This window comes from Thalassophryne amazonica, chromosome 20 (genome assembly GCF_902500255.1).
Source record: "Thalassophryne amazonica chromosome 20, fThaAma1.1, whole genome shotgun sequence".
In the NCBI taxonomy this organism is placed as follows: domain Eukaryota; kingdom Metazoa; phylum Chordata; class Actinopteri; order Batrachoidiformes; family Batrachoididae; genus Thalassophryne; species Thalassophryne amazonica.
Window position 1 is genome coordinate 12190412 of NC_047122.1, and position 60948 is coordinate 12251359.

Sequence of the window (60948 nt, forward strand, 5' to 3'; positions counted from 1 at the left end):
TACTCCATGAAAGCTCTATGCGTCAGAGGTTGTTTAGTCTGGGCTACACTGAGTGATTTATGAAGTATGTAGGTGTTTGTGGTATAAATGTGGAGAAAATTATAAAAAAAAAAAAAAATGTCAGTGGTGCGTGATGTCATGGCGGTGGTGGTGGAAATGGGGCATGATGTTATGATGGTGGTGGTGGAAATGGTGCGTGATGTCATGACAATGGTGGTGGAAATGGTGCGTGGTGTCGGGGTATTGATCAAAGGGTGTGACTACTATGCACAGCTGTATGCAACAGTTTGGGCACCCCTGATAATTTTCATGATTTTTCTTTATAATCATTGGTTGTCTGGATCACAAATTTCAGTTAATATATCATATAGCAGACAAACACACTGACATTTGGGAAGTAAAATGAAGTTTCTAGTATTTACAGAAAGTGTGCAATAATTATTTAAACAAAATTAGGCAGGTGCATAAATTTGGGCACCCTTGTCATTTTACTGATTTGAATACATTAGCACTAATTATTGGAAAACAAATTGGTTTGGTAAGCTCACTGACCCTTGACCTCCTTACACAGGTGAATCCATTCATGAGAAAGGGTATTTAAGGTGGCCATTTGCAAATGTTTCTCCTCTTTGCATCTCTTCTAATAAGTGGCAACATGGGAGCTTCTAAACAACTCTCAAATGACCTGAAAACAAAGACTGCTCACATCATGGTTTAGGGAAATGATACAAAAAGCTATCTCAGAGATTTCAGCTGTCAGTCTCCACTGTGAGGAACATAGTGAGAAAAAGGAAGACCGCAGGCACAGTACTAGTTAAGGCCCGAAGTGGTAGGCCAAGAAAAATCTCAGATAAGCTGAAGCGAAGAATGGTGAGAACAGTGATAGTCAACCCACAGACCTGCTCCAAAGACCTACAACATGATCTTGCTGCAGATAGTGTCTCTGTGCATCGTTCAACTGTACAGCACACTTTGCAAAAGGAGATGCTGGATGAGAGAGTAATGCAGAGGAAGCCTTTTCTACATACACGCCACAAACAGAGTCACTTGAGGTATGCTAAAGCACATTTGGACAAGCCAGCTTCATTTTGGAATAAGGTGCTGTGGACTGATGAAACCAAAATTGAGTTATTCGGACATAACAAGGGCCGGTATGCATGGCTGAAAAAGAACACAGCATCCCAAGAAAAACACTTGCTACCTACAGTAAAATTTGGAGGTGGTTCCATCATGCTGTGGGGCTTGTGTGGCCAGTGCAGGTACTGGAATCTTGTTAAAGCTGAGGGTCACATGGATTCCAGTCAATATCGGCAGATTCTTGAGAACAATGCTCATGAATCAATGACAAAGTTGAAGTTACGCCGGGGCTGGATCTTTCAACAAGACAGCGACCCTAAACACTGCTCAAAATCTACTAAGTCATTCAGGCAGAGGAACAAGTACACGTTCTGGAATGGGCATCTCAGTCCCCAGACCTGAATATTACTGAAATCTGTGGATCTAAATATTGATGTATTTTTTTTTTTCTGTGGGTTGGCCAAATTTATGTACCTGCCTAATTTTGTTTAAAGAAAAATTGCACACTTTCTGTAAATCCTATAAACTTCATTTCACTTCTCAAATATCACTGTGTTTGTCTGCTATATGATATATTTAACGGAAATTACTGATCCAAGCAACCAATGATTTATAAAGGAAAATCAAGGAAATCATCAGTGGTGCCCAAACTTTACATACAACTGTACATGTGATTTCTTAGTTTTTCATTACAATGGGGTGTTGTGAGTAGAATTTGAGGGAAAAATGAATTCACTACATTCTGGAATAAGGCTGTAACATAACGAAATGTGGAAAAAGTGCAGTGCTGTGAATACTTTCTGGATGCACTGTAGTCCTAAGTAGGTTTGAATTGCAGTGCTTCTGCTGCAGCACTCAATGAACTCGAACCTCAAAGTCACAACTCTGTTGTAAACTAAACATTAAATCACCCTTTATACTTTAAATTCTGAAGGGACTCCACATATTGAGTCTTTAGTTCCAAATGGTGAACAATGTATGTCCCCATAGTCCAAATGTAGAACCATCCACACCACTCACTCACCCACACACACACACACTCACCCACACCACACACCTCTTTGGCAAGTCTGCGGGCTTCATAGTAGGGCCTCGCTTTCCTCAATGCAGGCTCCAAGCTGGGAGCCTTGAGCATTTAGCTTCCTCGCAGAATCTGTGAGAATCTTCCTGTAGCTCGACCTGGCATCCTAAGAAAAGTAGAAAGACAACCAAACATGAGTCTACAACAAGTATCAGTTGATCCAAACAGTGCAAAAAAAAAAAAGGGTGTCTAAAAACAAGATAAAAATATAAATCTGAGGGAAATTATCTTGATGCATGGTCAGATAATTTCACTTGACAAGATGTCTGGAATTAAGATTGTTCAATCTAGAAATAAGCATGTCGAACACTTAAAGTAAGAAATTAACTTTTTAAAACAAGATAACTTATCTAACACTTCTAAATCTAAGTTATTTATCTGGTAGAACCAAATAATTTTGCAGTGAACAGTTTTATCATGACACAAAGACCTTTCTGCATTTTGTGGAATACATGTTGTGACTTTTTGTGGCCATGGGGTCAACAGACTGTGGCTGTTGTGTGGGCCGCCAGAAGAGGAGGTACTGCTGGCCCACCACCAGAGGGCGCCGTGCCTGAGTGCGGGCTTCAGGCACGAGAGGGCGCTGCCGCCTACAGGAACACCCGAGGTGACAGCTGTCACTCATCAACTATGACAGCTGTCACCGATCATCTGCATCTCACCCGGGATAAAAGCAGGATGACACCTCACCACATCGCCGAGATATCGACTTCTGTGAGAGGTAAATTCTCTGCCAGCATTCAGTGATTTCAAGAGCTATGTATTGCAGCTGTCATCCAGAGGACCGGCGTGGGTCGCGACTGTTTCGTCCTTCGTCTCGTCAGATAAGTGGTTACACAGACGCTGCACGAGTGTGTGTTAAAGGTGGAGGTGGAATTCCCACCATTGTTGTTACGGGGTGTACACACACCCACACTTGACTGTCTTGTTCTCCACCAGCAGTACCAGATCCGACAACTGAGACGGTGGCCACCTGGGGACTTCGGGACTTGGCGGCTCCAGTATCCTTCGGGTTCGGTGGCGGTGGAAATCGTGTGGTTCCGGTTCATCTCCAGACGGGCGTCTCCTATCGTCGAGCCTGCCCACACGACACCTTCATTAATTGACTTGTATTCATTCTGTATCTTGTGTGTGGTTGTGACATTCACAACAGTAAAGTGTTCTAATTTAACTCCCTCTATTGTCCGTTCATTTACGCCCCTGTTGTGGGTCCGTGTCACTACACTTTCCCAACAGTGGCATCAAGTACAACTGTATGAGCCTCATCACTGAAATTGACAATTTATTTGTCAGCCAGGTTCCTGATAATTTAACTGTCCAGCCTGTGAGTGCCCAGTCCAGCCCAATCTCCCTTGTTTTCACCACAGTAGACCTGAGGTGGATCTGTATGTTGATAAATTTTTTATTGTTTCATGTTCACTGCAGTAGCCTTGCACCTGGTGATGTGCATATATCTACACTGACTGATCGTTGCCCAAACTGTGTGAAATAACATCAGATATGTTGTACAACACACATTTATTTGTACATCTTGCTTATATGGGAATTTAAAGGACATGTCTCACAATTTTTAACGTCCCAGTTAGTAACACAACTAAAGTACTCATGATTGTAAGTCTCTCTGCACATATATGCTAATAATTAGTGATCACTGATGTATTTTATTCCTCTCACACTGAGTATTAGCAGGTGAATTTAAGGAAAATGTTTCACTCAGCAATCCTCTGCATTTTTCAGTGTGTGACATCCTAATTAGCAAAACAGAAACATCCCAATGACTGACAGACAGAAGGAAATGAACCTGCTCAGTCCGAAAACAAAGCTTTTGAGCTGCTGTTCGAAAGTAGTGACTCGGATTTACAGAGAGGAGACGACAAGCTTCACCCCGAAACTCTTAACTTTTCAGAGTGTCAGATTTTGGAGCTTAAAGCGTGGTGATGCTCTGTTTGTGTGGATGCTGATTTACTGAAGCTGTGAACATGGACACGGGACATGTGACACTGTTTTTAACAGACTGCCTGGACACAGAGATGGATTTGTTACTTTGGAAAAAGTCAGAATACATTATTTCCAGGAGTTCATGGAAGTTATTTTGCATGCCACGATAGAGAGAGGCAGAGCTGCAGCCGGTGATTTCACATGTTTCATGGATCGCATGTTTACATTTGGAAATTAATCCATAACATGATGGTTAGTCTGGCATGTTCAGGATTTTACCTCGTCTGTTTTGTGGCTAAATTTAATTTTTTTTTTTACTTGGAGTGTAAGGGTGATTCTTAGATTACGGGCACTTATTATGTCCTTTGATCATATGTATGAAAAACAGAAAAAAGGGGAAATTTCACACTTTTATAGTTATCTTTACAATGAAAGTGTGTTAAGAAATTTGTTCTAGTAGTATGATGACTTTTTCACCTTTTTTCAGCATCATTATATGCAAATATTGCCGTTTTGTGCTTGTCCCACACCCAGACTTTTGATCTTCAATGATAAAAATGAATGGTAAAGAAACATTTTTTCTAATGTTTTAAAATATCTCTGAATAAAATATCAGTAAATAATAAAAACATAATTGGGGTATTCACTGTCATACAACTGTTGTGATTTTTTTAAACAAAATGTAGTTGTTCCACACTATTGCCGTAATTTCCACCACAACATTGTAATGTCCCTTTAAACAGTTTGTATGAAAGATTGTTTGGGTAGTTTCTATGGAGAAACAGTGACATCAGAGCACATGTATATAGCGCAAAATCACAACAAACAGTTGCCCCAAGGCGCTTATATTGTAAGGCAATGTGTGGTGGAAATTACATTTACAAGGCCAATAGGGCCCATAGTTAAAGAATCACCCGTAAATTTGGAGCTGTGTATGGGCATGGTGTGTGCGCGCGCGCTGTGCAAGTAACGAGATGTTTTCCTCCAGCAGATGTATTTTTTTTACATTTTTGATAACACTCATAATTAATCATGCACAAAGCTGAAACTAGAGCAGAGGTGGTTACTGACAGGCTGCATTTATTGTTATGTGCAGACGCGAGTTGAGGCGCGCGACCAGCGTCTGACTGAACCCAGCGCTAAAATAACCAGAAAGCGGTTCCAAAAACAAAACATTTATTTCCCTTCACAATCAATCAATTTTTTTATATAGCGCCAAATCACAACAAACAGTTGCCCCAAGGGCCTATATTGCAAGGCAAGGCCATACAACAATTATGTAAAACCCCAACGGTCAAAACGACCCCCTGTGAGCAAGCACTTGGCTACAGTGGGAAGGAAAAAACTCCCTTTTAACAGGAAGAAACCTCCAGCAGAACCAGGCTCAGGGAGGGGCAGTCTTCTGCTGGGACTGGTTGGGGCTGAGGGAGAGAACCAAGAAAAAGACATGCTGTGGAGGGGAGCAGAGATCGATCACTAATGATTAAATGCAGAGTGGTGCATACAGAGCAAAAAGAGAAAGAAACAGTGCATCATGGGAACCCCCCAGCAGTCTAGTCTATAGCAGCATAAACTAAGGGATGGTTCAGGGTCACCTGATCCAGCCCTAACTATAAGCTTTAGCAAAAAGGAAAGTTTAAGCCTAATCTTAAAAGTAGAGAGGGTGTCTGTCTCCCTGATCTGAATTGGGAGCTGGTTCCACAGGAGAGGAGCCTGAAAGCTGAAGGCTGTGCCTCCATCTACTCTTACAAACCTAGGAACTACAGTAAGCCTGCAGTCTGAGAGCGAAGCGCTCTATTGGGGTGATATGGTACTACGAGGTCCCTAAGATAAGATGGGACCTGATTATTCAAAACCTTATAAGTAAGAAGAAGAATTTTAAATTCTATTCTAGAATTAACAGGAAGCCAATGAAGAGAGGCCAATATGGGTGAGATATGCTCTCTCCTTCTAGTCCCCGTCAGTACTCTAGCTGCAGCATTTTGAATTAACTGAAGGCTTTTTAGGGAACTTTTAGGACAACCTGATAATAATGAATTACAATAGTCCAGCCTAGAGGAAATAAATGCATGAATTAGTTTTTCAGCATCACTCTGAGACAAGACCTTTCTGATTTAGAGATATTGCGTAAATGCAAAAAGCAGTCCTACATATTTGTTTAATATGCGCTTTGAATACATATCCTGATCAAAAATGACTCCAAGATTTCTCACAGTATTACTAGAGGTCAGGGTAATGCCATCCAGAGTAAGGATCTGGTTAGAACACCATGTTTCTAAGATTTGTGGGCCAAGTACAATAACTTCAGTTTTATCTGAGTTTAAAAGCAGGAAATTAGAGATCATCCATGTCTTTATGTCTGTAAGACAATCCTGCAGTTTAGCTAATTGGTGTGTGTCCTCTGGCTTCATGGATAGATAAAGCTGGGTATCATCTGCGTAACAATGAAAATTTAAGCAATACCGTCTAATAATACTGCCTAAGGGAAGCATGTATAAAGTAAATAAAATTGGTCCTAGCACAGAACTTGTGGAACTCCATAATTAACTTTAGTCTGTGAAGAAGATTCCCCATTTACATGAACAAATTGTAATCTATTAGACAAATATGATTCAAACCACCGCAGCGCAGTGCCTTTAATACCTATGGCATGCTCTAATCTCTGTAATAAAATTTTAGGTCAACAGTATCAAAAGCAGCACTGAGGTCTAACAGAACAAGCACAGAGATGAGTCCACTGTCCGAGGCCATAAGAGATCATTTGTAACCTTCACTAATGCTGTTTCTGTACTATGATGAATTCTAAAACCTGACTGAACTCTTCAAATAGACCATTCCTCTGCAGATGATCAGTTAGCTGTTTTACAACTACCCTTTCAAGAATTTTTGAGAGAAAAGGAAGGTTGGAGATTGGCCTATAATTAGCTAAGATAGCTGGGTCAAGTGATGGCTTTTTAAGTAATGGTTTAATTACTGCCACCTTAAAAGCCTGTGGTACATAGCCAACTAACAAAGATAGATTGATCATATTTAGATCGAGCATTAAATAATGGTAGGGTTCCTTGAGCAGCCTGGTAGGAATGGGGTCTAATAAACATGTTGATGGTTTGGATGAAGTAACTAATGAGAATAACTCAGACAGAACAATCGGAGAGAAAGAGTCTAACCAAATACGGCATCACTGAAAGCAGCCAAAGATATCGATACGTCTTTGGGTGGTTATGAGTAATTTTTTCTCAATAGTTAAAATTGTGTTAGCAAAGAAAGTCATGAAGTATTACTAGTTAAAGTTAATGGAATACTCAGCTCAATAGAGCTCTGACTCTTTGTCACTGGCTACAGTGCTGAAAAGAAACCTGGGGTTGTTCTTATTTTCTTCAATTAGTGATGAGTAGAAGATGTCCTAGCTTTACGGAGGGCTTTTTTATAGAGCAACAGACTCTTTTTCCAGGCTAAGTGAAGATCTTCTAAATTAGTGAGACGCCATTTCCTCTCCAACTTACGGGTTATCTGCTTTAAGCTACGGTTTGTGAGTTATACCACGGAGTCAGACACTTCTGATTAAAGCTCTCTTTTTCAGAGGAGCTACAGCATCCAAAGTTGTCTTCAATGAGGATGTAAAAACTATGACGAGATACTCTATCTCCCTTACAGAGTTTAGGTAGCTACTCTGCACTGTGTTGGTATAGGCATTAGAGACATAAAGAAGGAATCATATCCTTAAACCTAGTTACAGCGCTTTCTGAAAGACTTCTAGTGTAATGAAACTTATTCCCCACTGCTGGGTAGTCCATCAGAGTAAATGTAAATGTTATTAAGAAATGATCAGACAGAAGGGAGTTTTCAGGGATACTGTTAAGTCTTCTATTTCCATACCATAAGTCAGAACAAGATCTAAGATATGATTAAAGTGGTGGGTGGACTCATTTACTTTTTGAGCAAAGCCAATAGAGTCTAATATAGATTAAATGCGTGTGAGGCTGTCATCTCAGCATCTGTGTGGATTTAAAATCGCCCACTATAATTATCTTATCTGAGCTAAGCACTAAGTCAGACAAAGGTCTGAAAATTCACAGAGAAACTCACAGTAACGACCAGGTGGACGATAGATAATAACAAATAAAACTGGTTTTTGGGACTTCCAATTTGGATGGACAAGACTAAGAGACAAGCCTTCAAATGAATTAAAGCTCTGTCTGGGTTTTGGATTAATTAATAAGCTGGAATGGAAGATTGCTGCTAATCCTCCACCCCGGCCCGTGCTACGAGCATTCTGACAGTTAGTGTGACTCGGGGGTGTTGACTCATTTAAACTAACATATTCATCCTGCTGTAACCAGGTTTCTGTTAGGCAGAATAATCAATATGTTGATCAATTATTATATCATTTACCAACGGGACTTAGAAGAGAGAGACCTAATGTTAATAGACCACATTTAACTGTTTTAGTCTGTGGTGCAGTTGAAGGTGCTATATTATTTTCTTTTTGAATTTTATGCTTAAATAGATTTTTGCTGTTATGGTAGTCTGGGAGCAGGCACCGTCTCTACGGGGATGGTGTAATGAGGGGATGGCAGGGGGAGAGAAGCTGCAGAGGTGTGTGTAAGACTACAACTCTGTGGAGATGGTCCAGGAAATTTGAGTTCAAAGAAGGACGTGAAGATCAGTGTGTTCTCTGTGGTTCAGTTCCCCGCAGAATGCCGCGTGAGCCGCACACAGCTGCTGCTGTTAGTGTTTGAATAAAATGATCAATAAAACATCATCATGAGACCATGCTGACTGTTGGTACAATGTTCATTGTGCTTCATTCATTACAAAGCTTTTGTTGCTTTAAACAAGTTGAAAGCAAAGAAAATCTACCCTATAAAACCATTTGTATCATATTTGCTACGTGCGTTTCTGAGACCTCCATCTTCTCAACATGATCAATACGTTCTTTAAAAACCTGTTGTTTTGGACCTGATACATGTATCCTGCCCTCTAGTGGATCATCACTCCACTGCAGTAGATGAAAGGGCTTTTTTTGGCCATTTCAAATGGACATGTCACAGTTTTGTAAGGAAATCTCCATCATGCCAACCACAATACAAACACACACTAATTTGACGATTTAATTAATCAAATTAATACCTGAAATGCCGTCTTAAAATAGGTTTTGGTATTTTCACAAAAACAATTCCTCTGAAAACATTATGTTGCATTGTTTACGTGTTTTGTTGAGATGTCAAAAGAACAGAGCAAGAAGAGAGGAAAAAGAAAGTACAATCAAAATGTCATCACCATGATCATGGATGGCAATTCAAGTGACAGTCAGGAGAGGATGAGGAGGAATGGACTCTCAGGCCATGCACGATGATGGAAGTTCAGAGAGCAGTGATAAGGAAGACTATTAAGATGTAAGTGTAGCCCAGACAAGCACAGAAGTTGAGGTCCCAACAAGAAGGACACAATCAGAAGGAGTCAGTGGAGGACAATGTAAAAAGAAAAATTACAGTAGGAGAAAAGTACAATATCAAAGTCTATCTGTTGATTTTATTGCATATGTTGAGGAAGGCACAGAGGACAGGTGTGACGGGAAACCTCCCTGCAGTTTGTGATGTCTTGAGAACAGTTTCAAAGAAAGATAAACTGGAAGCTCAGGTTGTGGTTACAGAACAGTTTCTCTGGATGCCTCCTGAAGATGCCATGCAGTTGATGAACTCATGGTGCCATTCAAGGGAAAAATCTCATCTACACTCTGTGTCTACATGTCTGCAAAACCTCACAAATGGGATTTCAAAATGTTGGGACATGCTGGAAAAAGTGGCTTTCGTTATGACTTTGATGTTTGTCAAGGTGCAGAAATCCAGACAGAGAATAGTCTGAAGTTGGTGATACAAGTTCTGCTGAAAATGACATCAACACTTTTAGCAGGAAAAAACTTACAAGGTCTACTTCACAGCCGTTCCCTTGTACAACACCTAAAAAGAACGATTGATGAAGAACAAACTTCTTTCCCAGGTAGAGCATTTACTCGATCCTCTTCAGTTTGCTTATAGGGCTGGTCGAGGTGTGGAGGATGCTACTGCCACCCTCTTAAATTTGGTCCTGAAGCATTTAGAAAGTCCTAAGGCATATGCACGTCTTCTTTTTTTAGACTTTCTTCTGCTTTTAACACTATCCAACCACATATTTAATAAATAAGCTTGTTAAGGATTTTAAACTGGATTTTACTATGGCAGATTGGATTTTGAACTTTTAACAGGGATCTCAGCGAGTGAGGGTAAATGGTTGCCTTTCTGATGTTTTGTATTCCTCAACTGGCTCACCACAGGGTGTGTGCTGCGTCCCATCTCTTGTATATTTTGTATAAAAATGACTGCCGCAGCCACTGTAAGAATCGCCATATATTAAAATTTGCAGATGATTCTGTTATAATGGTGATGAAAGGGAACATGGCCCCTGTCATGGCAGATATGGTTCAGTGGTGTGACGACTCCTTCTTGCAGCTGAATGTTGTCAAGACAAAAGATATGGTTTGACTTTCGGAAACGGATGATCTCACCCAAAACCACTACAATCAATGGCCAACAGGTGGAGCATGTGGACACTATAAATACTTGGAACGATGATCGATAGCAAGTTGAACTTTAATGACAATGCAGACCTGCTGTATAAGAAGGGTCAGCAGCACCTGTTTTGTCTTCGTACGTTGTCATGTTTTCAAGTGGACAGGACAATAATGACCCTATTTTATAAATCTTGTGTTGAATCGGTTTTAACGTTTTCGATGATGAGCTGGTACGGAAACCTCAGCATTATAAAGCAAGGAAGCCACTTCACAACATTGTAAAATTGTGCAGCAAGCTCTTGGAGGCCCAGCAGACCTCACTGTCTGACTTGTTTTCCAGACAGATGAGGAGGAAGGCTCAGAGGATCTTATCTGATCGGGCCCACCCTCTCCATGGTGAATTTTGTTATTTGCCATCTGGAGCGAGGCTTAGGTTTCCTACAGTGCAGGCTATCTCTCTTCTGAATGCTGACCAGAGGAGAGAAGCAGGTACTTAGGGTTGATGACAAATCGCGCTAGGTAACTCGGTTTCCATTTCCATCGATTCAGGTCTGTACTTGTGTCCCCCTTGTGTACTGAATGTCTGGTGTGTTTTTCTTTCTTTTTACGAGGTCTATTAGAAAAGTATCCGACCTTATTATTTTTTTCAAAAACCATATGGATTTGAATCACGTGTGATTGCGTCAGACAAGCTTGAACCCTCGTGCGCATGCGTGAGTTTTTCCACGCCTGTCGGTTGCATCATTCACCTGTGAGCAGGCTTTGAGTGAAGAGTGGTTCAGACCCTCTCGTCTAGGATTTTCATTGTCAGGAAATGGCGGGAATGATTTGGGCTTTTTTTCCATCAGAATTTTTCAGAAACTGTTAGAGACTGGCAGCTGGAAACCATTAGAAAAATTTATCTGGCTTTCAGTGAAAATGTTACGGGCTTGGTAGAGCCCCACAGCCTGGACATGCCAGAACATGTACCGTGAGGCTTCATCACGGCATTGCTGTGCACCATGCGGCACCGCCACGACGCGCGAAGCCTCCGCTCCTCTTTCCATGACAAAAACTCCTGTAACAGTGGAATGTGCCGTTCATTTCCAAACTGGACGCTGTGTTTTATCCGGGACGTCGTCTGGCTAGCACAGGAATTGTGAAAAGACGTGGATATCAGCACTTTTTCGGCACATTGAGAGAGACGTGTGGAGGAATTCCGCGCGCCGCGGCGGTGCCGCATGGCGCACAGCAACGCCGTGATGAAGCCTCATGGGACATGTTCTGGCATGTCCAGGCACATCCACAATTTCTCGGATAATCACTCGATGGAAAAACCACCGACAGCTGTCTGAACGCCATCTCAAAGCCGTCCTGTGAGACCAAAAAGGAGGTGGTTTTGTCTCGCTCCAGTAGCGAATCGATCGTGACGCGCGAAGCCTCCGCTCGGCTTTCCATGACAAAATCTCTTGTTAAAGTGAAATCTGACGGAAAATGGTTGATGTCCAGCTCTTGTGATAACCAGAGAAATGGCACACGATGGTCACGGATCCAGACAGCCATCCGTTTAGAAATGAAATGGTCGTTCAGCCTGTCGATGGCGGCTTTGGAGCGCGGCGCGCCCCACAGCCGCTGGCGGCCGTCCTTAAAGCGACAGTAACACTCCTTATTTTGTTTTTGCCCTCGTATTTTGTAATTTTCTGTATACCCACTGCTGTACAGCTCATTGCTCCTTTGGAGACATTGAATAAATAAAGTGAAAGTGAAAGTGAAAAAAGGAATCCACAACACTGGCACGTGATGATCAGGGTGAAAGACTGCACCATGATGGATGTAAATGAACTGGAGAAAAAATGGAAAAGGGTCAGTGGACTTCAGAGTGAACCAGGACAACAACCTCATTATAAGATGGTACGACAGCAAAGCAGCAAATCTGATTTCCTCTTTGTTTGGCATTGAACTTGTGGGAAATGTGAAACGCTGGATCACAAACCAAAAACTCACATAATGATGATTCCCAGACCAGCCATTGATGGTGATGCTGAGATGCCAAAGATGGTACAACGTCTGTTGTCACACACAGTGGCAGTCATCAATGTGTGGAACCGCTACAGAAGAGACCAGAAGAATCTAGAGCCCCAGACAAAAACCATGGTTCTGCAAGGTTCAGGCTTTGGTTGGCACTTTCCTCACAAGCGCAGGAAAGGCTAAAATCAAGTGTGGTAGACTGCTATTCTCTCCAGGTCACCCTGACAAAAGAGGGTCTCGATCTCAATGGACTAACATGGTTAAATAAAATATCCTCTCCAGAAGAGACTCCAACATCACCCCGTAAAAGGCCAAGCTGCAGTGTGCCTCTTGATGTGAGGGGGAGGGCACTGATCATTTTCCAACATGGAAATCTGACAGAAATGCAAGCACTGCACCGACAGTCACTTCTCACATGTGAGAAGTGTAAGGTCCATATTTTCCTGAACAAGGACAGAATCTGTTTTTGTGCCAGTCACAAAGTGAATCAAAAAGCCTCAAAAAATGGTATGTTAAAAAAAGAAGGGAAAAACAGCCTGAGATGTTCTATATTTTCAAAATGTTATATCTAAAATTAACATTGTTGTGAGCAAAAAATGCCCAATGTGTGAAATGTGATATAAAAAAAAAATCATAAACATGATGATATGGCAAAAAAAAAAAAAAGTGGGGATTTTGTCAAAAGGTTTAATAAGCATCTCAGTTCCAAAAAATTGGAATTTTCTGGCTATTTTTTTTTAATGTGTCAGGCTTTACAGTTTTAAGTCATTACCTTTCTATTTAATTATATTTCCAAATCAATTTTATTTATATAGCGCCAAATCACAACAGTCGCCCCAAGGCGCTTTATAATGTAAGGCAAGGCCATACAATAATTACAGAAAAACCCCAACGGTCAAAACGACCCCCTATGAGCAAGCATTTGGTGACAGTGGGAAGGAAAAACTCCCTTTTAACAGGAAGAAACCTCCAGCAGAACTAGGCTCAGGGAGGGGCAGTCTTCTGCTGGGACTGGTTGGGGCTGAGGGAGAGAATCAGGGAAAAAGACATGCTGTGGAGGGGAGCAGAGATCAATCACTAATGATTAAAAGCAGAGTGGTGCATACAGAGCAGAAAGAGGTGAATAAAAAGAAACACTGGGTGCATCATGGGAACCCCCCCCCCCAGCAGTCTAAGTCTATAGCAGCATAACTAAGGGATGGTTCAGGGTCACCTGATCCAGCCCTAACTATAAGCTTTAGCAAAAAGGAAAGTTTTAAGCCTAATCTTAAAAGTAGAGAGGGTGTCTGTCTCCCATTCTACTCTTACAAACCCTAGGAACTACAAGTAAGCCTGCAGTCTGAGAGCGAAGCGCTCTATTGGGGTGATATGGTACTACGAGGTCCCAATACAATACAAAACTATCACTCTGATTTGCAGTGTGTCTTTGGAATTTTAATTTTGTGATCTGGAGAATCTAAAGATTGTCACTTTGGTTTGAATAAGGATTAACATCTGATTAAGGATTAATATTTGCCGCCTATTTTTCATACTGCCTGACCATAATAACAGTCACCAAATAAAGACAGATTACACGACATCATGAAATAGCCTGAACTTTGAAGAGTTGTGCAAGTAGTTTTGAAACGATCAATCAAGGTAGATATACGCACATCACCAGGTGCAAGGCTACTGCAGTGAACATAGAACAAAAAAGTAGTAGTTTTGAAATAAACTGTGTATTTGTCTGAACCACCAAACTGTCCAGTGTGGTCCTTTAAGCATCTGTGATGGAGGACACGTGACCGACTCGTCTGCATTCCTTGTCTCCTCATTCTTAATTCCCAAACAAACATTCCTAATGGTTTGTGTGGTGTCCAATGGAGACCAGCAGGGGAGCTCGCTCCCAGGTGTACAAAAGAGGTGGGTTTGTCATTTTGCGGTTGCAGTTGTTGGTGAGCAGTGAGCGGGAAAACCGTTATGTAGTTGTTCTCTATAAGAGGCTTGTAATTAAGTTCGCTGTGTTCTTGCTAAAAGTGCAGTTTTTCCTGAGGATCCACACAGACTTCATTTTCTGTTGAAACACAACAGGTGGTTCACGGAAGAACCAGAAACTGATAGTCAGAATAAAGGATTTTCTTTCAATCAAAACAGATCTAGGCCTTTCATCTCAGATGCACCTTCTGGCAAATTGTACCTGAACTTTGTTTTAAAGAAAATCCTCCTCTATATCACTCATCATGAAGCTGTATAACTGGTGGATACAAAATTCAAAACATGCACTGTGCACAGTTTCTCCAATCACAGCCACTGAAGCCTGTAACTTCTGGGTTGTGTGGGTGTCTTGGTGGCTTTCCTCAGTCTTCTCCGTCTTGCACAGTCACTCAGTTTTTTAGCCACTCCCATACAGATTACCAGAGTGCTAAACTGTTTGTATTTCTTTGTAATTAATGTAATATATTCCAAGACATATTCAGTGATTTAAAAATGTTCATTCTGCTCCTCTATTTTACACTACTTTTTAGATAAACCTTAGTATACTAGCATAGTTCCACCTTTGAACTGTAATATAAGATATACCTTACTGAATTTGCATGTATCCATCCCCTGACTTGTCTAAAGAAACTGGCAATAAAACTGATTACACTATGTAACACAATTTTGTTCCTGGCTTCTAAGTGTTATATTTCAACTGCTTATGTCTAAAGTCTAGGAAAAATTGACTACGAGGTCTATCCATAAAGTATAGGTCCTTTTATTTTTTTCAAAAACTATATGGATTTCATTCATATGTTTTTACGTCAGACATGCATGAACCCTCGTGCACATGCATGAGTTTTTCCATGCCTGTCGGTGACGTCATTCGCCTGTGAGCACTCCTTGTGGGAGGAGTCGTCCAGCCCCTCGTCGGAATTCCTTGTCTGAGAAGTTGCTGAGAGACTGGCGCTTTGTTTGATCAAATTTTTTCTAAACCTGTGAGACACATCGAAGTGGGACATGGTTCGAAAAATTAAGCTGGTTTTCAGTGAAAATTTTAACGGCTGATGAGAGATTTGAGGGTGACACTGTCGCTTTAAAGGACTTCCCACGGTGTGAGACGTCGTGCAGCGCTCCCAGGCGCCATCATCAGCCTGTTTCAAGCTGAAAACCTCCACATTTCAGGCTCTATTGATCCAGGACGTCGTGAGAGAACAGAGAAGTTTCAGAAGAAGTCGGTTTCAGCATTTTATCCGGATATTCCACTGTTAAAGGAGATTTTTTTAATGAAAGACGTGCGGACGGGTCAATTTGTGGATTCACACAAATGGGAGACAGGTGAGGTAATCGCTAATTGGAAACAGTTGAGGTAAAACACAGGAAGAAAGTTACGAAAACACACAAGGAAGCTGGGACCACCAAAATAAAACAGGAATCACAAGCTGCAATAAATGCAGAATCAAGACCACAATAACATAAACACACACACACACAATCTTCAACAGCTTAGTCCAATCAGGGTATAAAATAAACAATGAAAATTATTTAAAATTTATAGGTTTAATAGTGTACATATATCTAAAACTGTTTTTAGATTAGCACAATTTATAATTGAGTATTTTAATATCCAAAGCAATGTTAAAAATGCAACAAATTAACTTCCGATCTTTAACATTTTATAGAATTTTGCCATTAGAAGAAGAAATTAATCCAGATTAAATCAAGCCGTTGCACCTTCTTCATGCTGTTTAACAGTTTCTTTACCAATATTATGTATTTTAACGATTTTTTCACTTTTTGATGTCTTAAGGATTAATTAATTTGTTGGTTTTTTGAAGCAAGTGTGTGATCTTCATTGAATTTTATTGGTCATTTTATGACTTATTTTAATGATACAAAATCACTAACATTAAATTTTGCACATTTTTCCAAACTGAGTGCTGTAGTACAACCCCTGGCAATAATTATGGAATCACCGGCCTTGGAGGATGTTCATTCAGTTGTTTAATTTTGTAGAAAAAAAAGCAGATCACAGACATGACACAAAACTAAAGTCATTTCAAATGGCAACTTTCTGGCTTTAAGAAACACTATAAGAAATCAGGAAAAATAATTGTGGGCAGTCAGTAACGGTTACTTTTTTAGACCAAGCAGAGGGAAAAAAATATGGAATCACTCAATTCTGAGGAATAAATTATGGAATCACCCTGTGAAATTTCATCCCCAAAACTAACACCTGCATCAAATCAGATCTGCTCGTAGTCTGCATCTATCAAACTCTTAAAGAGGGTAATCATCACACAATGTTGAAAAAGATGTTGGCTGTTCACAGTCAGCTGTGTCTAAACTCTGGACCAAATACAAACAACATGGGAAGATTGTTAAAGGCAAACATATTGCAAACATAAAGCGTCAAGACAGAACTCTTAAAGCAGTATGTCTCAAAAATCGAAAATGCACAACAAAACAAATGAGGAACGAATGGGAGGAAACTGGAGTCAACGTCTATGACCGAACTATAAGAAACCGCCTAAAGGAAATGGGATTTACATACAGAAACGAAAGCCATTATTAACAAGAAAATGGAAGAAAATGGTCCATGACAAGGCTCCAACCTGCAAAGCTGATCTGGCAACAGCAATCAGAGAAAGTTGGAGCCAGATTGATGAAGAGTACTGTTTGTCACTCATTAAGTCCATGCCTCACAGACTGCAAGCTGTTATAAAAGCCAGAGGTGGTACAACAGCAGCAACATCAGCTTTGCAGGCTGGAGCCTTGTCATGGACCATTTTCTTCAACTTCCAAAGATTTTTCAATTGGATTAAGATCCGGACTATTTGCAGGCCATGACATTGACCCTATGTGTCTTTTTGCAAGGAATGTTTTCACAGTTTTTGCTCTATGGCACGATGCATTATCATCTTGAAAAATGATTTCATCATCCCCAAACATCCTTCAATTGATGGGATAAGAAAAGTGTCCAAATATCAACCTGACATGCAGCCCCATATCATCAATGACTGTGGAAATTTACATGTTCTCTTCAGGCAGTCATCTTTATAAATCTCATTGGAACGGCACCAAACAAAAGTTCCAGCATCATCACCTTGCCCAATGCAGATTCGAGATTCATCACTGAATATGACTTTCCTCCAGTCATCCACAGTCCACGATTGCTTTTCCTTAGCCCACTGTAACCTTGTTTTTTTTCTGTTTAGGTGTTAATGATGGCTTTTGTTTAGCTTTTCTGTATGTAAATCCCATTTCCTTTAGGCGGTTTCTTACAGTTCAGTCACAGACGTTGACTCCAGTTTCCTCCCATTCGTTTCTCATTTCTTTTGTTGTGCATTTTCGATTTTTGAGACATATTGCTTTAAGTTTTCTGTCTTGACGCTTTGATGTCTTCCTTGGTCTACCAGTATGTTTGCCTTTAACAACCTTCCCATGTTGTTTGTATTTGGTCCAGAGTTTAGACACAGCTGACTGAACAACCAACATCTTTTGCAACATTGCGTGATGATTTACCCTCTTTTAAGAGTTTGATAATCCTCTCCTTTGTTTCAATTGACATCTCTCATGTTGGAGCCATGATTCATGTCAGTCCACATGGTGCAACAGCTCTCCAAGGTGTGATCACTCCTTTTTAGATGCAGACTAACAAGCAGAGCTGATTTGATGCAGGTGTTAGTTTTGGGGATGAAAACTTACAGGGTGATTACCATAATTTATTCCTCAGAATTGAGTGAGTCCATATTTTTTTCCCTCTGCTTGGTCTAAAAAGTAACCGTTACTGACTGCAACAATTTTTTTCCTGATTTAAGGCGCCTTGGGGCAACTGTTTGTTGTGATTTGGCGCTATATAAATAAAATTGATTTGATTTGATTTCTTGTAGTGTTTCTTAAAGCCAGAAAGCTGCCATTTGAAATGACTTTAGTTTTGTATCATGTCTGTGATCTGCTTTTTTTCTACAAAATTAAACAACTGAATGAACATCCTCCGAGACCGGTGATTCCATAATGTTTGCCAGGGGTTGTATAACCAAGCAGGACCCCACTGATGTCTGCTGTGCATTTTGTGTCACTACACCGTTTAACATTGACACTTGAAAATTTCAATAAAATATTCTCCAGTTTTTCACAATGACATTTTTCGAAACTGATCACCAGCAGGAGAACGTTGATGTGTTCAGTGAATTTGGTGACACCAAACCTGGATTTATTGAATATTTTCCTTGTTTATGCACTTTGGAAACGGTCCCTACACTTCTGTTTCTCCGCCGCCTGCTTTCAGGTCAACAGGGTTCGAGCTAGGGCCATTTTAGCGCCGGGTAAATTATGTGATCGCAGCTCATAGCTTCGGGGGGTCATGGGCCCCTGGATCTGCTGCTCCCTGAAGCTATATGGTTTTATGCCCCTAAACATTCTTGACAAGCCTTAACTAATTTTCTGTGGTTTTAGATGCATTGAACTTAAGAATGTTGTAATATATGTAAGATCAAAGTTATTTTTTCCATGGGGTCTTTTTCAACAATTTGAGTGGGATTGCATTACTTTTTCTTTTTAAACAATGTAACACCTAAATGCCTTGTTTGAACAAGAGCTGAACCTGGACTGATTTTTTCAAACCTGCTGTTTTAAATGACTAAAACTACTTAAACTACTTTTAAAACTACTTTTTAAACTACTTTCTTCGTTCACTGGCGCTGTGCCCCTCCTCCTTTCCACCCCTTCTCTGCTCTCTCTCCCTCCCCCTCCCCCTCCTTCTCTGATCTCTCACGTCTGCTGTTTTTCAAACTGAGCTTTTGGAAACACAAAGCCTTTCAACTGTAAAATAAACTTTTTTTGGGGGGGGGGAACGTTCGGTCTGCAACACCAGGACTGTTAGCTTTTCCAAATAAATGATAAAAAAAAAAGTCTGGTTGCTGTTTTAGTTTTTGTTTGAACCAACTCCATTTGAATTTAACCCTGATGAACTTTAAACAGTCTTTCTGCAGCAGAACATTTCACCCATTTCTTTGTAGTTTCAACACGACACGGAGCTCGTTTTAAAACCCATAACGATGTCTCTCATTAGCTGCTGTGTGGACGAGTGGCAGCACATTACATTTATCCTTCAGTGTCAGATCAGGACATGAAAATGTGAGACTTATATCCACTGACGTCACATCAGAGACGTTTCTGAACGATTTTACAAATACGAACATTATGATATCAGACCACAGACTAAATCAGACATGGGCCAGCAAAACAAAAATAACCTGGAAACGTTTGCCATGGAAGTAAAAACCTAGATTTCCGGGAATTCCCAGAAAACTCATCACTGCAATGAGAAGCTAATGGGCTAATTAAAAGCAAAAAGAACTCTGAACAAACTGTTTCCTGTCAACAGCGAACAGACAAAATACAAGGTGTCCGGACGCATGGATCACTTCAATGCAGAGCAAAATGTACACACATTTACCACACTAAATGTAAATCAACTTTCCTAAATGACCAATTATACAGTTGCCTTACCATAGCTTAGTTCTCAAACACCCAGACCCTCCTACTCATTCAGATCAATGTACAGGAGCAGCATTCAGTTGTCACATGTGAAGGTGGTGCCATCTTGTGGCCATTAATAACAATGCAGTATCTTTTTGACATGCACTTTCTTTGAAACAAATGACAGGACAGGCCAATCCAGTTAAAAAAAAATATGGATGACAGAGTCTGGAAAAAGTATCTTTTAAAAAATAACAGCTTAAAAAAAAAAAAAATCACAGAGTCAAGAAAGACTCAGATATGCTCAAAACAAGATGTTTATGAGACAAGATTTTAGGATGCATTATCTAGAACAAGTAATTATATCTTACTGAAATTTGACTGAAGCACTTTTGTTTTATCTTATGGCCAAGTCACACGGCACTTAACGAAGGGCAACAAATCTGGACTTTCGTTGGCATCGTTTAACCTTCGCGCAGCTTCATTCCTGCAGCTGTGTTTCATCAGGAGTTTTAAACTTTTGAAAAATTTGAACGAATGCCACCGAAAACCTCAATTCATCTGTATTTCGTTTTGCTGTCGTTCTTGATGGTTTTTTATCGTTTGCTTAGTTTGTGTAACGTTTAGTTTGACTCCTTTCAACCAGCTGAATGTTTTCACACAGTGCAGAAGCTGTTTTTGAGCGCTGCTGCTGCCGCTGCCTTCATGTACCGTCGGAAATTACAGGGCAAACTCAGTCTGTTTGCTTGGATTTTTTTTTTTTATCTGGGTGGGGGAGTCAGCTTCACTGTGCTCAGGCACTTTATATAGGCCAGATTTAATCTTTTGTGTTGCTTGTGTTGGCCACAAGCAACTGTTGAATTTGAAACAACAAAAAAGTTGTGTAATTTCCAATGGTACTTGGAACACAGCAGCAGCAGCTCCTGCGTGCGCTTTTTAAATTTTTATTAAATATAACAATATGAGTGTAGGAATGATAATCCAGCCCTTAAGTACATGCCGCAACAGGTAGATAATTCAAATGATTATATAAAGAGCTGTTCTGGAAGGCAGAATTCATGTTGTGGATCAGCTGCACCTGGTGGAAATAACCGCACATGTGAGTCAATGCGTGTTCACACAGACTGATCAATTTACTGCTCTGATATATTCAATCATCTTTACACTTATATTTATTGCCCCTTTTGACAGTTTTCTGTTATATATCAATATATATGGCTTAGTAACGTAAAACAGTGATACAGCAGTGACCACAACACACCAGAGATTTTTTTTTTTTTTTTTTTTTTTTAAATTGGAGCAAGACGGAGCGCCCAGCGTGTCATCAGACAGTGGAGGTTCTGATGATGAAGGAGATGATCCCTCTTTGTTCTGGATGAGGAACCAGAGCAGGTGGGTCCACCGACGTGTGCACAGACTGCCACAGCATCTGTTGCAGTTTCTCCAGGACTCAGGCACTATGAGCTCCATCCCAGCGCAGAGTCCTGGAACTCAGAGATGTAGACACACACTGCTCCAGCAGTGCCTCCAGGTGCGTTTCATTAAAACGTCGAGATCAATGTTAGCTTTGGTTTTGTTTTGTTCCTCATTTGTCCCTTTTGCGCTCTTGATTCGCAGCCTGTTCGGTGATAAAGCTCATTTGTCACCTTTTCTCAATGAATTGTAACTTTTTTACTTTTTTCCCTTTGTTCAGGAATCGTCGTATTCCGTGTGACCAGGCCAAAATATACTTTCAGGTTTTGCATTTTTTCAGTGTACCGTTGATGTTGTTTATCACACCTGTGTGTACTTAGTAGTGCTGATAGTTTTATGAGTTTGCTGCGGTGTCGGTATGTCAGTCTGGAAAGCGGCAGAATGTCGGGGCTGGTTACTGACTGATGTACCTGCTGTTTCAGAGCCTCTTATTTCTGTTACAGCCTTCTCTCACTTCCTTACATTTTGTTTCATGATTCCCAGTCATCAGCTTGCATATCACAGACTAACACTTCTGTGGTGCTGCTTGACAAAGCTGACTTGTGTATCTTTTCCAGCCGTTCCATCCTCTTGGTCAGGCGTGTCCTGTTGTGGTCCATCATTTACACCCTTCCAGCTCACTTGCTTCAGTGGCGACTTCCTATATGGCTCCCAGGTTTCCCCTAGCACACGTCCATTGTCGCTGAAGTCCCAGAGGTGATCCACCGAGTCACATTTCTCCAGATCAGAGGCGATGGTCTGCAAGCTGATGACAGACATGCAATCAAATCCGGTCTTCCCAGCCTCCAGCTGCTCCCTTTGGCCCCAGCCACTCTCTCGATGTCTCTCCACCCATAACCGTGTTTCTCTCCAACTGCCCAGTTGTTGTCTATACCATCTACAACTCCACAGCTGCTGTTCTGAATGCAGACAGAAGCTCTGACCTCAGCCTCAGCTCCCACGGGAGAACTTCGACCCACGCAAGCAGACGTCTGCTCCCTGCTGGCCCGGACTCTTCCCCTCTGTGTGTGGATTTGCTCACTGATCTGCTCCAGGTTGCGCAGGGCAACAGAATATGGGTTTTTACTTTGTCACCTCCTGCTCCAGCTGTACAACTTTTGCCTTATGTTCCTGTAAACACAGTGGCACAACATCAGTAAGGCCGTAACAGTCAAGTTCCTCTTTCAGCAAACACTATATGAGTAACTTTGAAAAGGAATTTAGCGGTTTGAAGTTTTTACTTTTCTGTGTTCACTTAGCAACAGTAATCACACACAATCCCCTCAAAATACAATTCCCTGCATGCATGTGTGCGTATACATTTCCACTTCTGAACAGCCCTGAACCTCTCCACTCAAAATACATACTGTTATATCACTGAAACTATGGCGCTATCATCTACAAACATGGACTCCCACATGCAAAGCAATCATAAATGTCTGTGAACTCTCCCAAGAGTTGGACACTAACCACGGACCAAAGACAATGTCTTTGGGACTTGGTCTCTTTGGATGACCCTTGGGTACCACTGGAATGATTTTGTATCAAACCCATGTTCACCCACTCCACCCTTACTGCACCCTCTTCTACACCTCACTACCACACACCACCTTGAATAGTTGAACCCAAGGGTTTAAAGTCATGTATCTTCACCACCTCTACTCCTTGCAACCACACGATTCTACCAGGTTCCCTCTCATTCACACACATGTACTCGGTCTTGCTCTCTGACTTTCATTCTCTTTCTCTTCAGAGTATATCTCCACTTCTCTGGGACAATCTCAACCTGCTCTCTACTCTCACTACAAATCACAATGTCATCTGCAAAACATCATAGCCCATGGACACAACTGTCTGATATTGTCCAGTCCCATCTCCATTGCAAATAAGAAAGGGTTCAGAGCTGATCCTTGGTGTATTCCCTCCTCCACCCTGAATACAACTGTTATTCATACTACACATCTCACTGCTGCCACGCTCTCCTTGTACAGATCCTGCATCACCCTCACATGCGTGTCTGCCACTCCAGACTTCCTCATTTAACACCACAATGTTCTCTTGGCACCCTGTCACAAGCTTTCTTTCCACAAACAAAATGCAACTCCTTCTGGCCTTTTTGTATTTCTCTTTCAGCAAGTTGAGCAAAAACTGCATCTGTGGTGCTTTTTCATCAAATTCTCAAAATGTTTGATTCATGTTTTTCATCCAGATGGACAAATTTAAATATGAAATGGTCATGGATCTAATAGGATAATTATTAAAGGAGTCATATTGTACAAAATCACCTTTACATCTCCAAACTCCCACATTCTGGGTGTTTTATAGACATTCCTGTGATTTAAGATCAATTTACATCACAACTTGTTTAATACCTCCTTGACAAAGGTATCATAAATAATCCAGATCCTTTAAATTTATTACAGTTTATTAAATTGCCCAACCACACACAGATGTGGGAGATGTTATTTTTGAAAATTAGGTAGGGAGGTGCCAGTCCATTAATAATGTTATAGGTTAATGGCAGATCCTTAAAATCCGACCTCACAGAGACATGAAGCCCGTGAAGGAGGTGCCAAAATGGATGTAATGTGTTGGAACTTTCTGCCATTGGGACTTTATGTCAGTGGCAGCCTCGCCTCCCACAGAAAGACTTGTCTATTGGACTGATTGCTGATGTTCCTGTTTTTGACCAAGCCTGTTGCCTGCGACTTAAACTGTGTTTTGTGGAAAATGAACTTGTTTTTTCTTACCTTTCGTGTAGCGCTCTGTGTTGGGGTCCTTTGCCAATCCATTAAATTTGATCCTTGGTCAAGTTCTCCTCTGCATCACTTCCAAGTCACCATACAAACTACCATCCAAGCTCTCTAGCTACATACGTCCCTGCCAACACTTTACAGTCTCTAATTCTTTCATGCTGCATCACCTACATTTAGTCCACCTCTGCGCACCTTCCTCCACTCTCGTGTCACCTTGGCTCCTCTTTCTTCTTAAAATGCATATTCTTCACAGCTATTCCTTTGGCAAAATCTACCACCATCTGTCCTTCTGCATTCTGTACTTCATACCACATCTACCTTAACCAGCATGCCCAGTGCAATCACCACTCTTTCATAATTGGGTATACTCTCTACTACCTCATCTAACTCACTCAAGAAATCAGCTTTTCCTCCATTCACAGCCCACTGTGGGGCATATGCACTGATGACATTCATCATCACCCCTTCAATTTCCAACGTCATCGCCATGTCAGACACTCACTTAAAGGCCAACATGTTTAAATGTGTTAAACAATTTTTTTAACACATTATAGGTGCTGTAATTAGGAGCTGGGGTGGTGGTCAAGTGGTTAGTGCACTTGGCTTCGGTGTGAAGGTTCCTGGTTCAAATCCCACCCCTGCCACATTTCTCCATGTACTGTGGCGTTGCGTCAGTAAGAGCATCCAGTGTAAAAACTTGTGCCAACTCAACCCAAGTGTGCTGTAATTAATTAATTAAATTAATGACTATGTGGTTAAGTTATATAGATAATCCATAATGTGAATACACACCTCCAGAATGTGATTGAATTGTGCCTTGAGCTCAAAATAGGGTTTGGACTTGAGAATGACCTCTTCAGGGCTTTCTGAAGGGTTTGAACCCGGGCCTCAGCATCTTGACAGAGTTGTGTGACTCTCTGGTGCTCCTGCTCACTGTGTAGTCGCTCTTCTTCTGCTTCATTCACCTGACAGTGTAGGAACATAATCTGAACAGCTACAGATACAGTTGTGCTCATACGTTTACTACTCTGGCAAGTTATGATTTGTTGGCCATTTTCAGAGAATATGAATAACACAAAAATGTTGTTTTCACTCATGGTTAGTGGTTATGTGAAAGCATTTTATTGTCAAACAACTCTGCTTTACTGTGCATATACCTCACATTCAGTATGAACCGAACAGTCCCCTAAAAACTGGCCCCCCCAATGACGCGGTTCACAGATTAACACCTCGTTTCTGCTTTTCAAACCTCTCCCCTCCAGTCATCATCTATCTCAGCAACAGATATCTGAAGCTTTTGTACAACAATCATTTACAATAAGGCCGCAGAAGTGTAATCAGAGCGCCGCGGCTAAAACGAGCTGCTAGCTGATGCTCCTGGGCGTGAGCAGTGGGACCTTGTGTGCCCTGCAGGATTTAAACCATGACGGCGTAGTGTGTTACTCATGTAATCTTTGCAACTGTGGTCCCAGCTTTCTTCAGGTCATTGACCAGTCCTCCTGTGTAGTTCTGAGCTTTCTCAGAATCATCCTTACCCCACAAAGTGAGATCTTGCATGGAATCCCAGACCGAGGGAGATTGACAGTCATCTTGTGTTTCTTCCACTTTCTAATAAATAATCATAACAGTTGTTGTCTTCTACCAAGCTGCTTGCCTGTTTTCCTGTAGTCCATCCCAGCCTTGTGCAGGTCTAAATTTTGTCCCTGGTGTCCTTAGACAGCTCTTTGGTCTTGGCCATGGTGGACAGGTCGGAGTGTGATTGATTGAGTGTGTGAACAGGTGTCTATTATACAGGTAACAAGTTCAAACAGGTGTTAATGCAGGCAAAGAGTGCATAATAAGAGGGCTTCTTAAAGAAAAATTAACAGGTCTGTGTGAGACAGAATTCTTGCTGGTTGGTAGGTGTTCAAATACTTATTTCATGCAATAAAATGCAAATTAATGATATAAAATAATGCAATGTGATTTTCTGAATATTTTTTAGATTCTGTCTCTCACAGTTGACGTGTACCTACGATATAAATTACAGATCTCAACATTCTTTGCAGGTGGGAAAACTTGCAAAATCGACATTGGATCAAATACTTATTTACCTCACTGTAGATGATGACTGAAGTGCAGTTTTAAAGCAGAAACGAGGCGATAATCGGTGAATAAGCCTTTCATACTCTCACTCTCCTCTGGGTGTCGCACACGAGGTCAAAGAGCAAGAGGTGTAAACTGCAGTCTCCAGGCATCATGACTGACTGTGTGGGCAGCGAGAATGACAGAGACTTTGATTATTTTTCCCGTTGGAGTGTTGATTCCTTGAAAGATTTTTTTGTGAAAACGTGGTATTGGTGTCCAAGGAAGAAAAACTGAAGCTTATGCTGCACACGAACTGAAACTTCAGGTTTTGCCTGACTTGTTAACTGTGACCCAGACAGTGTCTGTTCGTAAACACAGAATCAGCTGATCACTGTTTCGCTTTGGCAGACCTCTATAAATCTTGTGGACTATGTTTGTATTTCCAAGAGTGTGAAATAAATTATTCGTGAAGAACAAAAATAAAATTAATCATGGATCTGGTTGGTGAATGGCAGTTGAATGGTTGTCTCTAGTAAATAATCATGAAGTAACTGCCTGGTCCATTTCCCTGCATGTTCTGTGTCATTTATTAGGCTTATAGGCACATGTGCCTGTGATTTGGATCAATGAATAATGAACACAGGTGGGATAAAACGCATTGATTTGTATCACAACAGAGCAAGGCGACAGATTACGCTGCCCTTTTAAAAGATGCCGACTGCAAATCATTTCCCCGACCCGATATCTGAACTTGAGTCCGGCTGGCTGGATGAGTGTCATGATTCGACGGGACTTGCGTGCATTTAACCCCACACACTGACGTGCAAGTCACCGTGCCAACGCGACCCGCTGGATGCCATGCTGTGTGCTGCTGGACGCTGCATTATATAAAATAATTATTTGTAGCGCATTAATCATTTGCTCTCAGAGATTGCCTGATAAAACCATCTTTAATCACTCCAGAAGCACAGTGGAATTTTCTACAGCAGCTTGTCTTATGCATTTCATGAGGTAGAGAAAGTGTTTGGGATAATCTCAAAGGTAATTATTTTGTGCATTTTCACTCCTTCTTACAAGTATCTCAAAAATTATGTTTATTATGGATTAAGACAGTTGTCTGACTGACGCTGTCACTGACCGACCGAGTGTCCTGTTTATGTTTTTACACCTTTTGACCTCTGAACCAACCGCATCGCGCATGCACATTCCCAACGTGTGAAAAGTCTCATTGCTGCTGATGCTCTGAAATGACGTGAAGGCAGGGCAGATCAATTTTTAGGAGGGACCGTTCTGTCGGCGACACCCGATCAAACTGTGTCACTCAATAAAAGATACCATCCTACATAATGCTCTCAATGAATTTTTGAAAACTGAATGTTAAAGGATCAGGATTTTTCCAATATTTCCCCTGACTTTGACCTATGACCTTGAAAATTGCAATCAGTTCTTGCCTGTAAGGATATGAATCTTCTGTATAAAAAAAAACAAAAAACAATCAAACAAGGGTTCCTCTATTGGATTCCACAGATCCACCAACAGAGGGTTGCTCTGTCTCAGCCCCGCCATTAAAAGTGCCAGTCCCAACAGGTAGTTAGGGCCCTGTCCCACTGGGGAGAGGATTAATTGCGCATGAATTGAGTATACAAATCGTGGGCATTCGTTGTCGTCCGCAACAAAAATGGCCAAAAATGACAAATGTCCCAGTATGAATTACGGATATATTAATAATATATAGCGAATATATGATGAACAATCACGGTTATATAACGCATGTAGTGAGGAAACTGATCCGACACATTGAGATTATCACGGCAGTATTATGGGTGTATTATGAATGCATTGCGTACGTGTTGTGCATGCACGGCATCTGTATTGCGGTCATAAAAGAAGTGCACTCGGGCCGTCGGCATCACTATTCACACAGACAATACAGCCTCTGGAGTATTTGCTGGACTTGGACAAGTTGATCACAGAGTTTGTTCATTCTGTCATGCAAGGGTTAACTGTTCATGAGTTTGGGGAGCGGGAGGGGGGAAGCCGCTCGGGGTGTGAGACGGTGTTTTTTTTTTTTTTTTTTTTTGAGTGAGTTGTGGCTAAACAGCAACTCTTCCTTTTGTTGGTGTTAAATAAAAGTCCTGGATTGCAGCAGCTACGTCTTTGTGGATCTACACAGCTGGACCGGCACTGACTGGCAGGTATGTCACTTTCTGCCACATATAATACTTTGAGTTTATGTGATGTGTTTGTTATGTATTCACAGATTGTCTGCAAATCAGCTGCAAAGCAGATGTAATAAAAACGCTTTATTTGTGGCCAATTTGTATGCATTCGCTACAACAAATTTTAGTTTGTGATGTGGACATGATGGGTGCGCAATATATCTGTTTTACACACTGTCCGGTCCGCTGCCAAGCCATAAATCCCTGTCAGTTGCGGATATCAGCGGTTAATGGCAGATATACAGCGCATAGAGTGAGTATGTATTGTGTATGAATTGAGTATATATGGAGTATGTAAGGCAGATGTCATCCGCATTCAGATTTTTGAACAGCTCAAAAATCCTGGCTGCGGACATGCGTGCCTCTGCGGATGATCACGGGCGTGTTCGGATGACGGCCGACTCATACAGGCATGTTACACGGATATTGCGAATGTTTGGCGAATATGGGCCAATTCTGTGCGCAATCCATACGCAAATCCTCCTAAACACCAGTGGGACAGGGCCCTTTGGTAGACATGATTAAAAACGTACAGCAGAATTACTGGATGAAAAGTTTTTGCATTTATTTACATTAAACCTCGTATAAAATGATCATGTCCCCTTTCTTCCTCATAAAAATGATCAAACCACAAACATTAACGTGTAAAGAATACAACACATTTCTTAGCAGTGGTGTTTACCTTGGCGGTGGCGTGGTTGAGCATCTCCTGCCATGTGGGATCCATGGTGTTCTTGTCAGCCAAGAGGCCCTGCTCTGCCACATACACCATCTCTCTAGCAGCAGTATGCATGGAAACAGCTCTCTCATATCTCAGAGCTGCCTTCTGGCTCTCCTGCTGGGCCTGGAGGAAGAGTCCATGTAACCTAAATACTCTCCTGTACAACCAATCACACACCATCCAAATCTGTATCTTTCTTTTCTGAATCCTGAGTAATTGAGTAACTCAGCCACTGCATTCTGAGTGCTCGACCCAAGCCCGAGTAAATGATGAGGGTAGTGTCAGGAACAGCATCTGGCTTTGCCAAACGAGATATGCAGATCACAAATCAAATTTCCATACGGGAGTGGAGGAAGCCCAGGTTACCAACAAGTACCACATCCATTCATTCCATGTGTAATTACATTTATTCAGTTTGTTCATTTCACTTGTGGTAATTGTTGGATTATTCGTGGAACTGACTGTTTTTTCCAGCCTGAGACCATGTGACCCAGGGAGCTAAAACACTGGTTGTTGCCAGCTTCCTGGCGGAGATCTGGGACTCAAGGTTCGGAAGATACGAGCTCTGACGTGGTTATAATTGTCAATAAACGTTGTTTCTCTTGGGGCATAGTGCCTCCAAGAGGTTGTCTTTTAATATGTGCATTTTGTTAAGTGATGAACATCTGAGTGATTAAAAAAGACCACAAATCGATCAGTCTTCTTGTCATTCTTGTGTTTGATCAACCAAAATTTATAACATGAAGGCCCCATTACACATGATGATGTCATTTGGGAGTCCGTTGTGCACCCTAAAAACTTGCAGAGACGCAGAAGGTACACACACAAAAAAAGACCATTCTGTGTGGTTGCTTCAGCGTTCCTTGTGTGTCACATTTCCATGGAGATCTGCACCAAGCAAAATATTTTTCTGAAATATATGCTGGATTTGAGCAGAGTTCTGCATGGTCTAAAAGCCTGTCATTATGTTTCTTCACTGTTTGTGCATAGATTTACCAGCATTTCTCAACATTGCACCTGGGGAGACAAAACCTCATACATTCTGGAGAAATGTTGGTTTCTCAGAATGCAAAAGATGGAGAACCAGGCCCTACTTTATCTGGGTCAGGCTCAAAACCTCTCAATGCCTCCTCATAGATCAATCAATCAATCAATCAATTTTTTTATATAGCGCCAAATCACAACAAACAGTTGCCCCATAGATCACTGTATTGAGAAAGAATTTGGATCTAAACATGAAAATATGAAATGTCTTTTTTAGAAAATTCTTTGCTCTTGGAGACCAACCATTTTGGTGCTAGAAATTAGTTAATCAAAGTCTTTGAGCAACAAAATAGTATAACAGAAGAAAGTTGTAGATTAATGTATAACAAATGTCCCAAAATAAAACTGTGTAATCTCCTTTATTGACTAAACTCATGCCTGTAACATTGCATTTACCAAATGTTAAGCTGCGTGTACACATAACAACGGCAAGTCATAAATGCCACAAAGTATACATTCTTGGCCGCTGATCACGAATATGATGATTCGGGGCAGAGGCGTCAGGTGTCCTCAGGAACTGCTGCAATGTGTTACCACGCGTTACGATTAATGGCACATGTTGCTGGAGAATTATCAGGAACCATTACACATGGTCAAAAATAATGTTCCGTGCTGTTGCACGCTATCGAGAGTAACAGTGCATTAGGTTCTGTCACATTGTGAATGAGGCGAAATGTCTCCACACACAGACCCCTATTCATCGCATCAGCTGCTGAACAATTCAGATCGCTACAGTTTGCTCCTCAAAATGCACAGCAGAAGAGCTTTGTCACTGCATGCTTAGTTGAGCTTAGAGAGCCAGATGTGTGGCTCCACGCGGCTCTCATCTCGCTCATTTTCCCAAACATCAGGCACAGCAGCAGGTGGAACATCTGCAGGAGCCCGCTGAGGAGCATTGGAACAAAACTTTTAGCTGACTTGGCCTATTAAATGTGGTCTATTAAACATTAGGTCTCTCTCTTCTAAGTCCCTGTTGGTAAATGATATAATAATTGATCAACATATTGATTTATTCTGCCTTACAGAAACCTGGTTACAGCAGGATGAATATGTTAGTTTAAATGAGTCAACACCCCCGAGTCACACTAACTGTCAGAATGCTCGTAGCACGGGCCGGGGCAGAGGTTTAGCAGCAATCTTCCATTCCAGCTTATTAATTAATCAAAAACCCAGACAGAGCTTTAATTCATTTGAAAGCTTGACTCTTAGTCTTGTCCATCCAAATTGGAAGTCCCAAAAACCAGTTTTATTTGTTATTATCTATCGTCCACCTGGTCGTTACTGTGAGTTTCTCTGTGAATTTTCAGACCTTTTGTCTGACTTAGTGCTTAGCTCAGATAAGATAATTATAGTGGGCGATTTTAACATCCACACAGATGCTGAGAATGACAGCCTCAACACTGCATTTAATCTATTATTAGACTCTATTGGCTTTGCTCAAAAAGTAAATGAGTCCACCCACCACTTTAATCATATCTTAGATCTTGTTCTGACTTATGGTATGGAAATAGAAGACTTAACAGTATTCCCTGAAAACTCCCTTCTGTCTGATCATTTCTTAATAACATTTACATTTACTCTGATGGACTACCCAGCAGTGGGGAATAAGTTTCATTACACTAGAAGTCTTTCAGAAAGCGCTGTAACTAGGTTTAAGGATATGATTCCTTCTTTATGTTCTCTAATGCCATATACCAACACAGTGCAGAGTAGCTACCTAAACTCTGTAAGTGAGATAGAGTATCTCGTCAATAGTTTTACATCCTCATTGAAGACAACTTTGGATGCTGTAGCTCCTCTGAAAAAGAGAGCTTTAAATCAGAAGTGCCTGACTCCGTGGTATAACTCACAAACTCGTAGCTTAAAGCAGATAACCCGTAAGTTGGAGAGGAAATGGTGTCTCACTAATTTAGAAGATCTTCACTTAGCCTGGAAAAAGAGTCTGTTGCTCTATAAAAAAGCCCTCCGTAAAGCTAGGACATCTTTCTACTCATCACTAATTGAAGAAAATAAGAACAACCCCAGGTTTCTTTTCAGCACTGTAGCCAGGCTGACAAAGAGTCAGAGCTCTATTGAGCTGAGTATTCCATTAACTTTAACTAGTAATGACTTCATGACTTTCTTTGCTAACAAAATTTTAACTATTAGAGAAAAAATTACTCATAACCATCCCAAAGACGTATCGTTATCTTTGGCTGCTTTCAGTGATGCCGGTATTTGGTTAGACTCTTTCTCTCCGATTGTTCTGTCTGAGTTATTTTCATTAGTTACTTCATCCAAACCATCAACATGTTTATTAGACCCCATTCCTACCAGGCTGCTCAAGGAAGCCCTACCATTATTTAATGCTTCGATCTTAAATATGATCAATCTATCTTTGTTAGTTGGCTATGTACCACAGGCTTTTAAGGTGGCAGTAATTAAACCATTACTTAAAAAGCCATCACTTGACACAGCTATCTTAGCTAATTATAGGCCAATCTCCAACCTTCCTTTTCTCTCAAAAATTCTTGAAAGGGTAGTTGTAAAACAGCTAACTGATCATCTGCAGAGGAATGGTCTATTTGAAGAGTTTCAGTCAGGTTTTAGAATTCATCATAGTACAGAAACAGCATTAGTGAAGGTTACAAATGATCTTCTTATGGCCTCGGACAGTGGACTCATCTCTGTGCTTGTTCTGTTAGACCTCAGTGCTGCTTTTGATACTGTTGACCATAAAATTTTATTACAGAGATTAGAGCATGCCATAGGTATTAAAGGCACTGCGCTGCGGTGGTTTGAATCATATTTGTCTAATAGATTACAATTTGTTCATGTAAATGGGGAATCTTCTTCACAGACTAAAGTTAATTATGGAGTTCCACAAGGTTCTGTGCTAGGACCAATTTTATTCACTTTATACATGCTTCCCTTAGGCAGTATTATTAGACGGTATTGCTTAAATTTTCATTGTTACGCAGATGATACCCAGCTTTATCTATCCATGAAGCCAGAGGACACACACCAATTAGCTAAACTGCAGGATTGTCTTACAGACATAAAGACATGGATGACCTCTAATTTCCTGCTTTTAAACTCAGATAAAACTGACAAATCTTAGAAACATGGTGTCTAACCAGATCCTTACTCTGGATAGCATTACCCTGAGCTCTAGTAATACTGTGAGAAATCTTGGAGTCATTTTTGATCAGGATATGTCATTCAAAGCGCATATTAAACAAATATGTAGGTCTGCTTTTTTGCATTTACGCAATATCTCTAAAATCAGAAAGGTCTTGTCTCAGAGTGATGCTGAAAAACTAATTCATGCATTTATTTCCTCTAGGCTGGACTATTGTAATTCATTATTATCAGGTTGTCCTAAAAGTTCCCTAAAAAGCCTTCAGTTAATTCAAAATGCTGCAGCTAGAGTACTGACGGGGACTAGAAGGAGAGAGCATATCTCACCTATATTGGCCTCTCTTCATTGGCTTCCTGTTAATTCTAGAATAGAATTTAAAATTCTTCTTCTTACTTATAAGGTTTTGAATAATCAGGTCCCATCTTATCTTAGGGACCTCGTAGTACCATATCACCCCAATAGAGCGCTTCGCTCTCAGACTGCAGGCTTACTTGTAGTTCCTAGGGTTTGTAAGAGTAGAATGGGAGGCAGAGCCTTCAGCTTTCAGGCCCCTCTCCTGTGGAACCAGCTCCCAATTCAGATCAGGGAGACAGACACCCTCTCTACTTTTAAGATTCGGCTTAAAACTTTCCTTTTTGCTAAAGCTTATAGTTAGGGCTGGATCAGGTGACCCTGAACCATCCCTTAGTTATGCTGCTATAGACGTAGACTGCTGGGGGGTTCCCATGATGCATTGTTTCTTTCTCTTTTTGCTCTGTATGCACCACTCTGCATTTAATCATTAGTGATCGATCTCTGCTCCCCTCCACAGCATGTCTTTTTCCTGGTTCTCTCCCTCAGCCCCAACCAGTCCCAGCAGAAGACTGCCCCTCCCTGAGCCTGGTTCTGCTGGAGGTTTCTTCCTGTTAAAAGGGAGTTTTTCCTTCCCACTGTAGCCAAGTGCTTGCTCACAGGGGGTCGTTTTGACCGTTGGGGTTTTACATAATTATTGTATGGCCTTGCCTTACAATATAAAGCGCCTTGGGGCAACTGTTTGTTGTGATTTGGCGCTATATAAAAAAATTGATTGATTGATTGATTGACTGTCCTTCTTCAGCATATTGCAGCAATGAAACTGAATGCGGTGCAGCAGGGTTTAATTGTGCGCATGTCAGAAAAGAACGCTGTCACGCTCTATTAAGGATTACCACTAATCAAGATGGATCAACACGCTCAGTTACGACCTCCACGACATGAGGTGACGCATGACATTCGTGGAAGATTTTTTGACAGCCAAAAATATGCTCCACAAAAATCACACACCAACACACACTATTAAGAAACCTATTCAGATGTGTTAAGTCACGTTAATGTCAGTCATGTCAGGAAAGTGCCAAGAATGACGTAAAAATGACATTCGTAACGCGTCTTGCCTATGTGTAAATGCACCATTACAGGGAATGAGAAATGACAATGAATGAAGTCCGCATATTACATGTGAAAAATGAGCATTATAGCTTTTTAAACCAACTATTACAAAAGGACAGAAAAAAAATCACAATATTTAGAGTATTTACAATATGTACATATATTCAGCCCTTATGCCATGCAGAAAACAGTTGGTGTCCATCTGCAGGCAGAGGGCAACATCACATGTAGAGCACTTCCAAAGAGTGTCTTTTTTCACTCCCTGGGCATGACAATGCTCTCACTTCCTGTGACCTGTGGTGGCCTTTAAGCTGGGACTTCAGTGATGGCCTCAGGAAGGTAAGCCCGTGCAGGAGCTGATGGTACAGACCTGTCCAACAGCTTAGCAGTCAGCTACTCCATGAAAGCTCTATGCGTCAGAGGTTGTTTAGTCTGGGCTACACTGAGTGATTTATGAAGTATGTAGGTGTTTGTGGTATAAATGTGGAGAAAATTATAAAAAAAAAAAAAAATGTCAGTGGTGCGTGATGTCATGGCGGTGGTGGTGGAAATGGGGCATGATGTTATGATGGTGGTGGTGGAAATGGTGCGTGATGTCATGACAATGGTGGTGGAAATGGTGCGTGGTGTCGGGGTATTGATCAAAGGGTGTGACTACTTATGCACAGCTGTATGCAACAGTTTGGGCACCCCTGATAATTTTCATGATTTTTCTTTATAAATCATTGGTTGTCTGGATCACAAATTTCAGTTAAATATATCATATAGCAGACAAACACACTGACATTTGGGAAGTAAAATGAAGTTTCTAGTATTTACAGAAAGTGTGCAATAATTATTTAAACAAAATTAGGCAGGTGCATAAATTTGGGCACCCTTGTCATTTTACTGATTTGAATACATTTAGCACTAATTATTGGAAAACAAAATTGGTTTGGTAAGCTCACTGACCCTTGACCTCCTTACACAGGTGAATCCATTCATGAGAAAGGGTATTTAAGGTGGCCATTTGCAAATGTTTCTCCTCTTTGCATCTCTTCTAATAAGTGGCAACATGGGAGCTTCTAAACAACTCTCAAATGACCTGAAAACAAAGACTGCTCAACATCATGGTTTAGGGAAATGATACAAAAAGCTATCTCAGAGATTTCAGCTGTCAGTCTCCACTGTGAGGAACATAGTGAGAAAAAGGAAGACCGCAGGCACAGTACTAGTTAAGGCCCGAAGTGGTAGGCCAAGAAAAATCTCAGATAAGCTGAAGCGAAGAATGGTGAGAACAGTGATAGTCAACCCACAGACCTGCTCCAAAGACCTACAACATGATCTTGCTGCAGATAGTGTCTCTGTGCATCGTTCAACTGTACAGCACACTTTGCAAAAGGAGATGCTGGATGAGAGAGTAATGCAGAGGAAGCCTTTTCTACATACACGCCACAAACAGAGTCACTTGAGGTATGCTAAAGCACATTTGGACAAGCCAGCTTCATTTTGGAATAAGGTGCTGTGGACTGATGAAACCAAAATTGAGTTATTCGGACATAACAAGGGCCGGTATGCATGGCTGAAAAAGAACACAGCATCCCAAGAAAAACACTTGCTACCTACAGTAAAATTTGGAGGTGGTTCCATCATGCTGTGGGGCTGTGTGGCCAGTGCAGGTACTGGGAATCTTGTTAAAGCTGAGGGTCACATGGATTCCAGTCAATATCAGCAGATTCTTGAGAACAATGCTCATGAATCAATGACAAAGTTGAAGTTACGCCGGGGCTGGATCTTTCAACAAGACAGCGACCCTAAACACTGCTCAAAATCTACTAAGTCATTCAGGCAGAGGAACAAGTACAACGTTCTGGAATGGGCATCTCAGTCCCCAGACCTGAATATTACTGAAAATCTGTGGATCTAAATATTGATGTATTTTTTTTTTTCTGTTGGGTTGGCCAAATTTATGTACCTGCCTAATTTTGTTTAAAGAAAAATTGCACACTTTCTGTAAATCCTATAAACTTCATTTCACTTCTCAAATATCACTGTGTTTGTCTGCTATATGATATATTTAACGGAAATTACTGATCCAAGCAACCAATGATTTATAAAGGAAAATCAAGGAAATCATCAGTGGTGCCCAAACTTTTACATACAACTGTACATGTGATTTCTTAGTTTTTCATTACAATGGGGTGTTGTGAGTAGAATTTTGAGGGAAAAATGAATTCACTACATTCTGGAATAAGGCTGTAACATAACGAAATGTGGAAAAAGTGCAGTGCTGTGAATACTTTCTGGATGCACTGTAGTCTTAAGTAGGTTTGAATTGCAGTTGCTTCTGCTGCAGCACTCAATGAACTCGACCTCAAAGTCACAACTCTGTTGTAAACTAAACATTAAATCACCCTTTTATACTTTAAATTCTGAAGGGACTCCACATATTGAGTCTTTAGTTCCAAATGGTGAACAATGTATGTCCCCATAGTCCAAATGTAGAAACATCCACACCACTCACTCACCCACACACACACACACTCACCCACACACACACCTCTTTGGCAAGTCTGCGGGCTTCATAGTAGGGCCTCGCTTTCTCAATGCAGGCTCCAAGCTGGGAGCCTTGAGCATTTAGCTTCCTCGCAGAATCTGTGAGAATCTTCCTGTAGCTCGACCTGGCATCCTAAGAAAAGTAGAAAGACAACCAAACATGAGTCTACAACAAGTATCAGTTGATCCAAACAGTGCAAAAAAAAAAAAGGGTGTCTAAAAACAAGATAAAAATATTAAATCTGAGGGAAATTATCTTGATGCATGGTCAGATAATTTCACTTGACAAGATGTCTGGAATTAAGATTGTTCAATCTAGAAATAAGCATGTCGAACACTTAAAGTAAGAAATTAACTTTTTAAAACAAGATAAATTATCTAACACTTCTAAATCTAAGTTATTTTATCTTGGTAAGAACCAAATAATTTGCAGTGAACAGTTTTATCATGACACAAAGACCTTTCTGCATTTTGTGGAATACATGTTGTGACTTTTTGTGGCCATGGGGTCAACAGACTGTGGCTGTTGTGTGGGCCGCCAGAAGAGGAGGTACTGCTGGCCCACCACCAGAGGGCGCCGTGCCTGAAGTGCGGGCTTCAGGCACGAGAGGGCGCTGCCGCCTACAGGAACACCCGAGGTGACAGCTGTCACTCATCAACTATGACAGCTGTCACCGATCATCTGCATCTCACCCGGGATAAAAGCAGGATGACACCTCTACCACATCGCCGAGATATCGACTTCTGTGAGAGGTAATATTCTCTGCCAGCATTCAGTGATTTCAAGAGCTATTGTATTGCAGCTGTCAACCAGAGGACCGGCGTGGGTCGCGACTGTTTCGTCCTTCGTCTCGTCAGATAAGTGGTTACACAGACGCTGCACGAGTGTGTGTTAAAGGTGGAGGTGGAATTCCCACCATTGTTGTTACGGGGTGTACACACACCCACACTTGACTGTCTTTGTTCTCCACCAGCAGTACCAGATCCGACACACTGAGACGGTGGCCACCTGGGGACTTCGGGACTTGGCGGCTCCAGTATCCTTCGGGTTCGGTGGCGGTGGAAATCGTGTGGTTCCGGTTCATCTCCAGACGGGCGTCTCCTATCGTCGAGCCTGCCCACACGACACCTTCATTAATTGACTTGTATTCATTCTGTAATCTGCTGTGTGTGGTTGTGACATTCACAACAGTAAAGTGTTCTAATTTAACTCCCTCTATTGTCCGTTCATTTACGCCCCCTGTTGTGGGTCCGTGTCACTACACTTTCCCAACAGTGGCATCAAGTACAACTGTATGAGCCTCATCACTGAAATTGACAATTTATTTGTCAGCCAGGTTCCTGATAATTTAACTGTCCAGCCTGTGAGTGCCCAGTCCAGCCCAATCTCCCTTGTTTTCACCACAGTAGACCTGAGGTGGATCTGTATGTTGATAAATTTTTATTGTTTCATGTTCACTGCAGTAGCCTTGCACCTGGTGATGTGCATATATCTACACTGACTGATCGTTGCCCAAACTGTGTGAAATAACATCAGATATGTTGTACAACACACATTTATTTGTACATCTTGCTTATATGGGAATTTAAAGGACATGTCTCACAATTTTTAACGTCCCAGTTAGTAACACAACATAAAAGTACTCATGATTGTAAGTCTCTCTGCACATATATGCTAATAATTAGTGATCACTGATGTATTTTATTCCTCTCACACTGAGTATTAGCAGGTGAATTTAAGGAAAATGTTTCACTCAGCAATCCTCTGCATTTTTCAGTGTGTGACATCCTAATTAGCAAAACAGAAACATCCCAATGACTGACAGACAGAAGGAAATGAACCTGCTCAGTCCGAAAACAAAGCTTTTGAGCTGCTGTTCGAAAGTAGTGACTCGGATTTACAGAGAGGAGACGACAAGCTTCACCCCGAAACTCTTAACTTTTCAGAGTGTCAGATTTTGGAGCTTAAAGCGTGGTGATGCTCTGTTTGTGTGGATGCTGATTTACTGAAGCTGTGAACATGGACACGGGACATGTGACACTGTTTTTAACAGACTGCCTGGACACAGAGATGGATTTGTTACTTTGGAAAAAGTCAGAATACATTATTTCCAGGAGTTCATGGAAGTTATTTTGCATGCCACGATAGAGAGAGGCAGAGCTGCAGCCGGTGATTTCACATGTTTCATGGATCGCATGTTTACATTTGGAAATTAATCCATAACATGATGGTTAGTCTGGCATGTTCAGGATTTTACCTCGTCTGTTTTGTGGCTAAATTTAATTTTTTTTTTTTACTTGGAGTGTAAGGGTGATTCTTAGATTACGGGCACTTATTATGTCCTTTGATCATATTGTATGAAAAACAGAAAAAAGGGGAAATTTCACACTTTTATAGTTATCTTTACAATGAAAGTGTGTTAAGAAATTTGTTCTAGTAGTCTATGATGACTTTTTCACCTTTTTTCAGCATCATTATATGCAAATATTGCCGTTTTGTGCTTGTCCCACACCCAGACTTTTGATCTTCAATGATAAAAATGAATGGTAAAGAAACATTTTTTCTAATGTTTTAAAATATCTCTGAATAAAATATCAGTAAAATAATAAAAACATAATTGGGGTATTCACTGTCATACAACTGTTGTGATTTTTTTAAACAAAATGTAGTTGTTCCACACTATTGCCGTAATTTCCACCACAACATTGTAATGTCCCTTTAAACAGTTTGTATGAAAGATTGTTTGGGTAGTTTCTATGGAGATAAACAGTGACATCAGAGCACATGTATATAGCGCAAAATCACAACAAACAGTTGCCCCAAGGCGCTTTATATTGTAAGGCAATGGTGTGGTGGAAATTACATTTACAAGGCCAATAGGGCCCATAGTTAAAGAATCACCCGTAAATTTGGAGCTGTGTATGGGCATGTGTGTGTGCGCGCGCGCTGTGCAAGTAACGAGATGCTCGTTTTCCTCCAGCAGATGTATTTTTTTTTACATTTTTGATAACACTCATAATTAATCATGCACAAAGCTGAAACTAGAGCAGAGGTGGTTACTGACAGGCTGCATTTATTGTTATGTGCAGACGCGAGTTGAGGCGCGCGACCAGCGTCTGACTGAACCCAGCGCTAAAATAACCAGAAAGCGGTTCCAAAAACAAAACATTTATTTCCCTTCAATCAATCAATCAATTTTTTTATATAGCGCCAAATCACAACAAACAGTTGCCCCAAGGCGCCTTATATTGCAAGGCAAGGCCATACAACAATTATGTAAAACCCCAACGGTCAAAACGACCCCCTGTGAGCAAGCACTTGGCTACAGTGGGAAGGAAAAACTCCCTTTTAACAGGAAGAAACCTCCAGCAGAACCAGGCTCAGGGAGGGGCAGTCTTCTGCTGGGACTGGTTGGGGCTGAGGGAGAGAACCAAGAAAAAGACATGCTGTGGAGGGGAGCAGAGATCGATCACTAATGATTAAATGCAGAGTGGTGCATACAGAGCAAAAAGAGAAAGAAACAGTGCATCATGGGAACCCCCCAGCAGTCTACGTCTATAGCAGCATAACTAAGGGATGGTTCAGGGTCACCTGATCCAGCCCTAACTATAAGCTTTAGCAAAAAGGAAAGTTTTAAGCCTAATCTTAAAAGTAGAGAGGGTGTCTGTCTCCCTGATCTGAATTGGGAGCTGGTTCCACAGGAGAGGAGCCTGAAAGCTGAAGGCTGTGCCTCCCATTCTACTCTTACAAACCCTAGGAACTACAAGTAAGCCTGCAGTCTGAGAGCGAAGCGCTCTATTGGGGTGATATGGTACTACGAGGTCCCTAAGATAAGATGGGACCTGATTATTCAAAACCTTATAAGTAAGAAGAAGAATTTTAAATTCTATTCTAGAATTAACAGGAAGCCAATGAAGAGAGGCCAATATGGGTGAGATATGCTCTCTCCTTCTAGTCCCCGTCAGTACTCTAGCTGCAGCATTTTGAATTAACTGAAGGCTTTTTAGGGAACTTTTAGGACAACCTGATAATAATGAATTACAATAGTCCAGCCTAGAGGAAATAAATGCATGAATTAGTTTTTCAGCATCACTCTGAGACAAGACCTTTCTGATTTTAGAGATATTGCGTAAATGCAAAAAAGCAGTCCTACATATTTGTTTAATATGCGCTTTGAATGACATATCCTGATCAAAAATGACTCCAAGATTTCTCACAGTATTACTAGAGGTCAGGGTAATGCCATCCAGAGTAAGGATCTGGTTAGACACCATGTTTCTAAGATTTGTGGGGCCAAGTACAATAACTTCAGTTTTATCTGAGTTTAAAAGCAGGAAATTAGAGATCATCCATGTCTTTATGTCTGTAAGACAATCCTGCAGTTTAGCTAATTGGTGTGTGTCCTCTGGCTTCATGGATAGATAAAGCTGGGTATCATCTGCGTAACAATGAAAATTTAAGCAATACCGTCTAATAATACTGCCTAAGGGAAGCATGTATAAAGTAAATAAAATTGGTCCTAGCACAGAACCTTGTGGAACTCCATAATTAACTTTAGTCTGTGAAGAAGATTCCCCATTTACATGAACAAATTGTAATCTATTAGACAAATATGATTCAAACCACCGCAGCGCAGTGCCTTTAATACCTATGGCATGCTCTAATCTCTGTAATAAAATTTTATGGTCAACAGTATCAAAAGCAGCACTGAGGTCTAACAGAACAAGCACAGAGATGAGTCCACTGTCCGAGGCCATAAGAAGATCATTTGTAACCTTCACTAATGCTGTTTCTGTACTATGATGAATTCTAAAACCTGACTGAAACTCTTCAAATAGACCATTCCTCTGCAGATGATCAGTTAGCTGTTTTACAACTACCCTTTCAAGAATTTTTGAGAGAAAAGGAAGGTTGGAGATTGGCCTATAATTAGCTAAGATAGCTGGGTCAAGTGATGGCTTTTTAAGTAATGGTTTAATTACTGCCACCTTAAAAGCCTGTGGTACATAGCCAACTAACAAAGATAGATTGATCATATTTAAGATCGAAGCATTAAATAATGGTAGGGCTTCCTTGAGCAGCCTGGTAGGAATGGGGTCTAATAAACATGTTGATGGTTTGGATGAAGTAACTAATGAGAATAACTCAGACAGAACAATCGGAGAGAAAGAGTCTAACCAAATACCGGCATCACTGAAAGCAGCCAAAGATATCGATACGTCTTTGGGATGGTTATGAGTAATTTTTTCTCTAATAGTTAAAATTGTGTTAGCAAAGAAAGTCATGAAGTCATTACTAGTTAAAGTTAATGGAATACTCAGCTCAATAGAGCTCTGACTCTTTGTCAGCCTGGCTACAGTGCTGAAAAGAAACCTGGGGTTGTTCTTATTTTCTTCAATTAGTGATGAGTAGAAAGATGTCCTAGCTTTACGGAGGGCTTTTTTATAGAGCAACAGACTCTTTTTCCAGGCTAAGTGAAGATCTTCTAAATTAGTGAGACGCCATTTCCTCTCCAACTTACGGGTTATCTGCTTTAAGCTACGAGTTTGTGAGTTATACCACGGAGTCAGACACTTCTGATTTAAAGCTCTCTTTTTCAGAGGAGCTACAGCATCCAAAGTTGTCTTCAATGAGGATGTAAAACTATTGACGAGATACTCTATCTCCCTTACAGAGTTTAGGAAGCTATTCTGCACTGTGTTGGTATATGGCATTAGAGAACATAAAGAAGGAATCATATCCTTAAACCTAGTTACAGCGCTTTCTGAAAGACTTCTAGTGTAATGAAACTTATTCCCCACTGCTGGGTAGTCCATCAGAGTAAATGTAAATGTTATTAAGAAATGATCAGACAGAAGGGAGTTTTCAGGGAATACTGTTAAGTCTTCTATTTCCATACCATAAGTCAGAACAAGATCTAAGATATGATTAAAGTGGTGGGTGGACTCATTTACTTTTTGAGCAAAGCCAATAGAGTCTAATAATAGATTAAATGCAGTGTTGAGGCTGTCATTCTCAGCATCTGTGTGGATGTTAAAATCGCCCACTATAATTATCTTATCTGAGCTAAGCACTAAGTCAGACAAAAGGTCTGAAAATTCACAGAGAAACTCACAGTAACGACCAGGTGGACGATAGATAATAACAAATAAAACTGGTTTTTGGGACTTCCAATTTGGATGGACAAGACTAAGAGACAAGCCTTCAAATGAATTAAAGCTCTGTCTGGGTTTTGGATTAATTAATAAGCTGGAATGGAAGATTGCTGCTAATCCTCCACCCCGGCCCGTGCTACGAGCATTCTGACAGTTAGTGTGACTCGGGGGTGTTGACTCATTTAAACTAACATATTCATCCTGCTGTAACCAGGTTTCTGTTAGGCAGAATAAATCAATATGTTGATCAATTATTATATCATTTACCAACAGGGACTTAGAAGAGAGAGACCTAATGTTTAATAGACCACATTTAACTGTTTTAGTCTGTGGTGCAGTTGAAGGTGCTATATTATTTTTTCTTTTTGAATTTTTATGCTTAAATAGATTTTTGCTGGTTATTGGTAGTCTGGGAGCAGGCACCGTCTCTACGGGGATGGGGTAATGAGGGGATGGCAGGGGGAGAGAAGCTGCAGAGAGGTGTGTAAGACTACAACTCTGCTTCCTGGTCCCAACCCTGGATAGTCACGGTTTGGAGGATTTAAGAAAATTGGCCAGATTTCTAGAAATGAGAGCTGCTCCATCCAAAGTGGGATGGATGCCGTCTCTCCTAACAAGACCAGGTTTTCCCCAGAAGCTTTGCCAATTATCTATGAAGCCCACCTCATTTTTTGGACACCACTCAGACAGCCAGCAATTCAAGGAGAACATGCGGCTAAACATGTCACTCCCGGTCCGATTGGGGAGGGGCCCAGAGAAAACTACAGAGTCCGACATTGTTTTTGCAAAGTTACACACCGATTTAATGTTAATTTTAGTGACCTCCGATTGGCGTAACCGGGTGTCATTACTGCCGACGTGAATTACAATCTTACCAAATTTACGCTTAGCCTTAGCCAGCAGTTTCAAATTTCCTTCAATGTCGCCTGCTCTGGCCCCCGGAAGACAATTGACTATGGTTGCTGGTGTCGCTAACTTCACATTTCTCAAAACAGAGTCGCCAATAACCAGAGTTTGATCCTCGGCGGGTGTGTCGTCGAGTGGGAAAAAACGGTTAGAGATGTGAACGGGTTGGCGGTGTACACGGGGCTTCTGTTTAGGGCTACGCTTCCTCCTCACAGTCACCCAGTCAGCCTGCTTTCCCGGCTGCTCGGGATCTGCCAGGGGGGAACTAACGGCGGCTAAGCTACCTTGGTCCGCACCGACTACAGGGGCCTTGCTAGCTGTAGAATTTTCCACGGTGCGGAGCCGAGTCTCCAATTCGCCCAGCCTGGCCTCCAAAGCTACGAATAAGCTACACTTATTACAAGTACCATTACTGCAAAGGAGGCCGAGGAATAACTAAACATTTCACACCCAGAGCAGAAAAGTGCGGGAGAGACAGGAGAAGCCGCCATGCTAAATCGGCTAAGAGCTAGTAGCTACGCTAAGCTAGCGGATTCCTAAAAACACGCAAAGTGAATAATGTGTAAATAATTTAGAGGTGATTCAGCAGAAGGAGTGCTTTAGTTAAGGCACGTAAAGATTACACTGGGAAACAAATCGTAATCTAGATAACTAGATCAATCTAACTGCGCAGATTAAACAGCTAACAGATACAGAAAAACACCGCTGTGCTCCGGAACAGGAAGTGATACAATACCGCAGTGAGAGCCTTCTGTGCAATAACTGTGTACAACATAAATGTGCGGTTTGTCTGGCGAGGTGAAGGACGGCGCGCTCTCCAGCGCCCAAATGGATCGAAGCCCGACGCTTCTGGACCCAGACTCACCGCCAAACACCCCCCAGGTGGACACAACAAACTGACTCTGTGAAGGATGGAAAAGGTGAGGTAAGTCAACAGCTACAACAAATATCCTTCAAAGGCACACACTATCAACAACACATTCAGGTCTGAATTTAAGCTTTATGTAAATGAGCAGCTTCTCACAACAGGTGGAGGATCATCATTCCGTACGCCACGGCAGTGAGAAGCGAGCTGCACAATTCTCATCAATGTTCAAATATACTGCGTAACAAAATACCAAATTACTGTTAACACTTATTCTGACAATCATCACCTCTGATGTGTGCCGACAGCATGTGTCCCTCACCCGTCCTCCTTCACAGGCACGATATGTCAAACCCAGGCGCGATCCTCAGCGTCTCACAAACGAACGTCACAAGGTCGAGTTCCCGGCAATTCTGCTCGAATCACTCATGGCTTAAATGCAGAACGCCATCTCATTATCTGCTTCAGCTGAAAGTCTTTAAGTTTGCACGTGAGCATCATCCACAGGTGCTGCAAGTCATTAGGACTGCACATGAACATCCTCCACAAGTGCAGCCAATAATGCTGATGAGGGTGAAGGACTCTTCTGCCAGCACCTTCTCCACAGACAAAAAAACCAGTTTGCATACCACCTGGAGAGCAAAGAAAAGAAAACAACACCAAAATGTCCAGCCAAACCCCCCAATACACAACAGTACCCCCCCATCAACGGGAAGCCTCCCGGCGACCGAACAGACCAGGCCCGAGAACAGCACCTCCCTCCAGGGTCCTCGTCAGGAAGCAGACGGCGTAACGCTCCCAAGGTCCACCGCAGACAGCAGGACAGGGCACCGCGGCTGGAAGGCCGGCTGGCATCAACAAAAAACCCCAAAAAGTCCCATATACAACCCAACATACAAGAAAAAACACAAAACCCACCCAAACCCTCCCCAGGGGACCGTTCCATCCAACCCCGGGAAGAAAAGAAAAACACCCAAATCCAACAACCCAACACAGCCCCAACAACACAATACAAACATAAATTCACAAAGAAAAATAACAAACAACCCCCCCAGAACGACTTGCAGAGCCCAACACCCCCCAGAAGACCTTTACCGCCAGTTCCAGGAGTAACAGCCAAAGCCGGAATCCCACAGAGGTCCCCAGGTGTTCATGGAGCAACAGCGCCCCCCAGAGGACCGTACCATCAACCCCAGGAGGCACCCTCCCCACAACCCAGGAACCCCAGACCCGGCCACACTTGGCTAGTCGGCCCCACAATCAATTCCCCCCCAGAGGACCGTCCCATCAACCCTGGAGGTGGAACCTGGAAGGAAACATAAAAGAAACCAAAAATCCAACCCCCGGCGGACTTCATTAAACCACCCCGGGGGCAAATAAAACAACCGGCAAACCCTGTTACCCCCCCCCCCCCAGCACACCGAAAGACCACAGATCACTCCCAGAGCCTATCGTCAGCCCAATTTTGGCGAACGGCACAAAACTACTAAGCTGGGGAAGGAAACAGGAAAAACTAACCCGGTCCCATCCCCGAAGCGCAGCGGAAAACCGGAAAGACGTCCGGTGCCCCAACCCGACCATACCACCAGCCTATCGGGAGGGGTGGAACTACCGAAATGGCGAACGGCAACAGATCGGCCCACCACTCCGACTGAGGTATGTTCCCGCTGCACCACACCCCGGTAACACCAATGATGAACGGTCAAAGGCCCACCAGGGCTGGAGAGGAACAGGGCCCTAACCAAACCCAAAAAAACGCCCCTGACAACCCCCCCCCTTGGTGCAGAGGTCTTCTGAGAAACGCTCAGCGTGACCAATCTGCACCACCCCACAACCCAAAAGACAAAACAGTCTCAGAGCAATGTGAGGTTGGGGTTAGGGAAGCAGGGAAATAAAAAACAACAAAACAAAACGACCCAATCCTCAAACAGAAAATACCTAAGTCCAAATAATGAAAACAAACGATTACCTGAGTCCAGCCGAGCTCCGAACCGCCAGTCGTTCACTCCACCAGAACCGCCTCTAAATCCCCGAACAATTTATAACCCCTTACATGAAAACAAAAACAGCCCAAATAACTAAACAACCAAAGGGTTTTTTTTTTTTGTGTGTGTGTCCATTATTATGCCTGTCTAAGAACATCTGGAGATACGTCATTGTTATCTTTCTTGACGCTTATGTGACCGGGGCAATATGGCAGCTTCAGCTCGTCCGAGCTGCATGGGCTCATCCGCAAGAGGAGCCAGAGGTCCCGTCGGAGGAGTCTCAGTGGGGCGAAGAAGAGGCAGCCCTGATCTGTGTCGGGGAAAGCCCCGAGGCGAAAAGACCCGCTCTGATGTCCGCCCTCTCTCGCGTCCACGCTCCTTTATCCGATCATCTAGACGAATAGCCAAAGATATTAGCTCATCTAAATCTTTTGGTTCGTCACAGACTGCTAGCTCGTCTTTTAATGAATCGTTCAAACCATCCACAAACACTCCTCTCAAAGCTGCGGCATTCCAACCGGACTGAGCAGAAAAAATTTGGAAATCCACGGAATAATCCGCCGCACTCCGCCTCCCCTTGGGTGACAGAGTTATCTGCACTGGTATCGATAGTGCCGCAGCTGGAGCAGCAGGAAGCAGAACGGCTTGCGCTGCAAGCTCCGTAATGCGAGCATCTGTTTGTTTAATTTGATCTGCGAGAGGCCGTAATTGCTCCCATATCTTCTCCAAGTATTCTTGAACTCTTTCAGCAAAAGGAACCGCTTCTGCCGCTGGGTCCATTTTGGAATGGCCGGGAACTACTGTTATGTGCAGACGCGAGTTGAGGAGCACGACCAGCGTCTGACTGAAACCAGCGCTAAAATAACCAGAAAGCGGTTCCAAAAACAAAATATTTATTTCCCTTCTGTGCAATAACTGTGTACAACATAAATGTGCGGTTTGTCTGGCGAGGTGAAGGACGGCGCGCTCTCCAGCGCCCAAATGGATCGAAGCCTGACGCTTCTGGACCCAGACTCACCGCCGAACACCCCCCAGGTGGATACAACAAACTGACTCTGTGAAGGATGGAAAAGGTGAGGTAAGTCAACAGCTACAACAAATATCCTTCAAAGGCACACACTATCAGCAACACATTCAGGTCTGAATTTAAGCTTTATGTAAATGAGCAGCTTCTCACAACAGGTGGAGGATCATCATTCCGTACGCCACGGCAGTGAGAAGCGAGCTGCACAAATCTCATCAATGTTCAAATATACTGCGTAACAAAATACCAAATTACTGTTAACACTTATTTAGACAATCATCACCTCTGATGTGTGCTGACAGCATGTGTCCCTCACCCGTCCTCCTTCACAGGCACGATGTGTCAAACCCAGGCGCGGTCCTCAGCGTCTCACAAACGAACGTCACAAGGTCGAGTTCCCGGCAATTCTGCTCGAATCACTCATGGCTTAAATGCAGAACGCCATCTCATTATCTGCTTCAGCTGAAAGTCTTTAAGTTTGCACGTGAGCATCATCCACAGGTGCTGCAAGTCATTAGGCCTGCACGTGAACATCCTCCACAAGTGCAGCCAATAATGCTGATGAGGGTGAAGGACTCTTCTGCCAGCACCTTCTCCACAGACAAAAAAACCAGTTTGCATACCACCTGGAGAGCAAAGAAAAGAAAACAACACCAAAATGTCCAGCCAAACCCCCCAACACACAACATTTATGACTCGTGACTGCAGGTGCACAGAAACCTTCACAGAGCTGCAGCTTTTACAGCGACTACATCAAAATGAACAATTATCACTTAAAAAAAAGTCATCATAAGACGACATCACATTTATATCAACTTTGAAATTAATCTGTGCCTCCATTCTTAGCATTATCAGTGACATTCCACTGAAGCGCACACTGGGATGCTTCTACTTGTGATGTCACTTGTCGGAAACACACGAGTACTTTATTTTCAGACGTCTCCATAGCTGTTTGTTGCGAATGCCGTATACTTTGAAACCGGTCACGGAAGTGCAGAAAGTAGTCCCCGTGGATCACTGGATGGTCACTAACAACCTAAATCTTAATTGTTATGATTTTGGTGCGACATGTCCTTTAAAAGTCCTTATGTTAAGTAACAGCACACACTGTGATGTGCACATGTGCTGCAGTTCCTGTCTGTTGGTAAACTCGCTCCAGGTAAACACTGTGCTAAAAATTGAGATCTACCACGCCAATTCCAATGAAGTTGACACGTTGTGTAAAATGTAAATAAAAACAGAATACAATGATTTGCAAATCCTCTTCAACCTATATTCAATTGAATAAACCACAAAAACAAGATATTTAATGTTCAAACTGAGAAACTTTGTTGTTTTTGTGCAAATATTTGCTCATTTTGAAATGGATGCCTGCAACACGTTTCAAAAAACCTGGGACGGTGGTATGTTTACCACTGTGTTACATCACCTTTCCTTCTAACAACACTCAATAAGCGTTTGGGAACTGAGGACACTAACTGTTGAAGCTTTGTAGGTGGAATTCTTTCCCATTCTTGCTTGATGTACGACTTCAGTTGTTCAACAGTCTGGGGTCTCTGTTGTCGTATTTTGTGCTTCATAATGCGCCACACATTTTCAATGGGCGGCAGGTCTGGAATGCAGGCAGACCAGTCTAGTACCTGCACTCTTTTACTACGAAGCCACACTGTTGTAACACTTGCAGAATGTGGCTTGACACTGTCTTGCTAAAAATAAGCAGGGACGTGGATGTCAGCATGTGTTGCTCCAAAACCTGGATGTACCTTTCAGCATTAATGGTGTCATCACAGATGTGTAAGTTGCCCATGTCATGGGCACTAACACCCCCCCATACCATTACAGATACTGGCTTTTGAACTTTGTGCTGGTAGCAATCTGGATGGTCTTTTTTCTCTTTTGTCCAGAGGACATGACATCCACGATTTCCAAAAACAATATGAAATATGGACTCATCAGACCGCAGCACACTTTCCACCTGTCCATTTCAAATGAACTCAGGCCCAGAGAAGGTGGTGGCGTTTCTGGATGTTGTTGATGTATGGCGTTCGCTTTGCATGGTAGAGTTTTAACTTGATGTAGCGATGTAGCGATAAACTGTGTTAACTGACAATGGTTTTCTGAAGTGTTCCTGAGCCCACGCGGTAAGATCCTTTACACAATGATGTCCATTTTTAATGCAGTGCCGCCTGAGGGATCGAAGGTCATGGGTATTTAATGTTGGTTTTTGGCCTTACTGCTTACGTGGAGAAAGTTCTCCAGATTCTCTGAATGTTCTGATTATATTATGGACTGTAGATGATGGAATCCCTAAATTCCTTGCAATTGAACGTTGAGAAACATTGTTCTTAAACTGTTGGACTATTTTTTTCACGCAATTGTTCACAAAGTGGTGATCCTCACCCCATCTTTGCTTGTGAATGGCTGAGCCTTTAGGGGATGCTGCTTTTATACCCAATCATGACTCTCACAATTAGTGTCCTCAGTTCCCAAACACTTATTGAGTGTTGTTAGAAGGAAAGGTGATGTAACACAGTGATAAAGATACCATTGTCGCAGCTTTTTTGAATCATGTTGCAGGCATCCATTTCAAAATGAGCAAATATTTGCACAAAAACAAAGTTTATCAGTTTAAACATTAAATATCTTGTCTTTGTGGTGTATTCAATTGAATAGATGAAGACAATTTGCAAATCACTGTATACTGTTTTATTTACATTTTACACAGCATCCCAACTTCATTGGAATTGGGGTTGCACAAAAAACATAAAATGATGTGACTTACAGTACTCCAGTGCAAGTTATATACAGTTTATTTCCTCTTTACATTTTTAAGATCTGGGACTTGCAGAAAAAAAAACACCACGGTACTCACATCCAGCTGGAGTTCCAGCCTGTTGATGTCAAGGCTGGCCTGATTCAGTTGCTCCAGCTCCTCCTAACCACAAACAGGACAGATTAACTGTACTGCAGCCAGAATGGGATTGTTTGAAGACTATCACTGTATAAGAACATCAATAGCTGGAGACATTTCAAATCAAATCAATTTTATTTATATAGCGCCAAATCACAACAAACAGTTGCCCCAAGGCGCCTTATATTGTAAGGCAAGGCCATACAATAATTACGGAAAAATCCCAACGGTCAAAACGACCCCCTGTGAGCAAGCACTTGGCAACAGTGGGAAGGAAAAACTCCCTTTTAACAGGAAGAAGCCTCCAGCAGAACCAGGCTCAGGGAGGGGCAGTCTTCTGCTGGGACTGGTTGGGGCTGAGGGAGAGAACCAGGAAAAAGACATGCTGTGGAGGGGAGCAGAGATCAATCACTAATGATTAAATGCAGAGTGGTGCATACAGAGCAAAAAGAGAAAGAAACACTCAGTGCATCATGGGAACCCCCCAGCAGTCTAAGTCTATAGCAAGCACTTGGCAACAGTGGGAAGGAAAAACTATCTTTTAACAGGAAGAAACATTTGCACAAACCACAACATAAAATGTTTTTATGAGTTAAAGTACAGGCTGTAGAACAGGGAACTTTAGAGGGCACATAGGGCTTTAGTGCTTGAGTCACTGGAACAGTTTTCCTGAGAATATAAAAGAAGCTGCAGAGAGGGACAATATTAATTCTCCCAACTGAATATGATCACATCAGGGCCAATGTGGTAGGGCATTATTATTGTTTGCCTTATTTTTAAAGAGATTTGCAGTCAGTTGTTGTTGTGGTTGGTCTCTTAACTGGTGTAGCCAGTGTTTACAACCTGGCTGGACAAACTAAGTAGCAAATAGGGATGGGGCTGATCCAATCCAACATCGGAGTCGGTTTCCAATACCAACGTAATTCACAGATCAGTTTTCCCATCCAGGAAGGCTCTGTGAACCATCTCTACAAGTGCTGCTTTTCTGCTCTGCTCACTGTAGTGTGCAGGGAGGGGAGTTTCTGAACTGAGGGGTGTCTCTCACTGAGACGAGGAGTACTGTAATGTGAGACGCCTCCTTTCAAGAGCTCTCTCCCGTAGTTAGCAGCCAGCTAACAGACCGGTATTGATGAGTACTGCCGCTGACATGTCCGCTGAACACCGCAAAGCCAAGAGAGTAAACTGCAATGTTTGCAAAGCCGTTGTACCGAGAGGCAGACGCTGCGTCGCGACCTGAATCAAGCATCTGAATAAGCACCGCATTAAATAATGCAAAGATTTTTTAACCGGGAGTAGAAAGACAAAATGAGCCAGGATACGATGATTTACCCAGACTGACTCCAAATATGAGTAAATTAAGTACTTTTATTTATTCTTTGGTGGTTTCTTGTTGCGTTTTGGAAATGAGGAAATGTGCTCTGTCCTGAAAACGGTTCATGTTCTCGGAGTGGGTGTGCCATCTGGTGTTCAAGAGATGAAACTTCAGCTACTGACGCAACAATAAATAAAAGTACTTAATTCTTTCACCAAAACATCAAATCCTGGTACGCATTTTAGATGTACCTTCTGGCTAATTGTAGCTGAACTTTCAGGTCTTGTTTTTAATAAAATCATTCTCTATACCACTTCATCATGAAACTGTATAACTGGGGATACAAAATATCCTCATATAAAAAAAAACAATGATAATAATAATAATATTAAAGCAAACAGAGCTCTGGTATCAGAATAGTATCGGTATTGGCAGATAACCAAATTCAGGTATCGAGATTGGCTCGGAAGTGAAAAAATGTGTATTAGTGTAACCCCAGTAACAAATAAATACATTCCTTGCAACACAATGACATCTCACTGATTTTACTTCACCTGTAGTGGCACGCAGTAAACACAGAGAATATTGTTGTGCTGTCCGATGCTGCTTCCTCCATGACAGGGCATCATAACCCTACATACGAGGTCTATTAGACAATAAACCGACCCTTTTATTTATTTATTTATTTTTAACTATATGGATTTGAATGACGTGCGATTAATCACCAATCATGCTTGAACCCTCGTGAACATGCGTGAGTTTTTTCCACGCATGTCGGTGACATCATTTCCCTGTGGGCAGGCCTTGAGTGAGATGTGGTCCCGCCCTCTCGGCTGAATTCCTTTGTTTCACACGCTGCTCGAGACGGCGCGCGTTGCTTTATCAAAAATTTTTCTGGACCTGTGAGGAATATCCAAGTGGACACTATTCGAGAAATTAAGGTGGTTTTCGGTGAAAAGTTTAACGGCTGATGAGAGATTATGGGGTGTTTCTGTCGGTGTAAGGACGTCCCACGGAGCGGGACGTCGTGCAGGACTTCCAGGCGCCGTCGTCGGCCTGTTTCGACCTGAAAACATCCTAATTTAAGGCTTAATTCACCCAGGATGTCGTGAGAGAACAGAGAAGATTCAGAAGAGGCCGGCATGAGGACTTTATGTGGACATTCCACTGTTTAAGGCCATTTTTTAATGAAAGACGTGCGTGACGACTCGGCGAATCCGTGTGCGACGCGACAGGAAAAACACCTCCGTGTTGAAAACCATTTGTAAAATTCAGGCGGCTTTTGATGGCTTTCAACAAGTGAGTAACTGAGAAATTGTTTAACAGCTTGGGCATGTTCCAACTTGCCCGTTAAGGTTTCCAACGGAGGTGTTTTTCCTGTCGCGACCCCCCACGGTTGGGTCCGGCCCGACATGCGACTCTGCCCACACGTTCTTTCATTACAAAATGTCCGTTAACAATGGAATGTCCGAATAAACTCCTCATGCCGACTTCTTCTGAAAGTTCTCTGTTCTCTGACGACTTACTGGGTCAACAGAGCCTGAAATGTGGAAGTTTTCAACTTGAAACGGCGAGACGCTGCCGCCTCGAAGCGCAAATCGCCATCAGGCGCCGTGGGCCGTCCTTAAAGCGACACTACCAGACCAAAATCTCTCATCAGCCGTTAAAATTTTTACCGAAAACCAGCTGAATTTATCGAATGGTGTCCACTCAGTTGTGCCTTACAGTTTTGAAAAAATTTTTATCAAACAAAGCAGCAGTCTCTGAGCCATTCCTAAACAATGAAAAAAAAAAAAAAAAATCAACGAGAGGGTGGGCGACTCCTCACTCAAAGACTGCCCACAGGCGAATGACGTAACCGACAGGCGTGAAAAAACTCTTGCATGCCCACGAGGGTTCAAGCATGTCTGATGTAATCACACGTGATTCAAATCCATATGGTTTTTGAAAAAAATAATAAGGTCGGATACTTTTCTAATAGACCTCGTATTTCAAAGTTCCACAAGACTGACATTAAGCATCTGGTTGCCATAGTCATCTTTGGAATGTGCAGACGGTAAAGTGTCTGATTTTTCATACTGTATGCAGTATGAAGAAATGTTTATATATCGTTATGTGCAGTTTGGAAGTTTATTCATATCTGATTATTTTGAAGAGTTTCATGAGTGTGTGTTCAGTGTTGTAAAAGTATTGACCCTCTTCGGCTTTTACATATTTTAATTTGTTTATGCCATTGACAACACAAAATGTAATTCAGACTTCTCTATATGAAAATTTCTAAAATAATCCTCCTTAAACTCAAACTGAAAGCAAATCTCTACAACTTGAAGTAAATTAAATAAAAATATCAAAGCCAAGATGATGGGATGAATAAGTAATGGCCCCCTTAACCGAGTCTGCTCAACACACATAAATCACCAGTTTCATTGGCATTTTTCTTCAGATACATCAGGGGATGGATACATGTACATTTCTAAGTCATTCATATGTCTTGGACCTTATTTACAACCCCAATTCCAATGAAGTTAGGATGCTGTGTAAAATGCAAATAAAAACAGAATACAATGATTTGCAAATCCTCTTCAACCTATGTTCAATTGAATACACCACAAAGACAAGATATTTAATGTTCAAACTGATAAACTTTATTGTTTTAGTGCAAATATTTAATCATTTTAAAATGGATGCCTGCAACACGTTTCAAAAAAGCTGGGACAGTGGTATGTTTACCACTGCGTTACATCACCTTTCCTTCTAACAACACTCAATAATACTCAATACTCAGCTTTCAGGCTCCTCTCCTGTGGAACCAGCTCCCAATTCAGATCTGGGAGACAGACACCCTCTCTACTTTTAAGATTAGGCTTAAAACTTTCCTTTTTGCTAAAGCTTATAGTTAGGGCTGGATCAGGTGACCTTGAACCATCCCTTAGTTATGCTGCTATAGACTTAGACTGCTGGGGGGTTCCCATGATGCACTGAGTGTTTCTTTCTCTTTTTGCTCTGTATGCACCACTCTGCATTTAATCATTAGTGATTGATCTCTGCTCCCCTCCACAGCATGTCTTTTTCCTGGTTCTCTCCCTCAGCCCCAACCAGTCACAGCAGAAGACTGCCCCTCCCTGAGCCTGGTTCTGCTGGAGGTTTCTTCCTGTTAAAAGGGAGTTTTTCCTTCCCACTGTCGCCAAGTGCTTGCTCACAGGGGGTCGTTTTGACCGTTGGGGTTTTTCCGTAATTATTGTATGGCCTTGCCTTACAATATAAAGCGCCTTGGGGCAACTGTTTGTTGTGATTTGGCGCTATATAAATAAAATTGATTTGATTTGAATAAGTGTTTGGGAACTGAGGACACTAATTGTTGAAGCTTTGTAGGTGGAATTCTTTCCCATTCTTGCTTGATGTACAACTTCAGTTGTTCAAAAGTTCAGGGTCTCCGTTGTTATATTTTGCGCTTCATAATGCGCCACACATTTTCAATGTTCGACAGGTCTGGACTGCAGGCAGGCCAGTCTAGTACCCGCACTCTTGTACTACGAAGCCACGCTGTTGTAACACGTGCAGAATGTGGCTTGGCATTGTCTTGCTGAAATAAGTAGGGACGTCCCTGAAAAAGACGTTGCTTGGATGGCAGCATGTGTTGCTCCAAAAACCTGGATGTACCTTTCAGCATTGATGGTGCCATCACAGATGTGTAAGTTGCCCATGCCATGGGCACTAACACACCCCCATACATCACAGATGCTGACTTTAGAACTTTGCCGCTGGTAATAATCTGGATGGTCTTTTTCCTCTTTTGTCCAGAGGACATGACATCCATGATTTCCAAAAACTATTTGAAATGTGGCCTCATCAGACCACAGCACACTTTTTGAATTTGCGTCTGTCCATTTGAAATGAGCTCGGCCTCAAAGAAGGCGGCGGCGTTTCTGGATGTTGTTGATATATGGCTTTCGCTTTGCATGGTAGAGTTTTAATTTGCACTTGTAGATGCAGCGACGGACTGTGTAAACTGACAATGGTTTTCAAAGTGTTCCTCAGCCCACGTGCTAAAATCCTTTACAGAATGATGTCTGTTTGTAATGCAGTGCCGTCTGAGGGATCGAAGGTCACGGGCATTCAGCGTTGGTTTTCGGCCTTACCGCTTACGTGTAGAAAGTTCTCAAGATTCTCTGAATCTTCTGATTATATTATGGACTGTAGATGATGGAATCCCAATCATGACACTCACCTGTTTCCAATTAACCTGTTCACCTGTGGAATGTTCCAAACAGGTGTTCTTTGAGCATTCATCAACTTTCCCAGTCTTTTGTTGCCCTGTCCCAGCTTTTTTGAAACATGTTGCAGGCATCCATTTCAAAATGAACAAATATTTGTACAAAAACAATAAGGTTTATCAGTTTGAACATTAAATACGTATCTAGGTTGATTTGCAAATCATTGTATTCTGTTTTTATTTACATTTTACACAACGTCCCAACTTCATTGGAATTGGGGTTGTACGTAAAGTCTGAAGAAATACAAATTATGGTACTCTATGGTAAATCTGTGTTAAGTAGACACAGACGTATGACTACTGGACTGGCGTGACTGCAGTCCTGACTTGTCCCCAATAGAGAATGTGTAATGAACTTTGAAACAAAAAAAAGGCAACAATGACCACCCGTACTGTTGCACAACTTAAGACGTGCTTGCAGGAAGAAAGGTATACAAATAATGAATGTCTGTGAGTGCAAAGGTACGAATATTTGCACAAGTTAAATGAAACATTCTATCTTTCAATGCTTGTAGAAACAATTCATTATTTGATTTATATGACACCTGAATAGATCCAGATCACATCATTTGTGTGTGCTACTGCACAAGACTTCAGCAAGGGCAGGTGCATTTTGCGGCAGCGGCATCTTGTCTCAGCACTTCCTGTGGCATCTGCGTGTGTCGCGGCAGCTGCTGCGACAGCCGCGGCAGCTGCCGCTCTTTCGTTGGCATCTTTATGTGCCTGCCGTGTGTGTCACGGTAGCTGCCGCGGCTGCTGCGACTGCTGCTGTTTCGCTGGCATCTTTATGTGCCGGCGCACAGTTGATTTATTTATTTCAGACGTGTACATGTAAAAGCATAAGCAGACCAGAGATGAAAAAATAAAAATACATAATGCGTTGATTTATTTATTTCAGACGTGTACCACAGATAGTAAATCCCTTCGGCTGCTCCCTTGTTTGCACTCGGGGTCGCCACAGCAAATCCAAGGTGGATCTGCATGTTGAATTGGCACAGGTTTTACGCCGGATGCCCTTCCTGACGCAACTCCACATTACATGGAGAAATGTGGCAGGGGTGGGATTTGAACCCGGAACCTTCTGCACTGAAACCAAGCGCATTAACCACTTGGCCACCACAGATGAAAAAATAAAAATACATGCTTTCAAAATCGTTCGTCATAACAAGTGAATGACAAGCACATATTGGTGTTTTCAGTTGATTTATTTCAGACGTGTACATGTAAAAGCATAAGCAGACCAGAGATGAAAAATATAAATACAAGTATCAAAAAATGCTGGCATCTGTATACTGTCGGGACAGCTGCTGCTGTTTTTGTATTTCTCGCAGCACTTCCGGCGGCATCTTAATGTGCCGGGGCACATGCTGGTGTTGTATTTACCTGCGGTGGCATCTGGTATTCAAGGTATTTATAGTACATCTGTTACTTTATTTATTCATTTTTCCAACAATTTGCACATAGTATAACTGTTTATCAGTACATTTGTTATTTTATTTTTGCTCATCTTTGTTTTTGTAAGGAGACATTGGCAACAAAATTTTGTTCTGTTTTCTACCTTCACAAGGTGGAATGACAATAAACAAATCTTGAATCATGACTGGACTAACTGAGATTTTTTCCTTACAATGTATTCAGTGATGTAAAGTCAGTAGTAAATAACTGTAAAATTCTGAGGTCAACAGATAGAATGATCATTGAGCAGAAAAAAGGGTGAATAAAGTAGCGGCATCACATTTCATTATTTCAGAGTAGTCCTTTGTAGTTAAAAACAGGCAAAATAATGAAGACCTAGCTTTGTATAATCTATATAAACATATATGTGTCTATTTATAGCCTCATAATGACTGCTCATAAAAGGCAGCTGTCAAGCTGCCACAGTGAGTTGGTGGCAGGTCACGTGAACTGCCACATCAGGACAGTTATTCACTTGTAGTTAGGTGAAATAATAATAAAATTGGATGAAATAATGAAGATTGCATAATGTGCATATATATATATATATATATATATATATATATATATATATATATATATATATATATATATATATATATATAAAATGATGCCACCGGAAGTGCTGCAAGAAATACTGAAAACAATGGCATCTCCCATTTACTAACAAAACACAGTAACTGTTTACTATCTATCTATCCACCCATCCATCTATCTACAACTTATTAAATAATAATTATTACAATGCAACATAAGTTTGTTTATGCATGTTAACAATTACAATATATGGAACAGAAAAGCTGTTAACTGCCTGTTTTGAAGATAAAATCTGTGCAATTATTGCTGTCAATTCAACACTATTGTTTTTCTTTTTTTTTGTCGTCATTTTACAGGATTTCCATGTTGCACACTTTTTTTTATAGTGTTGTATCGCTGGTTAGATCTGATTTTTACTTAACTTTAATGAACGAGTTTGAAGATTTTTTAAAACTTGTATTTTTATTTTTTTAGCTATGATCTGTTAAAGTATTTACATGTACAAGTCTGACATAAATAATTAAATGAATAAATAAAACAGAAAACGCCAGCATGTGCCCCGGCACATTAAGATGCCACCGGACGCGCTGCGAGAAATACAAAAACAGCAGCAGCTGCCGCGACAGTATACTGATGCCAGCATTTTTAAATACTTGTATTTATATTTTTCATGGTCAAATCAACTGAAAATGACTGACATGACACTGACATGTGGTCGTCATTCACTTGTTATGAACAAACGATTAAAAAAGCATTTTTAAATACTTGTATTTTAATTTTTTTTTTTTATCTCTGGTCTGCTCATGCTTTTAAATGTACACGCCTGAAATAAATAAATCAACTGAAAACACAGGTAAACAGGTAAATAAAACACCAGCATGTGCGCCGGCACATAAAGATGCCAATGAAACAGCAGCAGCTGCCGCGACACACGCAGATGCCACAGGAAGTGCTGAGACAAGATGCCGCTGCCGCAAAATGCACCTGCTGTCTCTCCAAGACTTCTAGAAGTGTACAGCATCATGGTGCAAAACCAGAAGTACTGCTCAAATTGTTTTATGCAGTTTATAAAAATTACACCCTAACCTCAAGCCTTACTCTGACCCTAAACAATTTAAAATATTGACGCAAATATTGGCAGTCAGATTGGAAAGTGTAACAACAACAATAATAGTAATAATAATAATCCCACTTTGCCCAGGTTTGCAAAACGTGCAGAACATTTTACACGAAAAATTTCTTGGGTTGTCAAAAATTGAATAGTTTTTGTGACAACAGAAATACTGAATTTTATGATAAAATACTTTGACTCGGGAAAATATGCAGTAAATGTGTTCTATAATTAAAGGGTGTTTTTTTTTTAAGATTTGAGACGACCAAGCAAATTCCGTGTATGATGTGAAAAAAATGTCCTAAATAAACAGAATAATAATCGTGTTAACTTGTCATGCCTGAATTCTTGGGTCCAATTCTTCCTCGAATTTTCGGTCCTTTTCGTCGCCGAGCGCAGGTTGATCTGCACTGAGATCGTCTCCACCATCCTCCGTGTGCTCTTCTCCTCCGTGTTTTAACATTTCGCAATCAGCTCCTCCGCCCTTTGCCTCGTTCCACCAGGTCTACTCCGTGACACAGGCCGGATTTGCGCATCGTGCGCCAGTGACATGATCACGCGAGATCCCGGGCTCCAATCGCGGCCTATCGCCTGGCTTGCCAGCTCCCGGAGATAGCCGAAGGTCGACGAGTGTGCACGAAGACGGACAGAAGCAGCAGCTTGACGCTGTTAATACATTTTTTTTGCATCACAATTCTTATGCACTTAAATCTTTAGTGTAAATTGTTTATTATTATTATAATTATTATTATTATTATTATGGTCGCAGGCTTTAAAAATTAAACTTTAAATGTAATATTTTGTGATGTCAGAAATACATTATTAGGCATGGAAAACATTCTTTTACCTTCAAGATTTCAATTTCATCCCACTTCCTAAATCTGTAAAAATCTACATCTGTGCATAATGAAAACATCCCACACAGACTGATGCAGTGGCGGCCCAGAAAATTTTTGTTGGGGGAGCTGAGGGGGGCATGGGGTAAAAGTTGGGGGGGC

General features: G+C 41.6%; 2 protein-coding genes across 2 annotated transcripts in view; both read right to left on the minus strand.

Moving 5' to 3' along the window:
* Positions 1–2171, minus strand: part of LOC117502115 (SH3 domain-binding protein 5-like) — a 15453-nt gene extending 13282 nt beyond the window's left edge. Inside the window, exon 1 of the mRNA XM_034161126.1 lies at positions 2135–2171. The gene's annotated coding sequence lies outside the window, so the exon portion shown is untranslated. The remainder of the gene's footprint in view (positions 1–2134) is intronic.
* Positions 2172–22013: 19842 nt separating this feature from the next.
* LOC117502114 (SH3 domain-binding protein 5-like) lies at positions 22014–60456 on the minus strand. The gene is given in 9 exon segments (XM_034161125.1): positions 22014–22411; positions 22414–22631; positions 22633–22676; positions 25094–25152; positions 25155–25266; positions 29270–29431; positions 37420–37548; positions 51224–51286; positions 60291–60456. Coding segments are annotated over 9 exon segments (1257 nt in total). The 5' UTR covers positions 60414–60456; the 3' UTR covers positions 22014–22064.
* Between the last annotated feature and the right edge of the window lie 492 nt (positions 60457–60948).